The sequence below is a fragment of the Impatiens glandulifera genome, unplaced genomic scaffold, assembly GCF_907164915.1.
Source record: "Impatiens glandulifera unplaced genomic scaffold, dImpGla2.1, whole genome shotgun sequence".
In the NCBI taxonomy this organism is placed as follows: Eukaryota; Viridiplantae; Streptophyta; class Magnoliopsida; order Ericales; family Balsaminaceae; genus Impatiens; species Impatiens glandulifera.
In genome coordinates, this window is record NW_025919456.1 from 75,718 (window position 1) to 147,806 (window position 72,089).

Below are 72,089 nucleotides of genomic sequence, written 5' to 3' on the forward strand. Positions count from 1 at the left end.
AAGATGGTTAATGTTATATTCAAATTTTTAAAATTTTAAATGTTGGAAGCGTCTCGGATTTATAGTTATCTAAAAAATAAAGAACGAAAAAAGAGAGTAATTTGACGTAGACTCGATCCAATTAAAACTATTACATTGGACTCTTCATACGTCGGCTTAGAACTGAGGGAGTTTTAGGTCCGGGCCTAATTAAAACGTCTTTTAGTATGTTTTCAATTCTCGAAGAAGATATATGTTGCTCTATTGAATAAATTTAAAACAACATCTATCATGTCAATCAATAATTAATACATTAGACGGGTAGTCGAGAAAAAAATTCAGTGACTCGTTAATGGTCGGTCATTAATATTGAGAATCCAAATATTGTTTCACTTGAACATATCATAAGAACCCACATAGATAAGGGATGCATTGATTCGATTGTTTGGATTGTCAACGAATATATTGAATCATGATCCTCTTAGTTGAGTCGGTAATAATCTTGGGAGATTTATTGAACTCGATAAAATAAATCAAATATTGCAAGAGACCGATTGTGTTAGAATGAGATTCGTTACTCATAATCCATATGTGTTGATAACATAACACAAATTTATAAAATGATAATATGGTTTGAACTTCCTATTGACATGCTTACTTAGGCAAACGAGAGACGATGATAACCCTATTTTAAGTTGATCCGATATTAACAAACTTTTCATCAAATAATAATAAAGAAAAAACATAAGATCATCAAACAGGATATATATATTTTAGTGTTTGTTTGGATTTGTTTTGTTTTTTTACCAAAGATGGTCTCAAAATGAAACCCCTTGCTCCACATACTATTGGCAAGTAGATTGGACCATCTCATGGCCCATACCAGACTAGCTAGTGGGAGTTCAGTATACATATAACATCTCTATAGAATTAAATAATAATAAAAAATATAATCTTATCCGAATGCTGATATTTGTCATCAAAATCTGCTCTATTATTTGTTGCTGCTTTTAATACACACTTGTTTTTTCTTCTTTTCTTTTCAAATAGAGATGATGAACAAGAGAGAGAGAGAGAAAGTAAAAGAAGGGCCATGATCAGCCATGCTGATATATTATGGTCAGCTGCTGTAGTAGTAAAGTTAACAACGGGAAAGAAAGGTGATCGATCACCTTAGGGGGGATGAATTTGCCAAAATTAAATTTAAATTATTTTAAATAATATAAATAAGGTCCACAGTCATGTGAACCCCATCAACTAGCTGTTGCAGGTCCCATTTCTATTTCTTATTTACTTTTTAAATATAATAAAAAAAAAAAAACTTTCAAATATTAACTCTTTTTTATATTTCCAATATTTCGTCCACTAGGTACTACTAGTACCTACTTCATACACCCTTACAACACGCTTGTTAATGACTTTATTATAATAAATCCAAATTATTCAAAATAAAAAAAACAAAACAAAATAATGAGTATTTTTGATTGATGAGAGAAATTGTGAAATTATGTTTATTAGGAATTAATTTTTATAAAAATACAAATAACTTAAGGAATTATATACTCATTTAAAAAAAAAAAATTAGTTATTAAGTTTAATTATTATAAAAAATATCTTCAAATTAAGTAAACTAGTTGAATGTTAGTTTTTTTATTTGATACCAAAAGTATAAATGTGATATGAGTTGTTTATTAATAAAATAAATTAAGTTTAGTTTCTCATTAGTTTATTAAATCCGGTATAATTGAATTATTTCCCTTAAATTTTAAATTATTTTAGTAAGTGCATTTTATTTTGAGTTTGTTTGAGAATGTGGATATTTCATGAATATTTATAAAAAATATATATACAGTTTTTTGGGATTAATATATCAAAATACCCTTTTATTTTATTTTTTTGGATTAATATAAAATATTTTTTGTATTTTAATAAATAAAATAGTAATTAGATACGTGAATTAATGATTTTTATAAAAAATATCTAAACCCAAATATCAAACAAGTTTTCATGTACTAATAAATTTTAATTATTTAAGACTTATTTATTAGTTTGAGAGTCAAATTAAATATTAATATGAGAATTTACTTTAAGTTTTAGAGAAAAAAATATATTATTTAGTCTTTAAATATATATTTAAATTATTAAAATATTTATTTAAAAAATTACATGATCATTATTTATCCGATTTTAGGAATAAAATTAGTGTTTGAATTTTCATAAACATTTTAGAAAAGGAATATAATTACTATTTTAAACTTATTTAAGCTTTTTATTTATGTATTTCTCATTGAGATATATATAAATAGCAATTCTAGTTTTTGACTAATTATTTTAAAACTATTTAAGCTTTTTATTTATGTATTTCTCATTAAGATATATATAAATAGCAATTTATTTATGTACATCTCATTGAGATATAAATAAAAAAATCTATAAATTAATTAAGATTGTAAGATGATTTATTTTTATAATATTTCATTTTTAGAAACATAGGGAGATATTTAAACGTGACAAAATGAGAATATCAAATAAATCCAACTACCATTTTTTTCTATAAAAAACAATTTCTATGTATATGTGCTAAATTAAAACACAATTCTTGGGTTTATGTAATTTTTTTATTAAAATATATATCAAATAAAGTAGAGAGAGGAGTATCTATTGATTATGCTAAATCGTTAATAAAGGGGTTATAGAAGGCCCAAAAGTGCTGTTTTGGTATTTTATTGTTCCACAATCCCAATTTAAATTTAATATACATTGCAAAAAGGTAATATAAAATATTTTTTAAATAATTTGTGTAGCAAATACATACAAAACTATACAACAACTGTTAAAACATAAATGCATGTTTAATAAAATAAAATAAAATAATATATAAATCTTATAAATTGTTTAAATAAAATAGTCCACCAAATAAAATGTCAAATTAAAATATTGTCAAATCTCTAATTCAAAAAAGGTATGGTTATAGTAATATACTAAACTAGTATGAATCCTTTAATTTAGCCCATATGGATAATTATCATCATCATATAAATTTTTAATGGCTAAACAGTTAGAAATGTCCTTTTCACTTACCAAACAAAACACACTTAAATTCAATAATTTTTTTATTTGATCAAGCTATTGTCAAATCAGTTTTTTTTAACTCTTTTTTATTACTTATTACTATATCTCGTTTGATATAATTTTTTTTAATTTTTTTTTTAATTTTATTCAGTTTTTTTATAAATATTATTTTTATCACATTATTATCGTTTTAACTATTAAATCACTCCATTCAACATCTAAAATACTTAAATCATGTACTTTTTCATTTAAAACCAAAACTTTTTTGTTGACAAAATCCTTAGAAAACTTTAAAAAAACCAAATCTGAATAAAGCATTAAATCACTAATATCATGAATTAAAATACTTTTATTTTATTTAAAATAAAAAATATATTATAATAATTTAATGAATTAAAAACTAAATAACCTACTTTTTCATTTAATAATGTTTTTTAATATAAAACTCTAAAAAATTCAATTTGAGATATACTCTGTTGAATTAGTTGAAAATAACTAAAATTAAATTTTTTATTCTTTCTTACTTTTTTTTTAAAAAAGAATAAAATTTAAAAGAATATAAAAAAAAAATCACATGCTTTCTCTCTCTCTATAGTGTTAGATGAATCTTCCTACCAGGTTCCGTGTTGGGTTGACCCACCAAGCAACCTCTCAAATAGTCAAATATACATATCTATAAAAACTAAAACTAAAATAAAATAAAATAAAATAAAACAAAAAACAACATACAAATTGTAATAACAGAATACTTTTTTTTATAATAAATTTATTAAAATAATAATTTATAACAAGTGGCATCCCATACAAGACTCTTTCCTATATATACACTACTTTCATTTCCATAACCCTTCAAATCAAACACACAATCACTCTCTTTCTCTCTCTACAATTATCTCATCACTACTCTCTCTCTAGGATTAAACCCTAAAACGCCATGGATGTAACTTCAACAGATGAAAGTAGCACCACCACCACAACCACCGTCTCTCTCTCAATCGCACCACCGTCACCTCCGACCGCCGCCGTCAACAAACCAATTCCTCAAACCCTATGTAGATTAGGCAGCGGCGCAAGCGTAGTACTCGACGCCATTGAAGTCGGATCCGCCGAAGCCGATTCAGGTCGGAAACTCCCATCATCTAGGTTCAAAGGTGTGGTTCCACAACCAAATGGAAGATGGGGAGCTCAGATTTACGAGAAACATCAAAGGGTTTGGCTAGGTACGTTCAACGAAGAAGAAGAAGCCGCTAGAGCCTACGATATCGCTGCCCAGCGTTTCCGTGGACGCGACGCTGTTACTAATTTCAAACCCTTAACAGATTCTGAATACGATGAATCTGAATCTCTCTTTCTCGGTTCTCATTCAAAAGCAGAGATTGTTGATATGTTACGTAAACATACTTATTCCGATGAACTCGAACAGAGCCGCCGTAGCTCCGGCGGCGCCGCCGCCGGAGAAAGGAGGCATCGGAACCTTGTTAACAACGTTATGAACGGTGGGTTTTTCGGAAACGGACCTAAATCGACGGAAGCTTTGTTTGAGAAAACGGTAACTCCGAGTGATGTCGGGAAATTGAATCGATTGGTGATACCGAAACAGCACGCTGAGAAACATTTTCCGTTACAGAATGGTACGGTTTCTGTCGCCGTACAGAAAGGTTTGCTTTTGAATTTCAAGGATAGTTCCGGTAAGGTATGGAGATTTCGTTATTCATATTGGAATAGTAGTCAGAGTTATGTTTTGACTAAAGGGTGGAGTCGATTTGTGAAAGAGAAGAATCTTGCCGCCGGCGATGTTGTTAGTTTTCACCGGTCAATTTCCGGCGAGAAACAGCTTTTTATTGATTGGAAATCCCGTACAAATCCTGCCCCTGCCCCTGCCGTTAATAACAGCAACATTGTAAGCTTTAATCAACCATCTGTTTCTATGGTTAGGTTATTTGGAGTAAACATTGTTGCAGTTGATAGCAGCAATACTGAAAATGGAAATGGAAAGAGATTGAGAGAGATGGAGGTATTAACAATGGAGTGTAGTAAGAAGACAAGGGTAATTGGGGCATTGTAACATGTGATTACTTAATTAATTATTTAGTTGTAATTTTCTTTGTTGTTTTTTTGGGTTAAATATATGTTAAAGAGATGAATCTCTGTAGTTAAATTAGTTGTCAACTGTAAATTACAGTAGAGAGAGAAAGCAAAAAAGATGTAAGGGGGATGAATGAGGAAGATGAAAGCTTAGTTGGAAAGAGAAAAAAAAAGATTTCAAATTAATAGAATATTTCCAATTTATTTTCTTAATACCTTGTTTGTTCTTTGATTGTTTTATATGAATTTTGGGTAAATTTTTTGTTTTATTTAAAGTTTAATAATCATTTTAGTTTTTATTTAAAAGAGGAGAAAAAGGGTATTTGGGTAAATAAAGAAATAATGTTTGGTTTTTTTATAAAATAAATAAATAATATATCAAACAAGCTCCTACATAAATAAGAGCATGTTTGATTTTTATGTTTTATTTGAGTTTTGAATAAAAAATAATTTGAATTTTTTTTTAAAGTTTAATAACTATTTTACTTTTAAATAAATGGATAAAAAAAAAGAAGATAATAAATAATGTAATAGATGATGTGAAAAAATAAAAATATTGAGTTTTGAATAAAAAATTAATATTAAACAAGTTGTTATTATATATTTTAAAATAAATTTATAATTTCAAATCCAGATCCAGATAAACCAATTATCTAAGGTTTATCATGATTATTTAATTTGATAGTTATTTATTAAGAGATGTGTTTGATTGAGTTTAATAGAATTAAATTATGAATAAGGTGAATCAAACGACACCTAATATAGGTTTATGTTTGGTTTGATTCTATGTATAGGAATCTGGTTACTTTCCCAAAATATCTTAAATTTGTTGAAAGGTGAGTACTGTGTGAGAGAGAGAGGCAGATACATGTTCATAGTTTCATTAGTTAATGCTATATTACTATTTATATCTACAGACTATTTAACAATGTTTGTGATAAATTTATGTTTATAGTCTTTTACATTTATTATAATGTTTGATATTTCCAAAGTTTCTTATCATCAGTTTTCAAAAACAATATTTATTTGGTTAGAACACCTCATTTTATTTCTTTTGTAGTGTGACTTTTTTTTTTTTTTTTTTTTTTAATTAAACAGTTAGTTTGAAAATACACTCACCCAATCAATTAGACGAGCAGAATTTGTCTTTAACAGAGGACGGTTAGTTCAATGCTACATGTATAGGTAGTGCGTGTATCCACTAAGTCAGCGATACATTTATAAAGAGAAAAAAAAAATCAATAAATGAAAATAGTGATGCTTCACTTTTATGTCTAGGTGAGTGTGATATATAAGCACTGCCTGTATGAGTAGCATCGAAATAATCTATAAAGACTTTAGAAACCGGTGATATTCCAGTAGGGATCCCTTGTGACCATTTTGGCCCTGTGCTTTTCATAAGGAAGGTTGAAAATGTATTTTTTTTTTTTATTCATGTCAACCCTTAATATGAGAGGTCACAAGGGGCAAAAGATCAAATGCTCAACTAGTTATATTTACCCTATATTTTTTTCTTTTAATTTTACAGCTAAACTATAAGAGGTGATTTATTTGAGTAATTTATCTAGGCTTTTAAGGGTATAGGTAATATGTTTAAGACTCATACAATTAAGCTAAAAAAATATATTTAGCCAATGAGAATTTCAAAGAAAAAATAAGATTTTTTATATACAATTTGTTATTATGCTAGTTTGTTTGTTTTTATATTGTATTTAATTAAATTTATGATATATAACTTATATTTAGTTTATTTTTCAGACAAAGAAAATTTTTCTTCATGTTAATATGATTAGACAAATAATGAAAAGTTTCTCCTTTAAAAAAATCACATGAATGATGAATGTGCTTGATGGTCTTATGAAAGAGCTAATTTTCTTAATAATATATTTATTTATTTATTTTTATAGTAAAAATATCATATTATCCTCTAAATTTCTAATTTTGTTCAATTTAATTTATTGTTAACTTGTTTAATTTTTAAAAATAGGTAAAACCCACATTAATTTACCTATTTCATCCATGATATTTTCTTTATTTTTTCAAATTTATCTCAAATTTTAGGTAATATTATTAGTAATAAAATAATATGCAATTAATGAAAATGTAAATGCAAATTCGGGCTTTAAATAAATAAGGTGCATGTCGACACTATTAATTGCATGGACAGTCAAAGGCGACTCATTCTTCCCCCACTACATCTCCCATCGTTCCTTAAACAATTACCACTCATTTAATTTACAAACAAGTCCCTAGGGTTTTTGTTAAATTCTATATAAGCCCTCTAGGTTGAAATTATATATGGTGTAGATGTCGACTCAAACTTTATAAATACGACAACATTGACAATATAACTTATAACTTCACCCCAAGTTCATGTGAATTTTCAATCTTACTTGATAAGTTAAAAGTATCAAGTTTAATTCTCATTAAAAATGTTCTAATTGAAATAATGGTTAAATAAACGAAGATAAGAGTGGGTTAATTTGATTTGAAATGATGGTAGACGATGATACTTAAAATATTTAGTTTATAATGAGAAATTAACGATTAAGATATAGTGGCTAAAATGATGATATATTAGTTTCTTTGTGACTAGTATAGTTGCCTAAGAAGTAGTATGGATACATTGTTTTGAAATAAAAAAATAATACAAAGAGATATTTGCTCCAATTGAGGTAGATTATGGGCAAAATTTATATGATATTATTATTATTTTTTTCAAATATTAAATTAAGAAACCAATATCTTGATAGCCACATGGTACATGCAACATACAACATGCATTTGAGTGAATAAGATGGTTTTTGAAAGTCAACTGAAAGAAGCAAAGTATAAATGATCAGCCTAACATAAATTTCCACAAATATTGTGATTGATGAGCACATACACATGATGTCAATTGACTTTGTGTTAGGAGAAAATGTTGATCTAATACTTGTAAAGGCTTGTTTGGTTTTATATATAGGATTTTAACAAAATTAGTATGATGAAAATTATGAGTTTTGTTTATTATTAGGAAGAAAAAACCCATTTGAATATAGTAAAGTTTTGTAGTTATTTGATCTTAATTATGATAGCTTGCCAATTTATTTTGTGAAAGGTATACATGATGTGTAAGTCTTTGGATGATACAATTAGTTTGTGGTTATAATTGAAGATGAATCTTAATAATATCTCAACAAGTTATTTTGAAAAATAAAACATTAATATTTCATTTTACATATGACTATTGACTTAGGACTCATTTGATGACTCATTTGATGTTGAGTTTTTAACTTCTTTTTTTTATTATTGAAAAACTTTCATATTTATTTTTAGCTAAACAAATTGATTTTTTTTTACTAAACAAGATTTTAACAATAAACTCAATTACAACCCTAAATCATACAAGCTCTAAATAGATCACAATTGAAACATGTGAGATGTTTCATTGGCTCTTTATAGAGATGATGAGTCAAGGAGGAAGAAAGAAACCTAACAAGACTACTTTGGGACATAATTGCACTACCCTCTTACCTAGCTATAGAAAAGTAAGTAGCTTAAAGAAAATACCAAAAATTGATATAGAGTAAATAAAACAATCAAATTTCTGGAAAGAAAAGCTTTATATAATCTCCAAATTAAACCAACCTATAAAGTTAGCAAAAGTCGTCTTGAGACTCAAGACTAAAAACCTACAAAGGAGAACACGTAACAAACACAATAGAGGGTCAAAACTATTGAACTAAGAAAATCAAATCAAATCGACTTTATCAAAAGAATAATACTTTTTCTATTTGACTTGAGAGAATTGAAACATTTGGGACGGATCTATTAAGAGGATGAGTTATGCTTCAGTCAACTCCCAGAAAAATTTTATGGTAAAAATGTGACATAATAACCTAAATTTTAATTTTTTTAAATTTAATTCACTTGATTCTTTAATTTTAAAAATGACAAAACTCACATTCATTTACTCGGTTTATCTATAAATTTCCTTTTGTTTTTTTAAGCTCACTTCAAACAAAATTCGAACTCACCATAACTCTAATTTTTAGATTTGTCCCTGATTACGTTGTTATGTCATCCAGTGGCGGACCTACAAGGGGGCTTTGGGGGCTCGGGCCTCCCCCAACCATAAAAGTTTTAAGATATTTTATATATATATATATATATATATTTATCAAATAAGGTTTTGTCCTGCTGGTTTTGGAGTTGACCTTCTATAATAGAGGTTAGATGATCAAACCCTGCCTCTCACATTTTCTTTATACAAACATTATTTTCTAATATTTATAATTATAGTATTCTAATTTCAAATATAATTTTATTAAAGTAATTATTATTTTTATTTTATACCAACAATATTTTCTAAGATACAATATTTATAATATTTTTTAAGATACAATATTTATAATAATAATACATAAATTTTAGTTAATATATAAATAAGATTTATTTATATAATTTAAAATATAAAGAATTATATATAAAATAATGAAAATCATATAAGATTATTATTTATTTTAAAATTACATTTATATTATAATTATATATATATATATATTTTTTTTTATTAATTTCAATATAATTAATTAATAATACAAATTACTTATAAAATAAAGATTAAAATAATAATTTATATAAATATAATGGTAAAATAATAATTTATATAAATATAAAGGTAAAATATTATTTTATATTTCTTAATTTTAAATTAGTTTTAAACTATTACAACAAATAAATGTATTTGTTAGATTTTATTTAAGGGTCTAGGTTATGACACATATCTATTTTTAGTTATTTATTTTATGTAGGATACAGAATAATGAAGATGTTGTATAAACGAATTTTTACTTCTACATCACATGAGCAGTCTGAGCACTCTCAATCAATTATTGAGCCTTCTAATGAGTCTAATGTTACTGATCAAATATACATGGTTAGAACATAGCATATCAAAAGATACATCATTTTGTTTTTAGTGTTATCTTTTTAAGTCTTTAAATAGAGAAAACGTAGATGTTACCTTTATAAGAGATGAGTACAAAAATTGGAAAAGGGCATTAGAAAGATTCAATCGACATATGGGAACTTCAAATAGTTGTCATAATGAAGCTAGAAATCAATTTCAATCATTTCAAGATCAAAGACATAACATGAGAAACGTTTTACGTACACATGGTCGTGATATAGAAATAAATTATCGCACCCGTTTAACGACAATGTTTGATGTAACACGCTTTCTATTGAGTTAAGGATTATCTTTTCGAGGACATGATGAGTCAAGTAGTTCATCAAATAAAGGTAATTTTCTTGAATTGATTGATTGGTATAGTCAACGTAATGAAGATATTTTGTCTTCTTTTTGTACCGATTCATGGACAAGAATAATTTAGTAATTGTGTTTGTTAGTATTTTGTAATTGTGCTTGTTAGTATTTTTATGTAATTACCGAGTAAAATTTTAATTAAAAATGCATTTATTTGATCGCAAAAAATGCTACGTTACTATGTATTTGGCCCCCTCGAGAAAATATTTCTGGGTCCGCCACTGATGTCATCACATATTATTACGATAGATTTGTCCCTGATTACGTTGTCATGTCATCACATATTATTACGATAACGCAATGTCTTGTATATAAATAAGACTTTAGTTGTAACTTTGACATTTTCTTGTTGTATCATTTTTTGCCCTTTTCAAAAAAAGAAGAAGAAATTGATTTCAAATATCCTAGTCCAAACTCCAAACTCTAAAGTGCTTAAATTTATTGCTTATGGTTTTTGTTTGGGCTATGCAGCTTTTCTAGATGGGTTCATAGTCCATTGGGTTATTAACCCAAGTCTTTAACAAGGTGCCAAATTTATAACCCAATTAATTTTCAAAAAAATATCTTAAAAGTGAAAACTTTATCTTCTTAAATCTTCTCCTTCTATCTAGCTTGGGCGCCAGTTCCTGTAATGGCTTTCGCGGGTTCACTATCTCTGCAACTTTCATCTTCCTTTAATGGAGAAACCTTATCTTCACCATCTCTATCTTCTGGTAAGACTCATATTCTTCATCTTCAAAAATTACATTCTAATTGCTGTTAATTCCCTTTTTAGGAAGAAAATTTCAAGAAAAAAGACTGTTAATAGTATCTAAGAGACTTTCAGGCCTGGATGAAGCTATGAGAATTCGGAGGTAAGATATTATCCAATTTATTTGATAATCTGAAGGATATAGATGAAAAGTGAGGGTTTGATTCTCAATGTAGAGAACGTGAGCTTGAAACTGAAACGAAATTCCGTCGGATTCAACCATTGAAGCGTGGGAAGGTATCACAGCGTCTTCCTGTGCCGGATCATATATCAAAGCCTCCTTATGTTGGTTCTGCTTTGTTACCAGAACTTTCTAAGGAACATCAAATTCATGATGTTGAAGGTGTTGTTCGTATGAGAGCTGCTTGTGAACTTGCTGCTAGGGTTTTGGATTATGCGGGAACTTTGGTTAGGGTGAGTTATTAATGGTATTATGTAGATTTGAGTTTTTATTACATTTTTAGTGATAGTTTGAACAATATATGCATGCTAGATAAGCTCTAAAGATAGAATTTACTCAATTTAGGATTATGTAACATCAATTTGAATAAGTAATCCAAACCTGAACCAAAATCATCACGTATCAAGTTTCCTTCACATAAATGAGACGATCTTATGGCAATTCAATTGATTCAACTTTAACTCATCGCATTGAAGTTGTCATGTGTATGTAGTTGTAGATAGTTAGTATTGTTGGTGTAAGACAATGTAATCAATAATGGATATGAATGAATTATATGATAAGAAGAGTTTCTCAATTCTTGAGTCAATTGCAGTCTTATCCTCGTCTCTTTCATTCGGAACCCTAACAGAAACCTATGTTGTTCATTTTGAAGTTTTGGTTTTACCCTCTTATATTACTAATGGAATTTCCCTAATTATCAAAAAGTTCATGCACTTAGCTCTATTCAGTGTGATACTTGTTGTGGAATTAATCATCTTTAGGCACTTACTACATTTGATTTGTCTGACACGATCTGTTCCGCATGAGACCTCTCACGATGACTTTCAGCCAAAGATGAATAAAATTACTGTACATTAATACATGAATTCTAGAGTCAGAAACGTAACGAGGCTGAAATAAACGGGTATTAAGCATGTTAGGACATTTGAACAAGTCTGGAATTAATGTCTCTCTGTTCTTGTAATATGTCATTTTAAAACTTGCAACTTCTAGTTTGAATGAAATTTGAGATAATCATTTGCATGTTTATTTGGTTTGGAATTTGGACTGTTGTTCATAAGCTTGACATGGTCTCTTTCATAAATTCTTAATTGTATGCATGGACTGCTTATATTTCTGTCACTTAGGGCATGCTTGTTGGAGTCATTAAACATCTAATCTTTAACCTTGTATTACTATCTATCTCATCATCATCACCAGCCATCAGTAACAACAAATGAAATTGATAAAGCTGTGCACCAAATGATTATTGATGCTGGTGCTTATCCTTCACCTCTTGGCTATGGAGGCTTCCCAAAAAGTGTATGCACATCGGTCAATGAGTGTATGTGCCATGGAATACCCGATTCTCGCCAATTGCAGGTTTCAGAATCTCTTTTAAGTTGTTATGTTATTGATGACGCATTTGGAAACACCTAGATACAATGGATCCTGAATCAAAGAATTCAGCTCTTTCTCATCTGGATCCAAATGGGCCATTATTTCTGATTTTTTTTATCAATAATTCTAATCTTTTCTTTGCAGGATGGTGATATAATAAACATTGATGTGACAGTGTATTTAAATGTAATTTCCTTGCTTTTCACTCCCCTCTTGAGAACACTATTTCCTTTCTTTCTACCCATAACTCCATTTCTGCATTGATTGTCTGCAAAATTCTTTAGGGTTATCATGGGGACACATCTAAAACTTTTCTTTGTGGAAATGTTAGTGAACGTTTGAAGCGATTAGTAAAGGTACACCCTTTACCTAATAACCAGAACTTGCTGTTACATTTAAAAAAAAAAATTGGAATGTTTGACACACTGCATTTTGTCCATGATGGATGCATTCAGGTGACAGAAGAGAGCATGTTGAAAGGAATTGCTGTTTGCAAAGATGGTGCCATGTTTAGAAAAATTGGAAAAAGAATTAGGTACAATCATTTTTTACATGACTAAATATTTACGGTAAAATGAAATACAACTCAACAAATTTCAGCCTATTCCAAGGGAATTTTGATTATAGAAACACTTGTTTCTTATATCTAGATGAGAAATTGTCAATAAATTTCTTGCAGTTTCTTGTTAGATATAACAAATGGATCTTGAAAAATACTTGGGGGTGATTCAAAGTATCATATTTTGATGGGAATTGAATCTATTTTTAACTTCTATTGTACCAGTGAACATGCCGAGAAGTTTGGCTTTGGTGTGGTAGAGCGATTCGTTGGGCATGGTATTGGGACCATATTTCACTCCGAACCAATTATATGCCATAATCGTGAGTTTCGTAACAAACAAACAAACCTATCCTATATAATGTAATGTAACCCACCAGATTAAGACCAAATATTGATACTATCTGGTTCAACAGGAAACGAAGAACCTGGTTTCATGGTGGAAGGTCAAACATTTACAATCGGTGAGTTCATTTGCTTCTCGGAATCTTGTAAAATGATTAGAAAAAAGGAAGCATTCTTATGGGATTTCTTTTCTCTCTATATAATAATGAAATGCAGAACCAATACTTACACTGGGTTCAATTAATTGCACAACTTGGGAAGACAACTGGACGACTTTGACAGTTGATGGCAGCTCAGCTGCACAGTTTGAGCATACCATTTTGATTACTCGAACAGGCGCCGAAATTTTAACCAAATGTTAGATGAAATGGTTAAAGAGTTGAATTGAAATAACCATCCCAAATTTGCATGCTTGGAGAACAGAAAATGGAAATTGTAAAGTGAGCGTTTGAATGATTAGTTAAAGGAAGAATTAAGGCGAAAGGATTGAAGGTTACCGTAGAATAATAGTCACGAAGGTTAAAGAAGTGGAAGTTGTATTATTCATTCCGGGTTTTAGGATTGTTAAGGTAAATGTAATAAAAAAGAAAAGATTTAACGGGTCTTGGTAAACAATACGTGCATCCTTTCGTGTGTTGTACTATTTGACTTCAAATGTCCTATAATGTTTTGTTTACGAAATCTTGAGTATTTTCTTTATTGAAACTATCCTACATTTAAAATTCCCTATTTCAACTTATGGTATTCTCAGTATACTCGAACTTGAGGCCTTTGATCTCTAATGAAATGTATTTTGAAGTGCTCGGTTATCAAATGTGTAATGGGTTATTTATATTGGGACTATGGTGGGTTAGATTAAGGTTAGGTTTATTGTAAGATGAAAGACAAATATTTTGTATAGAGGGTTATTTCCAAACTTGTCATTTTTTAAGGCTTTCAATTAATGTATCTTTCTTGTATCACAAAACATATCAAAATCTTATTTTTTTTCTTTCTTTTTTTGAATTTGAATATATATAAGAAAAGTGTCATTGTCTTCCATTGAAGGGTAGGTCTGTATAATTGATTGAATCAAAGAAAAACAGATTAATAACTTCTCTCATCCATTATTATTAATATAGTACACTTTTAGAAGAAGAAGAAGAAGAAGAAGAGGAGATGATAAAAGCATTAATAGTACATCTCCATTCTTGTTCTTGTTGTTCTTGTTGTTCAAATGAAAGGCCAAAGTCAGTCCAAACCTGCACTAACTAAGCCCCCGGCTGGCCATTTACATCATAATAATTATACAGAGTAAGTACACTCTACACACAAGTACACATACACATGATATTCTTGGAAATGACTTGATTTATGATTTCTTCTGCCAATTCCCAATAGAAATGCCGAAAAGCTGAATGCAGAAATCAGATACCAATATATGGTGCTGTCAGAATATTGGCTCACTTTTTTTTTCTTCTTTTCCCTGTTTTCAGTTTTGTAGGATTGGCAAATACAGTTCTGGATCAGTTTAGAATATAAATGACCTAATTTCATTCATTAGGGTAGTTTAAGTGATCAGAATATTGTCTTAGATATTAAATGTGTGTCAGGTTTGATTCTCACTAAAACCGCGACTTTAAGTTGAAACAATGTGCCATGACTAAACTTTTGAAAAAATAATATGGAAATGACCTCTATAGATCTCAAGTGCATTTTACACTTACTAATCATATACCCATTTCCAAAATGCAACATATAATCAAGCTCAAGCTCAATATCAATATGGCTAAGTATGAATAATAATACCCACAAGTAGAAAAAACAAATAATGTGGGTTCTGAGCCAAAATTAATACGATATTGCAAGCGTGCATGCAATAATTATGAGTTATAAGAAATTGAATAATAAAGGAAGGAAAGAAAGAAGGAAATTGTTTGTGTTTGCTGCAGCTGTATGTATTTATGTAAGATCTCTGAAAAAGGAGACTTTAATTTGGGTGAAACCCCAAAATCAGATAGCTCAGTCAGTCAGTCAGTCAGCCAAGCCAGTCAGTGGTCCTCTTTTTGATGAATTCTTGAGCCTTCCTTTATCATCATCATCTGTCTAATTCTTAAACTTCAAACTGTCTCTTAATTCATTAGTTATTATAATCAGTCCTATGATCGATCCATCGAATCAATCTCTCCACACTTTTATACACTTTTCTTTTATCAGCTTACCAATGCCTTATAAAGTTATACAAAGTTAGGTTATAGGTTACAAGTCACTACTTTTATGTTAATAGATCAATTAGTTAGTTTAAAATTAGTTCGTTAGTGATAACGAACTAGTTTTAAACTAACTTATTGATTCATTAAGGTAAGATCTTGTTCATAGTTTATTAGTATTGTTGATGTAATTCATGAAAGAAAATGACATCCCATGTACTGTTTACCAACAAGACATGATGTTATTTTCAAGACAACTTGTGTATGATAGCTAAAGGTATTTATGTGTCATGAAAATATTTCTGTAAAGAAGAAAAAAAAGTGATAGAGAAAAGAAAAGAAAAAGTGAAGATTCAGAAGTAGAATCTGTGATATCATCATCATCATTTCTCTCAAGCGTTTTATTGATGCAGCAACAGCAGGCAGCAGAAGAAGAAGGCTAGCTGTGATGAGCTCTTAGCTATAGCCACTACGGAAAAAGAGGCTATTCCACTTCCACCCAAACAAATGTATTAACATTTAATGTTTGTTTGATCTTTGGGTTTTAGAGTTTTTGTTTTGATTTTTTACTTAAAATCTAACCATTATTTTTCATTTATTCATTCTTTTTATCCATTAAAATATTAAAAATATTATTTATTTAATTATTTAAAATTAAATTATCATTTAATAATAAAAAACTTAATTTTTAAAATTTAATCAAACAGTTTTTTAAACTAACTAGTTTTTAAATATTTAATACAATTTTATCTTTTAAATAGATGAGATTGAAAAATATAAAGAATAAATTAATTAAATGCTATTTTCTTATATTTTGTTGATAAAACAAGTGATGGGGTGGAAAAGGAAAATATATTAGTATTTTGGATAAATATTAAAAAAAAAAAAACTCAATATCAAACAAGCTCTAAGAATTTTTGTTTTCATGTTTTTTTTTATTTTATTAATTATTTCTTTATCACATCACTATTATTTACAAAAATATATTACTTATTATTTGTTTAAAGATCCATTTATATTAAAAATAATAAAAATCGTTTTAAGTACAACAAAAAGCTTATATAAAAAAACTAAAAATAAAAATGTTACTCTATAGGTTATCGAGCTCGTAAGTTCTAGGAAGAACGATTAACTCCTAACAGATTCTACTGACTTCTTAGAACGAATCTAAAAAAACGTCATAATAATATCATTATAAATGATACGCATCAAATGACTACAATCATTGAAAGTTCGACAATTTCTCTACAAACAGATAGTCCAACAAAAAATAATTTAGATGATAACTCAAATATGTAGGTCTTTCATACCATAGTTTTGAAACCCAGCCCGGTCATCATGATGGTGAAGGGACTAGGTAACTGTGTTACTAGTTCAAGCGATGGGTTAACTGGTTCAACTAGTGAGTTTCATATAATAATAAAATAATACAAAAATAACAAAAATCTATCAAATTGTTTATACAATAATAGTTAAAGTAGATATCAAAATTCAAAATATTGTTTCGCAATTATAATCAGTTCATTGCCTCTATTAGGGACAACACAATTAAAATAAATATCAACTACTAATTATTCGCAAAACTCTCACACCCATATCAAAATTAGTCCCACCAATTAGATAACTTTGCTTTTATCTAGAGAAGGAACTAGGTTTAATTTATAACTTACAATTCCATCTTAAATCTTTTTTTGGTCTGGTAAAAACAAAATCAGTTAACTCAAATAGGAGGTGTAGCTTGAAGTGAATGAAAGAGTTTGTCATTTTTAGTGTTTAAAACTAGAAATCGATATTCTACCCACATGAACTAGAATTAGGTAAACCCAATGAGAATCAAAAATCGGAGAGAGGGGAACTAAGAGAGTGATAAGTGAAAAAAAATGATAGATTTTTTTTAAAAAATAAGATAAACCCATTGGGTTAACTCGGGCTGTCGAATTTCTAATTCAACCGTCGAGTTGGCCGAGTTTAACTAGGTTGATTGCATTTCCGATTTTATTTTAACCAACCCGGTTTGACGACCGGTTCATCGGGTTTGTCGGTCCGATTAGTGGGCCGGGTTGGGTTTCAAAACTATAGTCATATCAACTGCATCAATTCAAATTTCTCAATAATTACCCAAAGACTCGGACATCATCCAATTTATCACAATAATACTCCACAAAAAATTTCAGATACTAGTCACCTCTCAACAATGTAAAAGTAAGTGGGTTATCGATTCAACATCCTCGTGACACATACTACAACGACTAACCATAATACAATATTTTTTCATGCATATATCCTCCATAAAATTCCACGGTAAATAACGCTTCATTATAAAAATTCACTTATTTTATCAATTAAAATATTAAACTATCCTTACTTTATTTTTTTTTATAAAATTTAAATTTTAAATATAAAAAACATTTTAGTTATCAAACCAACTTAAAATTCAAATAACTTATTTTTTTCTCAAAATTTTGTTTTACAACATTAAAAAAAAAAACTCAAATAATTGAGCTCATTTAATATGGATTTTTTTGGGTCTTTTTGTTTTTATGAATTTTACATAGTTTTTTTTATAATTTCCTTCTACTGTATCATTATTTTTCTAAGAATCAAATAACTCATTTCATCGAATTGAGTATATTAACTAATTTATATTATAATATTTAAATTTTAAATATAAAAGAACAACATAATAATTAAAAAAACAAAAATAACATATTTATTTATGAAACTGAGTATTTTACAAAATCCAAAAAAATTCTCAAATTTGGACCTTTGTTTGATATAAGTTTTTAAGTATTTGTTATGTGTTTTATTTTTTGTAATATTGTCTGATAAAAAAGAGAAGTTAGTTATATAGATTTTAAAGTGGTTTAATTATTAAAGTTTTATTTTATATTTAAAATTTAAATTTAATAAAAATAAAATAAGAGTAATTTCATTGATGAAATGAGTTATTTAATAGTTATAATTATAGTGATCATATTATAGAAAAAATTTATTAAAAAAAATAAGATTGTACTATTTGAGTTTAATGAAATAAACATGAGTTTAATGAAATAAACATGAGTTTAATGAAATAAACATGTTTCCAAATTTTGACCTAAAAATGGTTTTTAAAAATTAATCTTTGTAAAGATCGATTGATCGTGATTATGGTTAAAGTTTTTGTTCCCCATAATCATATGAATCATCTGCAACTTCTAAATCATGATTCCATGTCTTCACCAATTCAAGAATAATCGGTCCCCAACGAACGAGTCTTGTAGGACCGGGACCGAGAAACAAGACCGAGAATCTTTAGTCCGGATCAAGACCAAGGACGGGTGTTCTTGAGTCTGGACCGAGACCAATGATTGGTGTTCTTGAGTTATGATCGAGACTTAAGATCGATGTTCTTGAGCAAGGACCAAGGAATCTGACCGTGGTATCTAATCTCGGACCGAGAGGTCTTATTTGGGACCGAGCCTCCCAGACCTAAGACCGAACAACCTGAGTTTAGGACCGAACCTCCTAAACCCTAGGAACGAGCCCTCCGGTCCCTCGATCGAGTAGTCCGAGTTCGAGACCGAGCCTTCCGGATCCATGGACCCATGCTCCAAAGCCTTGGTCTAGACCACCTAGTCTAGACCGAGCCTGTCCGAGTCCAGATCACTAAAACTGGACCCGGACCTTAAGACTTCGGTCCTAAAGCCTGTTTGGTTCCACTTTTCAAAATCCAAAATTATATTTGTAGTTTTGGAACCCAATTCATTTTTAAATAATCTTAAAAGGTTAGAAAATGATATTTAAATATTTTTGAGATATTTCATAAACCAATATTTTGGCTAAAGCCCTATTTGAAATTTATTTTTAAATTATAACACTATTTTTTTAGGAAAACGGTTAAAACCATTTCATTAAAATCTCAAAAGTGGGAGGGTCAAGAATCAAAACTAGACAAACTCTAGCTATAATTAAAAGATGACAATCAAACTACCCTAAATAAACTGATTAGTATCCATCAAACATACGAAAAATAGAGATTACAAACAAATATTACAAATTGTATAATATCTTAATTATCATAATCAGAATTTTTATTTCCATACCAACCTGATGTTTCAACATGTTGTCTTCATCTGTTTCATTTTCCTGCATCTTTACTTTATGGCCTTTATGAATTTTTTTGATCTTCTTCCTTAGCCAAATCACAATTTGGGCTTGCATGTTGGAAGGTATTGCAGAAAGTTCATCTGTATGGCCTCCACTCATAAGTGATTTTCATGACAGTAGGTTTTTCTTTTCTGTTTACTACTGTCATACTATTTGGCAGTATACTTCTAGGATGCACCTCAATGCTAATTCTAGGAAATGATAGGTGCTCTCCTCTTTCAGTAATTGGGTCCATATATAATGGCGTACCCAATAAACATGCAAAATGACTAAGAGCTTCTACATTATAATGTGTGCAGGGATATTCCAAATTTTGAACCATATTTGAGTTGTTTCTTTAAGCTTGTTTAATATTTTCAAATCTTCAGACCATCTTTCCATCTTCATGTAGTTGGATCCAATATATGTATGTTCATTTTCCAGAATTTCATCCATATTTGATCCCTTCTTAAATTTCAGAAAGTAGAGATCATATACATTTACTGAAATTTTCTCTAATCCCCTTTTCTCTCATTGCTTCATAAGTGCCTCTTTGGTGACTATGAAAGAAACTCTATTCTTTCCTATGTAGTTTTTCAAAACTACATTTTCCCATTCCTTAACACAATTTTCTTCTACTATAGCAGACAATTTAATTTCAAAAGGAGAAATCAGTACATTCACTTTTGTCTGTACATTGTCCAAGTAGATTTTTCCTTTGTATGCATGATCTTCAGTCTTTTTCGCAATGTTGTCTTTACAAACTTTATTGATTTTCCATGTAGAATTACTTATGATAGTATATGTCTTTGATTTATGAGTATTTATTAACTCCCTCATTGTTACAACAGATCATTTTACTATCACTTCTTATTCATCATTCTTGAGTAAATTCCAGTCTTGGAGATAATGAATGTTAAGCTGAACGGTTGTGCTTTGTATTTTCTCCTTGTTGAGTACAATCTCTCATTTCTTAGCATGCATCAGGAGTTTGGTGATTTGATTTTTTAGTCTAAATAAATTTGCCCTTTGATTATACCGTATCATCCAAACTCCTTCTTTCTTCTCCTTGACCCCTGCATTACTTTTCAAAGGCTTTTGAGCAACAATTGGGTCTTTGCTGATGTCCTTCACTTTTATGATATTTTTCAGGGTTTTTACTCAGTATTTTATCAACGTAATAATAGGTACGCCCTTTCGAATAATTCTGTACAATTATTTATGCAATCTAAACATATATTTGTTTATGACCTCATACTACTAATTAAAGAAAATAAATGTTATAAATGAATATTATAATAGTCAGACTTTGTTTATTTTAAAATAAAACCGTCATTTGACGGGCGTGGAGGACATAGCGCGAATGCTCTTTCTCGAACGTAACCAAAATCCGAACCCATTATAGAAACTCTAGTGTAAAATACGTTTGTACACGTACAATTTTTTATTGATTTTTCTAAAATCATTTGGCAACTTTGTTTTCAAATAAATAATCTTTTAAATTAGTTATTTTGATTTTTTAAACCGGGTTTTTGGTTAATTGGCCCCTTGATTATTAAAATTTGAATAAAATTAATTATTTTTATATAAATAATTTCCAAAGCTCCAATGCATTCTAAAAATATTTTAAAATAATATTTTCTTTTAAAAGACGTCTGACACGCAAACCAAAGTTGAAACATATCAAACCTCAAGCCACTCCGCGATATTCCCAGTTTTACCACATGTCGTCTAGACACGTACTAAACTATGAGGGAGTGATTCCTAGGGGTTCAATAGTGTATTAGGATATCTTAAGTATCAAATGTTTGTCCGAGGTTAAATTTTTATTAAAAAAATATATCGGTTTAACATGTTAATTCTATAAATTAAAAAATATTATTTTAACGGATTAGTTTTTTAAATTAAAAAAAACATAAATATTATATATATATATATATATATATGTATATATATTCAAGACGTTAATTATGTTATAAATAATAACATAATAAAATATCTTGTTTGAAAACATAAAAAAATAATTATTGAAATTATCATTTTGAATTTTGAAGTAAAAATATTGAAATTAAGAATTATAATATTAAATTGATTTGAATTCGAATACTATCTCTTTCTTAATGGTGAATTAAACATAAGAAGTGAAATGATCTCCAAATTCTAATTATATTCCCAATTTTACAGTAACCAAACACACTATGTTAATTATGTTATAAATAATAATGCTGGTTAAAATTACAACAACAAGGTTTCCGGGCTATCTTTCTTCCCATTTTGAAGATATAATTAAATCGGTTTGAATTTAAATAACTCAAACTATTCAAATTTTATTTCATTCCTATTTTCATCAATCATACCAATTAATTCATTAACAAAAATAATAAAATATAATTTATTTTAAATTATTATCTTTTATTTTATTATTATATATTAATATTTTAATACATTTTAAAGATTTTTATTAAAAATATTTCTATCTCCTCTAAATCATTCCATTTTTTTCTAAACTTATTCAAATAATCCCATTCCTATCGAAGACCCATAACAAAATTTTAGAAGACAAACCAATTAAAATAAATAAAACTTTAACAGTACAAACCACGAAGGTGGTCATGCACTTTAATCGTAATGAAACTGCCACTTCTCTGTCCCGAGTTAAGTGCAATGCATAGAGCCGCCAGTTTTTCCAACTGTTCATCTCACTCTTTCTGACTACCAGTACTAAAATAAATATTAATTTTTAAATAACCATTCATATATAAATAAATTCATCATTAATTATATATATTATTGCACGAACCCCACGGTGGCTTTGTTTTACCTCTGTACGAACTTCTGCTCTGGTATAGTACTAGGTTCATTTGATGTCAATTTTTTACAAATTTTATTTTTTATTGCATGATCATTATTTATATAAATAATTAAGGAGAAATTATTATGGAAGAAAATTTTGAGCGAAGATTGACTGGAAAAATAAAATAATTTTTTTTTTATATTTTTTTTAACTAATGTGATGTCAATTAAATAATTTATGAGTTCGTTTGATCTGTGTGTGGGTTATTTGGAGGTAAATACTAGATTTTAAAAAAGAGAAATAATAGAGAACGAGAAAATATTGAAAATAAAATTTTGGGAAAATGATGTGTCATCTTTTTAGTTTTTAGTGGATTGATAATTTAATAAGAGAAAATTTTCAGATTTTATATCCACTCAAATGATACATCATTTCCCAACAATTTTTTTTTTAATATATTTCCCAAACATTTTTCTGTTAATATATTTTTTTTTCTCTTTATCATTTCTCTTTAAAATTACTTAATTTAATATAATTTGGGGAAGAACGGGTTCTTTATATATAATACTTAAAATACTCTCATCTTTAATAAATAATAAAAAATAATAAAAATAACTTAATCTTTTTTTAATAAATTAATTAATTTAATAAATGAAAATACATAAAATTTAATGATTGAATTTTAAAATAAATCCCTAAATAACCTATTTGAGATAAGTCTTACCTTTTATTATTAGATTTAAATTTTAAATATAAAATATTAAACTTTTATCAAACAATATTTTCTTACAAAATTCTAAAAAAACCCAGATCAAACAAGTTGTTACGATAAAATGACTAGACAGAGACCTCACCTAAGAACTCAATCAGAAACCTAAAAAACCTTCAACATCCTAAAACAGATCTATGAAAGAATATTTATTATTTTTTCTCACTTTTTCCTTTTTTTTTCCTACTATATGAATGAGATACTTTCATTCATTTTATCCATCCATCATAGTTTTACTTCTTTAATTAAATTGCTCCTCTAACCCCTTCATTCATTATAAGTTTTTTTTTTCATTTAATTAATCATATTTTCTTAAATAAAAGAATTCAAATAAGTGTAACATCATTTTGATATGCATTAAGAGCTCATGCTTTTGTAAAATTGGATTTTATTCAACAAATTGTTTGATAAAAAAAATAGGTTATTTGAGATTAATTTTTTTATATTTAATTATTAAAACGTGATTTTATATTTAAAATATATATTTAATAAAAGTAAAATAAGAATATTTTAATTGATGAATTAAGATGATAACACTAGTGGGAAAAATACTATTAAAGACGGCGAAAGTCGTCGTTAAAAACCATAATGCCGACGTTAATGATTATTAACGTCGACGACAAAAGTCGTCGTTCGTCGACGCTACAAAACTCGACGTTAAAATATTTTGATTATTAACAATGACTTTAGGGGAGGAAGCCGTGGTTAATAGTGATACATTACTAACCACGACATTCTCCTAAAGTTGTGGTTAATAATTGTCACTCTCTGGTTTTTACGGTTCACTTATTAACGTCGGCCTTCCCTACGCTGACGTTAATAATTGTCCCTATCTGGTTTTTTGTTATATTTTGAATTTCACAAAACCTATTTCAAATATTTTTACGAAAAAATGACAATTCATAAATCAAACTCAATTCCAAATTCAACAAAAATCTAAAATTATAATACAAAATCTCAAATCAAAGCGTATGTTAATCACTAATTGAGGGATGAGTGGGAATCCTAGACATGACCATCTCTAAAGCCTCTTGTTGTGCGCGCACCTGCGCCTCTAAAGCCTCTTTTTGTGCACGCACCTCTGCTTGGATATCGTTCATTCTTTGCTCATGTGCCTCATTTTGTGCTTCCTGATTTGCGCACAGCATCTCCACCTCTTCTCGCAGGATCATGTTCTCCTCCATCAGCGTTTGTTGTGACACACGTGAGTTGATGTTAGAGGAAGAACTTCCCATTTGATCGGGTTTGAAGTGAGTGAGACATATTCCCGATCCCATCCTAGTCACCCTCTCGTGTCCCTGTCGACCCAAAGTAGACTCAAACACCTTGAGCGATGACATATTAGGGTTTGCTTCGAGCCGCCCACGCATCACAGTCTACAATCATTTACAACATTAATGTTAGTAATTTTAAACTTAGACATCCAAACTAAAATGACAGAAATGATAACAATTACGACGACTTGCTGAACTAGTGGAGAAGGCGCGATAATGGGATCATCGACAGTCGCTCTCCTAGTGTGTGTTTGTAGGAAGAACTCTACTTGACTAGGGGGTGTCCCATCTCCCTCTCTTGTACAAATAACATACATATATCATATGTTAGATATTATGTAAATTAAATATTTTTACTAAAAATTACCATATCTCGTTCTTTCTACAAAAATGGTTTGTTGTCAGTGTGGTGGGGGTACATCAATTTCTTTCTGTTGTCAGCGTTGGTCTTACTTTTTTTCTACAATTATAAGATAGTAGTTGTTAGTTAATAGTCGAAAAATACATATAATGAAATATAAATGATTATGTATTATACCTTAAATTCAGGCGTGAAGTAGTGATTGTCAAGAAAATAATTCCAATCTTCGTAATAAAACCCCCGAGGAGGGTTTATTCTGATTCTTTCCTCGTCATTAATATACTGGTCGATGTAAGTCCACTTGTTCTCATATCTCCACCTATCCCATGCCTTATTTTCTTGTGCCATCGTCTTATCTTTATAGGCTTCAATAGGAATGTTTGTTGAACTCTCGAAAGGATCCTAAAATATAACAACATATTTTAGGATTGTGAAACTTTCAAATTATAAGATAACACGTTAAAAAATATATAACTCACAGAGATAGACGGTCATATGTGGTTCAATTGGGATTGGGAGAGATCAGACCAATTTTTGAGATGATGTGGCACCAACTCGTCTTTCCGGACAACGCTGCCAATATGGAGAGACCAACGGGTGTTATCGCATATAGGCCTTCCATCCAAGTCCCTGAACTCCAACATCATCTTCTCTCTAGTTCTCATTCTTGCAAGAATCGTATTTTTGTTCTTCCCTCGTCCCCTTCTCGATGAAGACGCTACTGCAAAATAACATTAAAATGATATTTGTTAAAAATTTATATAATGATTTAAATATCACGTATAAGTTATTATTAATACATGCAGTCTCGGGAACGAAAGAATCCTCCCTTGAGTGTTAGACTCCTCGGGAATGGTGGAATCTGGATCATCTAGTCTCTCAATATCATGAAACTCGGATCCCATAAAATGCATAGGATACGATCTCGGAGGTCATCCAAATGTCTCGATAGTCTTCGCTCTCGAAGCACGTCCAACTCATTCGATAGTGCTTGTTAATTAGTACCCCGTTCAGGTGGCATGATGTCTTTTAAAAATAAAGTTAAAATTATAAATAAGTAATCATATTGGACACACACAAATAAAACTTGTTTAAATGTTCGAATAACAAGGATTTATCTTTGTGGCAATTTTTTATATCCGCAAACATAGATCAAAATAACCTAAATTAATCAACCAAAATCAAACAACCTAAATTAATCAAATAAAATCAAACAACCTAAATTAATCAACAACCTAAATCATTCAATAATAAAAACATAAATCAAATATCTAAACCTACCAAACTAAACCTAAATCAAACAACCTACATCAATCAACCAAAATCAAACAACCTAAATCAAACAACCTAAATCAATCAACCTAGCTAAATTAATCAACCAAAATCAAACCACCTAAATTAATTAACCAAAATAAACAACTTAAATCAAGAAACTTAAATCTATCAATAAATCAACATATCTAACTTATCAAACCTACATCACTAATCTAAACATATCTAACAAGTATCTAAACTATTAACCTACGAGAATAGATCAAGTTCAGGCAACACATTCATAAGACCCATCAACATATATGATAAACTAGAACTTCTGAAACTAAGTAGTTGTAATATTCTCCAAGTTGAATCAATCTCATACCATTTATTCTTTCCATGAAGAATAAACAATGCAACAAATATGTGAAATATTAAGAACGGATGTGTATTGAATCATTTCGAGATGGCCTCAAGTAGACAATGAACTAGTCTAAAAAGATATTACTAATCAATAATCAAGAAGAAGCACGGTAACAGTATCAGAAAACAAAGAACTCTATTAGAAAACAAAAAACATAAATTAACTCTGGTCTCCATTTAACCCTAGACACGCCCATTACTTTCTCTGCAAGTAAAAAAAAAAATGATTCATTGTATTTTTATCATGAAGATGACATCAAGTGAGAGGAACAAGCAACATAAGGTAATGAAATGTTTTACTTGGAGAATTTCGCAAAAACTGTACCAAATTAAATCGAAAGAAATTCTTTGAACGATGGACGAACAGATAATTGGAGATTCAACGAACTAATAGTCCTTCCTCCAGCTCTCTCTACCTCTCCCTCACAAAGGAAGGGGAAGAAGATCGACGTTAGAAAAGGAACGACAACGGCAAATTCGGTGAAGAGGGATTTCGGAAACGACGGAATCGGTGAAAAGGAAAAGAAGAAGGGAAAAAAAGAAGTTTCAGTTTTATATTAAAAAGATATTAACCACGAAGTTATTATTAACGTCGACTTTAGGAGGAAAACCGTGATTAATAAAAAACACATTAACCACGTCTTTACCTAACGCCGTGATTAATAATGTGAACCAAGAAACATTTCATTTTCTAGTAGGTTCACATTATTAATCACGACATTAGGGTAAAACCGTGGTTAATAAATAATCACATTAACCACGGTTAACCCTAACGCCGTGGTTAATAATGTGAACATTTTATTTTCCAGTAAGTTCACATTATTAACCATGACTTTAGGTAAAGTCGTGGTTAATGTTATTATTTATTAACCATGGTTTTACCCTAACATTGTGGTTAATAATGTGATCGTTTCGTTTTCTAGTAGGTTCACATTATTAACCACGGCGTTAGGTAAAACTGTGGTTAATAAATAATCACATTTACCACGGTTTTACCTAACGCCGTGGTTAATGTGTTTTGGTGTTAGCATATTAACCACGACATTACCTATTGTCGTGGTTAATAATGTTTGATTAAAGAAATATTATCTTGTTAAATATGTGTTTTACAAATAAAAATCAATCTTCAAACTTGTAACACCACATTCTCTCAAATTTTCTAACTACTTAGAGGTGGTCTTCAACAAACTCCCCCAAGAATTGGTCAAGGAAGTTAGAATGGGCTTGGACTTAAGTTTTTTTTAACCTAATCTTTAACCAATCCTATAAATACCCGCCCTAAATGTGAACCAAGAAAATGTTTCATTTAAAGAGGCTTTCTTTTCAATGGCCGAAATCTAAAGCCACCTCTCCACCCTAAATGGTTACATCTTATGAATCAACAAAAAATCATCGAACAAGATTGCATAATGATTTGAAGAAAATCAGTAGTTTAGGAGAAGTGGTTTTATCAATAGACAACCAGACTCTTCTTCGAAATCTCTATCTTGAATTAATCATTATAACTAATTAAATATGATAGAAATATGGAAGAAGAGATTGATGATCATTGATTTTTTTTGTACGGAACGTGTTAAGTGACTGCAGGAATTGGTTTCTCCTTTCGATCTTCAACCAATGAGCTTCTAACCAATATACAACCGTGTCCGTTCTTAGATATCTTCAATTTTCTTTTAACAAATTGAAGAATATCTCAAAAGAACATGGATTGCATATTGGTTTGAAGGAAATCGATAGTTTATTAGAATATATCTCAAATTTCTTATAGAGAGAAATGAAGGCATTCTATTTATAGGCCTCGGAAATGATTTGCAAAGATTATTAGTTACGGCATTTGGCGGTGGGTCATTAATAGTTTGAATATTTACTATTAAGGACGTCGTTATTATAAAGCCGTGGTTTATAAATAGTTTATTAGTCACGGCTTTATAATAATGCCGTCATTATTAATCAATAATCTGGAATTTGTTAGTAGACTATTGTTAAGGACGGCGTTATCATAAAGCCCTGGTTAAAAAATAGTTTATTAACAACGACATTATGATAACGCCGTCCTTAATAATCAATATTAAGGAATTTGAAGGTGAACGATTATTAGGGACGGCGTTATCATAATGCTGTGATTAATAAACTTTTTATTAACCACGACATTATGCTATCGTCGTGGTTATTAATTTTTTCTAAAAAAGGCGGGGAATGCGCGAAAAATATGACTTTTAGTCACGGCGTTCATCATAAAACCGTGATTAATAATAATGGCGAGAGTGTGGTGGGAAAGTCAAAACATTAGCCACGACGAATACAATGAAAGTCGTGGTTAATAATATTTATTAGTGTCGGCGTTACATGGCCGACACTAATAAATATTATTAACCACGGCGAATCGATCGCCGACACTAATAAATATTATTGACCAAGGCGAACACGGTTAATATTGGCTGTTAAAAATACTATTTTTATTAGTGTAATAATTTGTTAAAAAGACAATTTAAAAAAAAAACAAAAACATTAAAGGAAAACTAACATCAAACAAGACTTAGGTAAAGAAATATCTAATTAATAGTCTTATTCAGTAACTTCATGATTAAAATATCATTCTTATATTCTCTAATATAATCCTTATTTTTAGACCATTTTATGTCCCAATATATCTTAAATTCGATTAGATTTATCATTTCAATTCTGAGTACATAAACAAATTAAACATATCACATGGTTAACTCGATCACTCGATCACTCAATCATCTTCATCGCCATCATGTCCGTCGTCATCACCAATATGATTGTTATCTTCATCGTCTCCACTTCCAAAACCATCATTCATGCTGTCTCGATGAGAACCATGACCTTCTCCAAAAGCCCTAATATGATCCTTCAAGGATCTCTTATGCTTGAAATCAGACCCACAAATGCAAAACCAAAGCTTGCCACAGTTCTTCTCATGTGTCCTCCAATCGCCTTTGACTGCGAAGGGCTTGCTGCACTTGCGGCATGCGAATGGCTTAGTGCCGTGTTTTCGCTTGAAGTGGGTCTGTAGGGTTCTGAAATCCTTTAGGGGCCTTGACCTAGGATGGTCTATGTTGTTTTTGCAACCCTCAATACAACAATAACATGGGAGTCTCATAATTGAGGATGCTGGTTTTGACCCTTTTAGTGATTCTGGACCCTTTCTGAATTGAGATCCATGCCCCCACATGTGCATCTAAAGAAATATATATATATATAAAATATAAGATGTGTTAGAAACCATTAGGTCATGATGTTTAGAGAAAATAAAATGTTGAATTTTGATTTAGTTTTATAAATAGAGAGATCGATGACCTAGGGTTAGGTTTGAATTCTTTCAAAAATATATAGTACACAACTCAAAGTGGATATATTTAGATATTGTTAGCCAAACATCAATAAATTTATAGTGTTTATTATTATTTACCCTCTTACCTTTCATTCTCAAATTTATAGAAAAAGACTTTTAATTTTTTAACAGATAATTATTGTTTTTCAATATTATTTGAAAAAGTGAGAAACATTTTATTTACTCTAGAGGTAGTTTGGTTTGATTAATTTTTTTTTTTTTAACTTTTAACTCGACTTTTTTATCACTGATTATTCAATTCATCAACAAAAATATATTTACTTTATTTTTTATTTTTATAAAATGTAAATATAAAATAATATTATAATAACTAAAACTCTTAAAACTCAAAGTAACATATCTTTTTCATTAAACATTTTTTTCCCGTAAAAACCCTTAAATAACCAAAATATCAAACAAGCTAGCTCTAAGGGAATGGAGATTTATGTTTTTCATGGGTGAAACAACCAAATACAAGTATTAATTTTGTGACATGTTTTTGCCACAAGTTTAACCAAGATTAAACAACAATAAGCATCAAAATCATAAGACAATGGAAAAACCAAAACCAAGAAATATCAAGAAAACCCAAAAAGTTGTTAAACTCTAAGACCAACCTAATCAAAAGAACTAGCTAAAAAACAGTTAATTAATTACCTACCTGCATATTATTGTAGCGATTGAATGACTTATGACAAACCGAGCAAGAGAACTGGGCAGGACCAACAAGGATCTGAGCGGGCGTAGGAATCCAAAATTGAGCTTCGGAAACAGAATCAACTATGTCGACATTGTTAGTAGTACTAGAGAAAGGGCTGCTTAAAGTGAGAGCAACGGTTACACTTTCATGGTCATGGCTGAAATCAAAAGTAGGGTTTTGATCATCATAATAATGATTAGTTTGAGGAGGAGGAGGAGGAGGAAGAGGGTTGAGTCTAGAGGTTGAAGAAGGGTGATGCTGGCCTGGTGGGCGAAGAGAAAGAATGGTGCTTGAGTCTTCAAAATGATCTTCATCTAAGTAATGATCCTCTTCTAAATTACATGCGCTCTCACTTGTGGATATGTATGTGATGAATGAGTGATTTTGCATGATTTTAATTAATATATGAACTCTAGCAGCTAGCTAGTATTCAATCTTATCTAGCTAGAGAGAGTGGGGAGGGGGTTTGGGTATTTTGTTGAGGAGGTATATATAATAGAAGTTTGGGGGTGTCCTAAGCCAAAAAATTAATATTTATTTTTATGTTAAATTGACTATGCATAATAATTTGTTTACTATCTTTTTTTTAACTTAATTTAGTTAGTTAAATGTTATAAAAACAATATTTAAGTGTAGGGTTTTAACTTTATTAATGCACTCTTTTTTATTTCTTGGCCCTAGGTGTCGCCTAGCTCGCCTTAACCTAGGGTCGGCCATGAGTAGTTGACAGAACCAATAAATACCTATCTTTGCTAGTTAGGTAAAAAAAATCTTAGTCTCATTATTTAATATCTTATTATGTTACATTATGAGATTAATTGATAGATGAAAGGTTGTAACTTTTTTGATCTTGTCTTGTCTTATATAGTTTTTTGTTTTGTGTAGTCTAGAAATGATGTATCATTGTTTTTTGTTTTGTGTAGTCTAGAAAGGATGTATCATTGTTTTTTGAAACATTCTATGCTTATAATTATTTAGGAATAACTCATATATATCTTAACTTGAATTCAATGCTTTGTTAAAATTTTAAATTTTCATTTATAGTTATAGTAAATATATAAATTACTAAAATATATTTTATGAATAAAAATAAAAGACAGATAATAGAGAGAGAGACTAAATTCAACTAGCACATTTTTTTAAGCAATTTTTTTCCCACAATTAAATGAGAATTTCACATATACTAGGAACCAAAGAAAAATATTTGAATTTTTTAATGTTCTTACATATATATTTAGTTGTCATGTTTTAAGTTTCTTCCATCCAATATAGTTCATATATATCCTTGTTTTACATTGTAAATTTGTAATGGATATTTACTTTGGATTTATTTTGGGATATGTACATGCGTTTTGAGTGTGAGCAATAATTACCTCGATATTTAAGATATTTTAAGCGAAAATGATTATATAGATAATTTCATAAAATGAAAATCCTTGGGTAAAATTAAATGAAAAATTTAGAAATGATAGATCTAGGTCGATGACCTAGCTTGTTTCTTTAATTAATTGTGTCTGTGAAAAGGATAGTGGTGGTGGTGATGTTGGTGAATATGGAGATGTTGCAGGGGGTAAAAATGACAGAGATGTCTGTCTTGCAGTTGCAGGGTGAAAATGATAGACATGTTCATAATACATACAAAACTTTTTCTCAACTTTTTTAAACTTTTTTTTTTTTTTTTTTTTTTTCATGTTTATTACAAAACCTTTAATGTAATGGACGTCCCCATGAAAGAGATGTACGTGCAGACACTTGATCATGTTAATACTTCTCTCTCCCTCTCTCTAGTCTGATCATTATATCACTTTTTCATTGATATACATATGTATACATAAAATTCCAATTTTACTTACTTTTTCTGTCTCAATATCAATGAAATTTGTATTTTTTTTTAAGAAAAATAAGTCATTTATTGATGAGATCTTTCATCAATTAAACTATGTTTCTTTCTTTCTCTTTCTCTTTAGTTGATTGGACAGGTTTCATGGATCTCTCATAACTCACTTGAAGAAACCCTAACAACATGAAAAGATTAACATTATTTACTACTTTAGTAAATATATATCTGCCACTAATTAACATTAAGAGCTGGTTTAATCTTGGGTTTTTTTGGGTTAGAATAAAAAATTATTTGACTTATTTTTTAAATTAATTTTTTTAAGTTTAATCATTCATTTAAACAGAGGGGATAGAAAGATGAGAAAAAATATATTAAATAAGAGTATTTTGATATTTGAATGGATAAAAAGAGTGATGTGATATATGAAGTGAAAAAGAGAAAATATTATATTTTAGGTAAAAATTCAAAAACAATTCAATATCAAACTTCTCGCTAGAAAAGTCTAGAAACTATTGTTTTGAGTTTGTTTGACATTGGTTTTATGAGGGTTAGGTTTGAGGTTTTGTCTAAAAAATATTTGTTTTTTTTATGAAAGATTATTTGGGTTTTTAATTTGTTAGAATTATTATATTTTAAATTTAAACTTTATTAAAATAAAATAAGGGGATTTTAGTTAATGAAATAAATGATTTAATTATTAAAATGATATCGATATGGAGATATAAAAAAAAAATAGTTAAAATTTCAAAAACATCCCAAAAAAACCCATATCAAACTAGCTCTAATGTAATGTAATAGCTGCATGCAAATAAAATAAAAGTAAGTTTGATTCGATTTATTCATTAATTGTTTGATATCATTATTAAGTGCAATTTTATTTGTTAATCTTTGTGATGATAGTTAGGTTTGATTTTTAGCTTATTTTGTAAATGTGACTTATTTGTGTCCCAATCAAACTAGACCTTATATACTTAGCTTGTTCTCTTGCATTTTCAGTACTCTTTTATTTTAAATAAAAAAGTAGAGGAAACTTTTTTTTTTTTTTTTAAATCATAATTATTTTTATATAAATTTACTTTTTTTAAAAAAAAGTTTAAGTAATTATATAAATATTTTTAAAATGTAAATATAATTAAATGGTCAAGATAGTGAAAATGTATTTAAAAATCACAGTAATACGTCGCTAAATGATTTTGTTGCATATTATTCGCCGCTAATAGCGTTGAAAATCTATTATAATAATACCGGCGCATATAGCTCAAGCGCCGCTAAAATATTTTTATAAGCTACATACTTTTAGTTTGCCTAGGCCTAATTAAATATTTTCGTTAAACTAGTTTTGTGCGGTTGGATTTTTTTTAAATAATAATTTTTTTTATCCATTCACCTAAAATACTAAAATAAATATCCTCTATATAATTTAAAAATTATAACATTTCATTAAATATTAATAAGTTTTACAAAAATTTATATAAAAAAACTCATTTTTTACAAATTACTGTGGAACAAATTTAGCCTCAAGAGTTGCAGAGAAGAAAAGTCTAGTTCAAGGCTTACAGGCTTATGATAATTAAATACTAATTGGGCCTGACCCTAGGAAAACAGGCCCATTATGAACAGAAGACTTACTAGCAATCCAATAAAATCCATTTAACTCTTCTAAATTAATTGACATATCTCATTTATTAAATGTACACTTCACTAGCTTTGCCTCACCATTTTCTTCATTTCATGTGACAATTTTTTTGTAAATGGTTCTATTGAAACAGTTGAATATACTATTCTTGGTTGCTAGAAGAATATGACTTTATAATTACAATTCTCATCTTTTCCCTTTAAATTATATAGTTGAGGGTTGATCCTCGTGATCGGAAGAATGCAATAATTCTCGATCTTTATTTAAATATTTATGTAGTCTAATGGAATGAGTTTTTAGTATAACTCTATGGTGAGCGGTGGATTAGTCGTGCATTCAATTTGGCAAAGGAATTAACGTAATCGATTAAGACGATGAGTAACTGTGATTCAAAACCTCTAGATGATATCAAATAAAACTTTCTCCCTCGAGACTCATTTAAATTCAATTGTGATGCAATCATTTATCGTGTTTCAAAAATTGCTTTTGCAGCTACAGTAAAAAATGTTCATATCGCAGTATCAAAACAAATTCATCTTATAAAAGTTGGAATCATAAAACCAATTCATGCTAAGGCTATTACATGATTGGATAAGGTTATAGTAACCTTCAACTTGGATATAAACAACACTATATTTTAGACCTATTCAAACACCCTTTTTAAGATTGTTTTAAATATTCAAACTTTATCTACACATTTTTTATTTTGTGTCAATAGTAGAGACAATAAATTAGTCAACACAATTACAAGTTTATAATTAAACTTAAACAATTAGAATTAGAAGATTGTGTAAAGTTATTCATAACATTAGTCATTTTCAATATCAATAAAATATAAATTTGTTTCTCAAAAATAAAAATTGGTATCATTTGATAATATTTTATTTATATTTTTTCCTTCTTAAAATTTTCTTAATAATAATTTATCACTACATAAACCAATAAATTACAAACGACAATAAGAGCCCGATATCCCGACATATTTAATGTCCTAGGATGAAGCCCGTAATATGAGCCCGCCCTAATTAATTAATTGAGTATGTTCGCGAGTTATATGTTTAACTACGAGAACCTAAACCCGAAATTTCGTTTGAAGATTTATGTGCGTGTTTAGTGGCCTCTACCTCTTATAATTTGAGGGCAACCAATACCAATGACAATTGTTGAATTATTGAAGATGAGAAATAGAGACTGGATCATCTTCTCCGATGGAAGAGATTGATTCATCGATTTAATTTCACACGATTATGGAGGTATGGACTGAAAGAAACAAACGATTACCCCTGTAGAAACTAAGTACTTTCCAAATATGAGAAGCGTTACTTTGAAAAAAAGGGAAACACACTAGTAATATAACTAGTCTTCTCTTCCATATTTCTCTCTCTCAAATAACTAAATCAATTTCCTTTCTTTCAAATTATCGAGAGATCGAGAGTGTCCGACTCTCTCCTGTTGTTTCTCTTATAGGGTTTTTGAGTAATTCAATTTCATCGCTTCATGGCGGAAAAGCAGCTCATTGTAGCCGTAGAAGGCACAGCCGCTATGGGACCTTACTGGCAAACAACTCTCACCGATTACCTTGAGAAGATTATCAAGTAATCAATCCTTTTACTTTTCCTCTTTCTTTCTTTCTATGCGCGTACATAAATACATGTTCTTACTTTGAGTTGACTCCTGTATAAGTTAGTCGTGTCGTTCCTTGCGTTAAACTCTCAACACCAGTTTTGGGTTGTCATTAGATTAAGTGATCTTTGATTTTTTCAAAAAAAAAACAATGATCTTTGATCAGCTTATGTGAACATTAATTGTTAGGGTTTCTGATCAAACTTGTGAATTTTGACCGTATTGATGGTTGGATTAGATAACAGTTCATATGGGTTTACCATTCCAGCACGATTTTGAATGTGATTTTGTTACAGTAACCTATGAATCTTAAGTTCTTCCCAGTCTGACAAATGAAGAACATGCTACAATCGATTTCTGACAGTTTGAGGAACAATTGAGCTATGTTAAACTGAAATTAATGATGTAAGGGATTTACCATGTAGAACTTGAAAAATGCCCTTCTGGGTTATTTATTAATGTACAATTGAGATACTATGGGCTAAAGCTCGCGGTTGAACTCAAGCCAAAATTCGATTTTGAGGAAATTCAAATCCCCCAAACAACTCCTTGTATCTTTTGGTTGAACAGTAATGGAAGTAGGGGATTGATGTGTGTTCATTATTTGTTGCATAAATATTTCAATTATTATATTTCCATTTCTGTTTTGATTGTTTTCTTCACATATTCATCTCTTAAAATGACTGATTTAGGGGTTAATTTATTTGGATGGTTATTTCCTTGAACTTGACTTGGAGAAAATTGTTCTAATCAACATCATTGTACTAATTAAATTATTTATCTCATGTTTCTGTTCTTTACTTTGTACAGGGCTTTTTGTGGCAGTGAGATGACAGGGCAGGTATATAATATATTAAGCTTAATTTTCCGTTTCTGTATTAATATCTTCTTTTTTAATTTCATATAAGGTCCTGGATATGAGAGATTTTAGGATTATTATGTAATCATTGCTTTCTTGTACATATGTCATTCGCCAATGAAATTTCTGAATAATAATGTTGGCCAGCAAGAACATGTAAAACCAACAAATCTGTCCGAATTGCTATAAGGTTCGGAAATAAAGGTTATATTAGAAATTGCCAATAAATTTTTAAATTTGCTTCATTCTAATGCTGGTTACTCACTTCCTCTTGGACCGAATTTTGTTACTTTCTGAAGTTCTATTTACATTTTGTTTCAATGAATTTGGTGTCAATGAGTGCTACAAGATAGAGTAACTGAGTGCCATGAACATTGTTTTCATCTGAATAAATTTGTTAGATAATTATAACAAAGTAAAAACATGGTAAAGAGAGGAAATCTGGAACAGCTGTGGATTGAAATAACGTGTTCTAAAGAATACAGAAAGTGAAGATTATGTTGCCTTACCTTTCAATTGGTGCTAACAATCTCATCACTTCATATTATTCATCATTTGCTGATTATGGTGCCCTTGTGTTTATGCAGAAGCCTAATGCTCATAATGCCGAACTGTCTTTGGTTATGTTTACTTCTAATGGTACTTGCACAGGTACAGTTTTCTTCTATGATCAGATAGATTTATACAAACTGAACCCGTTTTTTTTCGTTTTTTTTTATTTACCTTGAAGGTTAAGTCTTCTGATGACATGTTACTTTGCCTAATGAGGTTTTCTCTTCCTGAATTTTCATTTTCACTGCAGCTTGCCTAGTACAAAGGAGTGGGTGGACAAGAGATGTTGATATTTTCTTATCGTGGCTATCCTCACTAGGTTTCAGTGGTGGTGGATTTAATGATGCTGCTGTCACTGAAGGACTCGCTGAAGCCCTTACGGTGCTTATAATTATTACTGTTTTTTTACATTTTTGCTCAATTTTGTTATGTCTTCATATATGTTTGTGCAGTCAATATTTCTTGATGTTGATTCTATTAATTTTCTACCCTAAAAGAAAACAATATGTTAAGATTTTAGAACACAAATAAGGTTGAAAAACTATTTTTTTTTTCTTTCTATTTACTGTTTTTGTCTTTACTAAGGGCCTTGTTTCATAAGTATGTAAATTGTAGGTTCATGATTTCCACTCTATCAGTTGAAAGCATTAATCTGCTATTTATGGTCCTAATAGTAGTCACTCACTACTCACTAGGCATAAACATAATTGCAGATTAACGAATAAACATCTTATTTAAGCATCACATCTCATAACATTTTCCATCTGCTTGTCGACAATCAGTTTAGCTTGTATATGAAGATAAGTTAACCAATTCCAGTTTGACATCAAATTTGGTGGTTTTGAAAGATTAAAGAATCTCATCTCATGACTTACAAAATATTTGCATATTGGGAAAAGTGATCCTTGACAGGCCTACAAGAAAACTGTGCTTAAGTAGGCTTTGGGATATTAATAAATCAGTCTCTTTGGCACACAGGCATTTTATGCACCATTATAATGTTTGTTTTCATGTTTACATGTTAAACACAGTTTTTAACTTTATTGAATGCATCATTCAGATGTTCCCTTCTGTTAGCGGAATCCAGAATCAACCAAATGGTGAAGGGAAAAAACATTGTATTCTCATCGCAGCAAGTAATCCTAATCCCTTGCCCACACCAATTTATCGACTACAGCTACAGAATTTGGAGCAGGGTGGTGAAGCTGATAATCAGTCAGAAAATCATCTTGCTGATGCTGAGACAGTTGCCAAATTGTTTGCTCAGGTATATTTGGGTTCTGGGATAAATTGAAGGTAGTATAATTTGGATGGAAAGCATTGAAGAAAGAAAGGATACTGAAAAAGATTGAAGGGTTGAATATTTTATGTGGAGAATATATGTTAATAGTTTCCCTAATATATTCCCTTTCAATGGATCGCTAACACCATATTCTTTTTATGCAGTGTTCTATTTCTCTCTCAGTGATTTGCCCAAAGCTGAATCCAAAGTACAGGTCTATTTATAATGCGGTAAAGCTCTTCACATTGTCTATTGCCCCTGTATGTACATGATTTTGTAGGTTCACGTGGACTGATCTGTTTTGCTCGAAAGCCAGACAACATGGACTGATATTTTCCTTCTATTACTTCAAATATCTGTCTGAAATCAAATATTGCCTCAGATCCTCTCCAATCTCCATGCACTTAAGTCTAAGAAATATTTTCAGATTTATCAAAGAAGCACCACTTTATTATTTATGGTGTTACCAAATGACCAAAATGCTGCTTATATCTGTTTTTCAGTTGAAAAAGAATCCTAGCTCAATGACCAATTCCTACCGTTTTAGGTTCTGTTTGAGATTATTCTTGAATGAAAATTGATGTCTTCCATGCTCTTAATTGGATGCCTATTTAACTGTATCATCATATGCTTTATCATTTCTTAGACTGTAGTTTCACAAATTCATCTTTATGTGGCTTTCCTTGCATGGTTTTTTATAGTGAGGTATAATGGCCTTATTTGTCTTCAGTATACTCCTTTGATTTCACATAAAGATCTTACATACATCAACAACCAATTGTTGTTTCTCATCATAATCTGTAAGTTCAAACACTGTCTATAATTCATTTCTTAGTTCTGTTTCACACATTATACAAAAATATTGAAATCTTTTTATGTTAGTAAAGGTGTAGCTTTTAAAGAAATGGTGTTGACCACAAGACTTCCATTATGCATATTTAATTTTACTTGTTCAACAATTAAGATTCGCCACATACCTTTTAGTTTTTTATATTCATTTAACCAAGCACAGTAATAAGTTAGAAATTCACTCATCTATCTCTTTTCTTGGAAAAAGTAATTCTTTTTATTCTGAAGATACATCTTTCCTAAAAAAAAAATCCAATTGGTTCTGGTGATTTGTATCTTTACTATCCCTAATCTTGCAGGGAAAGGGCAATCCACGAGCAGCTGATCTGTCCATAGATAATGCTAAAAACCCATATTTTCTTGTTCTGATATCTGAGAACTTTATGGAGGCCCGCTCCGCTTTAAGTCGACCTGGAGTTGCATGTATATCTTCAAGCCAAAGTCCTGTAAAGATGGATATGCCTTCTGTTGCTCCTGTTTCTGGACTACCACCAACTTCTATTTCATCAGGAGGTTAGAGTGCTGAGCTCATCCTTATCTACCTTTTTCCAATCTTTGATTGCTACTGGCAATTAAACACTGTTTGATGATTATAAATGATCTAGTAACTAGCTTTTCAAGTTTTAGATCGTATTATGTTTGTTTTTGTTCAAAATATGAAATCTTACATGCGTTAGATGTTTGTGTGAGAAGACATTTCAAGAATTAACAATATATCTTCCCCTGATACCAGTGTATTAGGCTTTTGCCGTTAAGCCTTCAATTGGAGCATAAGGGTGCGTTTGATAATTAGTGTTGATGCTTAATTTTAAGTACTTGAAATGTAAGTTGGTTGAGAAAATGTGGAACTAATGTCGGGAAAGTTCTTAAAGACTATTTTACCCTTATAGTGACAATTTGATTAAATTTTAAGGGTAGAGTTGTCTTTTGTACACTCTAACTATATTACCGAGTTGTGTCGACTATTCATAGTTTTTGGCTTAATTTGAGCTCAATCTAAATAGTTAAGTCATTTCAAATAGTAGTTATTTAATGAACTTTTAATTATTTAGTAAAGGTTATATGGTTTCCTGCTGTATTGGTAATGGGGCTACATGTAATCAATAACAGAGAATTTTTTACTTGCTGTTTCAAGTGATTTAGATATACATTCATAACATTTTTGCTTATCAATCTGAAGCACCAAAGTATAAATGTAAACATGTTCAAAGATTAGTCTTGCGACAGAAATACTTTATGAATCAGGAATATATTTCACTTTGTTAATTATTCAGATGAATTCATTACTAATAAAATTGGATTTGACTTCCAAATTTCAGCTCTAATGAATGGCTCCATTATGAAGCGACAGCCAATCTCCACAGGGAGTATGCCTCCTGCAACTGTTAAAGTTGTAAGACTCTCATATCAGCCTTCAAAATTCTTCTTCTATTTTCTTGTAAAACAAAATATTAACTATGTTACAGCGTGCATATTATGGAGCCATTTTATCAGCTTACATGCATATTTGTCCAGGAACCCAAAACAGTGAACCCAATGGTTTCAGGGCCTTCTTTCCCACACAACACTCAATCTGCTTCTCGGGCTTCATCTCAAGGAATTCCAAACTTACAAACATCTTCTCCAATATCTGTTTCTCAAGAAATGCTTTCAAATACTGAAAACATGCAAGACATGAAACCTACGGTCGTGAATGCTACTTCGCAGCGTCCTGTTCCACCTCCTGCAGCGAATATTAATATTCTTAACAATCTCTCTCAAGCTAGACAAGTGATGAACTCTAATTTGACTGGAGGAAATTCTATAGGACTCCAATCCATGGGTGGAACTTCAATGGCCATGCATATGTCAAATATGATATCCAGTGGAATGGCATCTTCTGTGCCTGCTTCTCAAACAATATTACCTTCTGCACAATCTGGTATGACGGGAATCAGTGTATCTGGGACTCTATCAGGAACTACACAAGTAGCACCTAACCCTAATCCTACTTTATTCTCCTCCTCAACTTCTAATATACCTGGCAATACAAACACTGGCATGTCACAACCCTTGGGTAATCTCCAAGGAGGTGTTAATATAGGTCAACCTGTGGTGGGAATGAACCAAGTAAATCTTTCAGGAGCTCAGATGGTAACTAATGGAACTGGCATCAACCAGAACATTATGAATACCCTTGGTCCAGCTAGTATATCATCTGGAACTGGCACAATGATGTCTACTTCTGGAATGGCTCTACAAGTAGAATCAGTGGGGCAGTCTGTTGGAGCAAGCAATAATACTCCAAATATGTCTTCTTCACAGCAGACTTTTGCTTCCATGCAGACACCGCAAGCAAAGTACGTGCGAGTTTGGGAGGTACGATTCTAAGGTTATTTTTTAATTTGGTATTCCCTCTAAGAACTACACACATGAAATTGCAACTTGATCCTTTGTTCTTCACCATAAATTGATGCACATTTTTTTTTTTCCTTTTTTGGGGAAAAATGCACATTTTCATGCTTTCTTTCATTAGGCTGGTGTCTTAGGTGGTATTTTCATGTGTGTATTTTTTAGATGGGACATCAGTCTGTTCAATGGACATACCTTGGTTGTTTGTTATGCTGTGTCTTTGAATGTTTTACCTATGGTGTTCCCAAATTATCAATGGAAACCTGACTTAGTCTGAAAGTCATGATATTTGAACACTGTCCCTGTCTATTATTTTATGTAACTTGAATTTAAGAATATATGGTTTCCAATGGTGTTAATGTTTGTGTACTTCTACTGCAGGGAAATTTATCTGGACAGAGACAAGGCCAGCCTGTGTTCATCACCAGATTGGAGGTATGTCCTTCAATAATCTTATAATGATCTAGATTGAGGAACTCATAGAGTTTATGAATATGGCAGGGTTACAGGAATTCATCGGCTTCTGAAACGTAAGTTGTTACGGCGTTAGTACCAATTTTCAAGTTTTTGTCTACAATTCTATTAGTTACAATTTCGAGATTCAAATTTTATTTTGACTTTAAGGTCTTTAGTGAAATGACTGAACTATCTAGATTCAACTCAAATTAATCTAAAATTTTATGCATACATCAGTAAGCTATGATTGTCTTTAACTCAATAATCTAGTAATAGTGTCTAAATGACAATTTTATCCCCTGAAAATTAATCATACATCATTATAAGTTAAACTAGTTTTTAGCTACTTTTCCGACATTAATTACATATTTTATCAAATCACTTACATAAGTACTTAAAATTTAAATATTTTTTAATTGGTTTATTTTTCATCAACTTAACCCATTCGGCACTTAAATTTCAGTACTCACCATTCTGCTGGTATAAATATATACATATAGGAAGAGGTTGTACCAAACATAGAAGCCCTTAATATTTAGTTTTTCAAACGCAGCCTTAGCCTCGTTGTTTCTTGAAACATTACATTCATTCCATTCTATAATATATCTATCAAAACATGGAAACTGTTTTATAGTCATTTGCAAGATTGTTTATTTAAGTTGTTTATTTTCTTGAGCATCATATGTTCTTGTGCATCTCCTCCAATGTTCTTTATTATGTACTTACAGGCTTGCTGCAAATTGGCCGCAGACAATGCAGATAGTACGACTTATATCACAGGATCATATGAACAACAAGTAATATCTTACCAAGAAAAAAAAATTGTTTTCTTTGGGGGTGCCATTAATCATCATCCTTCTGATGTTTCTGTCCAATTTCAGGCAATATGTTGGGAAGGCTGATTTTCTAGTTTTCAGGGCAATGAATCAACATGGGTTTCTTGGACAATTGCAGGAGAAGAAACTAGTAAGTTATATATTATAACTAGTTCATTATATAACTCAAGCTGGTTATTGAGCCTTTAGTAGAGCTGGAGTGAAACTTTGTGTCACTTAGGCCTTGTTATCATGATCTGGCTTATTTTCGAATAACCTTTTTTTAATGTAGTTTATAGAAAATCAGGTTATTTGGTGGATAAAAAGACATTAGAGGTATAAATATATAATGAAATTTTTTAAAAGATGAAGAAGAGGGTGTTTTGGTTGATGATTTGAATGATGTGATTGATGACTAGATTGTTTAGTGTTTTGGTTATTTGAAAATAATCCAAATAACTCACATTAAACATTAAATGAATGTGAAAATTTTCATCTTGCAAGTTGTATACATTTTTTAACTGGATTTCATTTAACGGAAATATGAACTCATCTCCTACTGATTACGAGTATAAAACTTCAGTGTGCAGTCATTCAGCTACCATCACAGACACTGTTATTGTCCGTCTCTGACAAAGCCTGCCGCCTAATTGGGATGCTTTTTCCAGGGGTAAGTTGATTTTGGATTTTCACTGTTAACACTTTGATTGAATTGGGAGGTCTAAACACGTTTTTATAGGATATGGTGGTATTTAAGCCACAAATACCGAGCCAACAACAACAACAGCACCAGCAAATGCAACAAGGGCAAACACAACACATGCAGCAACAACAACAACTTCTTCCCCAAATGCAACAACAACAAGCTATTTCCCAAATGCAGCAACAAATGCAACAACAACAACAACAACAATCTTTGACTCAAATGCAACCGCAACAACAACAACAACAGACCTCAATTCCTCAGCAACAACAAATGGTTGGGACAGGAATGAATCAAGCTTATGTTCAGAGTGGCCCTGGCAGGTCATCCCTAATTCCTCAAGGACAAACTTCATCTGGAGCAACTAGTATGCCTGGTACTGGTTTCCTTAATTGAATTTCCTCTTTTCTTTGGGCTGGGACTTTGAAGAATAAAATCTAGTGTAAAATGATGATGATTGCATACTTGATTTACACATGTTTAATTATGATTTGAAAAAATATTAATTATAAAAGTTTCTTTTTTTGCTATCATTAGTTACAACATTATTGCACTAATGACAGTGTTAATGCATGCAATTAAAGAGGGAAGACTCCTGTTTAGTTAGTTCTTGAGATTCAAGCCATCAAAAGTGGTCATGTGAAAAAAGACTTGTTAAAAAGATTAATGTATTAACGTGGTTAGATTATGCTTCTCTCTAGTAGAATTCATCACAATGTATTTTAGATTACACATAATTACATAATATTTTAGATTAGAGAAAAAATTGTAAAACACAAGACAACCTTTTTAAGCTCCCAAATCACCAACAATCAAATCCTCAAATCATGTTTACAACCCATTCTTTTGATTTATTAATCTTGGAAAATTAACTTGTCATCAAAATACCTTGGCAATGAGTATCTGAAAAAATATGATACCCTTGCGTATTCTCGGGATGGGTAATTCAAATTGGGTTCGGGATTTGGATATGGAGTAAAATTGAAATACCAGTCGATTTTGGGGATAAGTAGTGGTTAATAACCTGACCCGAAATCCATACCCCTTTCACACATAAAAATATAGTATCTAAAACTTTCCACTCTCACATATATCTTCTCTTCATATTTTGGGATATGAAGTGTACGGTTACCATCCATAAACATTCTACATAGATTATAATTCAATACTCCACATGAACATTAGCATCACTATTATTGTTGGAAAACAAAAATTTGTAGAACAAAATTAGCATAATCGTTTAGACAATCTCCGGGGCGGGACCTTAAATCCTAAACACATTGGTAACAGGAAGCCTAGTTGAAAACTTATGTTTTAAATACTAAAACCTAAGTTGCTCCATAAGTCATAAGACCCAGTTCCTCTCTTTACATGAATTCATGATGACACATTAACAAAATGCTCACTTTTGAAAACTAACTCAAGATTTATCTTCTGAAAATGTAGTTTAATGAAATATTTCCTTTATTGGAATAAAAAACATGAGAAATCACTCAAATTTCAAATCTCAATTTGTTTCTTGGACACATAGTTAAGGCTATGAATTACACTTACATGAATACAATACAATGCAATAATTATTTTCGATACAAATAAGAAATACAATACTAGATAAATATATTCCAACAACACAGTTTGTTTGATTGTGGAGATGATCATATTCGAACCCTAAAACACTTATACCATGCATCTAATAGAAAATAGTAAGATGAAAACAAGATATTTTCGATGAAATTGAACCACATGTTACGCCAACGGGTATTGATCCATAGCACGGTAATGAATCCCAAAATGTAGACAATATAGGCCCCCATAAAGCTTGCAAAGAAAACCTCTCTGTCAATAGTATACCAAGCTTCATCTTTATCATCATCATGATCATAATCATGATGATCATCATTGTTGTTCTTGTTCTTGACCTTGACCTTACAGTCTTTCTTCAATGGAGGTCCGCAGAGGAATGGGTTACCTGCATAACTATTCTCTTTAAAGGTTTGAAATTGACCCTTCATATCTGGAAGTCTTCCCGATAGATTGTTATATGCTACAGAAAATGTCCCCATAAAATTCAGATCTATCAAGTTGGATGGAATTTCTCCACTGAGATTGTTTTGTGAAAGATCTAAACTTTCAATCTGTTTCAGGTTTGAAAATGTCTGAGGAATGGGTCCACTTAACCAATTGTGTGAAAGGTTGAGAGTATGGATGGAATTGAGATATCCGAGTTCATTTGGAATTTCTCCTTCCAAGTTGTTACATGATAGATCCAATCCAGACATCATTGCCAATAACCTACCAGTATAGGAATCAGCTCTGTACTTAGTATACATCTCCACATTATCATCATAAACATATGACTGCATTCCTTCAAGCTCTCCTTCAACTGAAGTTGGTGCGATATATGTTATACCGGCATAATTTGGCTCTTTCCCAAAATTCATATCACCGAGGCAACTAGGAATAGGTCCCGAGAGGAAGTTGTTGGACAAATCCAACCAATTTAACTTTCGCAATTGACATAACTGATGTGGGATTTCTCCAGTGAAATCATTTCCTCTCAAAGATAATACTCTTATATTAGATTCATGCTTAATAATGAGTTATAAGAAATGTCCAAAGTATCTGCAACATACTCGCATGGAAAAGGGCCAGAAAATGAATTGTTTCGCATGGCAAGCATGTGGAAGCTGTTAGGGCTACTTCCATTCAATAGATTATTATTGACATCCAATCGTCTCAAAAATGATAACTCGTTTAAGCATGTAGGTATGTCTCCTTCCAAATAATTGTTAGAAAGATCCAACTCCTTAAGTTTTTTCATTTTACACAAATCTGAAAATAAATATGTCACAATTAGATAATACACAATGTGGTTGAACATAAATTTTATAATATATATTATTTACTTACTTTGAGGTGGTATAGTTCCATTTAATCCACAATGATCAAGGTTTAAAATTTCTAAATTATGGAACTCAATTAAATCTGCATCATCAAGATACATAAAATGTACCATTAAAGTCATGATTGTATGAAGTTGTCTAATTTTTTATATTATATTAGAATATACCTTCATTGGTGAATGAACCTTGAATAGAAGGATTCTTACTTAGGTTTAGAAATTGAAGGGATGACAATGCACCAAGTGTGACTAGCACATCCTTCTCTAAATTGTTCCTAGTTAAATCAAGATTCTTAAGTTTGATCATATTATAAAATGATGAATTACCACCACCTACATAATATAATATGTAAGAAAGAAATAGTTATCAATAATTAATAGAGATTTATTTATTTTATTTTAATTACTTCTACATTAATGCATTTCTTAATTTACCTTTGGTTGTTAGGCCACAATCTGATAGATCCAACTTCTCTATCTGTTTTAGTGATTCCAGACCTATCAACTGCAGTGATCTCACTTCTACATTTTCATGAACTGAGAGAAGAGAATCCAATTAATTTTTTAAGGTAGATACACACTTTACATATTTCACATATTAATTAGTTTTTTAAATAATTTTTTTAACACATTTGAGTTATTAAAGTAATTTAAGTTATCTAGATTAAAATAAATTTATAATCATATTTTATATTTTTACTAATAATATAATTTAACATAAATATATATAAATAAATAATTAATTAATATAAGTATGTCAAGACATGACATGACACACATGAAAACGAGCATCGTCACGACAAAAATAAACTCGTGGACACAAATTAACACGACACGAAAGAGTCCGTGATTTATAATATTTTGATTAGGTCAAGACACAACACAGCACACATAAAATTTAGACACGATACGACACAATACGAATGAGAGTCTAACACGACTTGTCCGAGTCGAATACAACCGTTTATATATTTATTATTACTTTAATATTAAGTTGAATTATATATAAGATAGATTTTTAATTTCATAAAAAATTTAATATAAAAAAACGTCTATAAATAAATAAGAAGAGTCTATAAATAAATAAGAAGCTCCCTAGCTAAGGCTACTCGGCCTCCTCTAGCTCAGGTGGAGGAGAACTCTGCAACGAGGGAGGTGTGCGACACAGCGGGCGCATATCCCTATACTGTGATAGTATGCGACTATCCCTATACTGTGATAGTATGCATCTCGTTTCTTTCTTGTTACGTATCTTCCATCCCCTCTATACAAACTGATTCTTTTCAAATTGAAAACATTCCATTACAGTTAGATCAAAAATATTTTAAAAATATATATTCTGTCTAGTTTTATGTTAATATTAATTAAAGTTCAAATTAATTAGGTTTTGAAAAAAAAAAATGTTCATAAAGTTCACTATGAAAAAACAATCAAGTTTTATCTTATTTGAAAACAAGTGGACAGATAGTCCTATTGGAATTAAATTCCAGAATGTCAATTATGTCTACCAAATTTTTTTTTTATTTTAAAAAACTTGTAAATCTAAAATGTTTTAACTTGACTTCAGTTGGTCAAATTTTAAATCAATGTCTTTGTAATCATTTAATCAAAATCAATGAAAAGAAAATCAATGAAATTCAAAATCAACTTTTATTTAATCCCATCTTCATCATCATGGTATTGATCTAAATTTATTACAAATTATATAGTTAAATTTGAAATATGAATAATGAGTTACATACGAGTCTCCAAGGTTACATTACTATATGTTCTTATAATCTTAATATTTTTTTAGATAACACTGTTCAAATAATAATTAGGGATGAGAGTATTAATATATACATATATTATAATTAAAATTCTGAACTTCTTAACTGTTAGTTTTTGTTATATTTGTTTGTTGATAAATATTTTGATTTATGTTTTTCATTAATGTTTTTCAAATAATTATTCAAGTTTGTTTGGAGTGTATTTCCTATTTTGACATTTTGTTGGCACTCATATTTTTGTATTTAGACTTAAACGACTCATTTTTAACTTATTGCAATAATTTTGTTTTTAAAATATTATAAATAAAATTCTCAATTTAAAAAATATATATATTATTTTTTAAAAGTATTTATTAAAATTATTTAATAAATAATAATTAAACTAATTAAATTAGATTCACATTTTAATCATAAATAAAATATATTTATCAATTTTTATAAGCTAAATCAGAATCTCATTAATTTTTGTGAAAGTTCAAATCAAGTTTAAGAAATGAAGAATTTATAAGTCTTGTTTATAAGTGAAAGATGTCTATTAAAAAATTTATCATTATGTATTAAAACATAATAAACATTTTATTAATAAAAAAAATAAATGATTGAAAAACATAAAATGTTTTTGAGGTAGATTTCTATACAAAAACAAGAAAAATTGCATTAACTAAAATAATGCAACAAAATTAGTAAACTATAAAGTAGCTCCAATAATAAATTTAAACAAAAATATTTGTCGTATTTAAATCTTTTTATATTTATTAAAAAATAATTTTCGTATATACAAAAGTATTCTTCGTATTTGAATTTGGTTAATTAGAACAAAGATAATTGTTATATTAATATAATCAAACATAACAAATGAGTAAAAGTAAAACAAATAGATACACATAATCAAGATATTCCATACAAATAAAATTTTAGGTAACACCATTAATATTTATTATTTTAACATAAATGGTGAAAGCAATATTATTAAGATTTTCATTCAGGTATAATAAATAAAAATTAGGTATATATAGTAAAGAATTTTGCAATATAAAGTAAAAAATCTAAATACATTGATTTAGTAAGTAAAATAAATAAATAATTGGCCATAAGATATTTTTCCATCTTTAATGAATTCACACAATTCACATAGATATAGAGTATGTCAATCTTCAATACTTAAATATATAAATAGACTACATTTAGTTAATTCATATACAAAATATATATCTATTTCTTGCTTAATCTTTCTCACGTGTTAGATTTGTAACTAATCATGCCAAGAATAAGTAGAGGACGTCGAAAAATCACCATGACCAAAATGGAGAAGGAGAGTAACCTTCAAGTTACCTTCTCGAAGAGAAGAACTGGAGTGTTTAAGAAATGCAGTGAACTCACCACTCTTTGCGGAGTCCAGATGTTAACCATTGTTTTTTCTCCGGGGAAGAAAGTATTTACTTTCGGTCACCCATCTGTAGACAAGATTATAAACCGGATTATGGGTACTAATGATGCATCCTCTTCAATGGGGCTTTCCCGTGAGACTCAACAACTAGTGGAGTCTCAACAATTGTCCAACGTGCAAGATTTGAATAATCAAATCATGCAGGTTCAAGAGCAGTTGGAGGTTGCAAAGCAGCGCGGAAAAGTGATAGCTGAAGCCTTACAAGCTGGGCGGGAACAAAGGTGGTGGGAGAGACCTATGGAAAATATGACATATCCACAACTTGAGATGGTAAGAGGATCATTGGAGAATATGAAGGCCCTTGTGGACCAGAAGATATCTGAAGCTTCTAATGTGAATGCTTCTATTAGCTCCATTAACATCCCTCAAAGCACTCGAGGTGTTATGGGTGGCCCTGGTCCAAGTTCAATGGGACCTCATCAAGCTATGGGCGGGAGCGGCAACTTTGGCGGTGGATATTATTGATCATTCTGTTGGTTGCGCTAAAATAGGCCATATTATCATTCATGTTTGTTTAAGATTTAGAATTATTGGCAGCTTTTATTTATGTTGGTCAGTTTCTTTTTGTTTGTATTCTTTAAAATATTTGAATGATATAATATGAATATTTCATATATTTTATTTTCTATGTACATAACTTTTAATTATTTATGAAAAAATAATTACATAAAATCCAGTAATATTGTAAATATATGTGATCTCCAAACTTCTCTTACAAAGAATATACAAATATATAGTAGTTCTTGATGATAAATTTATTAAAAGAATATTTATATAATCTGAATATTGTTATGCAAATATAAAAATGAATATAGCAAGGAAAATTATTATATATATCATTATTGTACACTAGCTATTATCTAAGAAGAGTTAATGAAAATGTATTAAATAGTTATGTTGCAATAAACCACTTTAATTAGGTAACACTATTAAAAAAAGATAAAATTAATTGATGGAATACGATAATATATATTAATTTTTTAATTATTTAATAAATAATAATTAAACTAATTAAATTAGATTCACATTTTAACCATAAATAAAATATATTTATCAATTTTTATAAGCTAAATCAGAATCTCATTAATTTTTGTGAAAGTTCTAATCAAGTTTAAGAAATGAAAATTTTATAAGTCTTGTTTATAAGCGATAGATGTTTATTAAAACATTTATCATTATTTTTTAAAACTTAACAAACATTTTATTAATAAAAAAAATAAATGATGTGAAAAACAAAAATGTTTTTGAGGTACATTTCTATACATAAACAAGAAAAATTGCATTAAATAATATAATGCTACAAAATTAATAAACTATAAAGTAGCATCAATAATAAATTTATAAAAAAAAATATTTGTCGTATTTGAATCTTGTTGTATTTATCAAAAAAATATTTGTTGTATTTATACATTATTTATTTGAATTTTGTTAATTAGAACAAAGATGATTGTTATATAATTATAATCAAACATAACAAATAAGTAAAAGTAAAACAAATAGATACACATAATCAAGATGTTCCATACAAATAAAATTTTAGGTAACACCATTAATATTTATTATTTTAACATAAATAGTGAAAGCATATTATTAAGATTTTCATTCAGGTATAATAAATAAAAATTAGGTATATATAGTAAAGAATTTTTCAATATAAAGTAAAAAATCTAAATGCATTGATTTAGTAAGTAAAATAAATAAATAATTGGCATAAGATATTTTTCCATCTTTAATGAACTCACACAATTGACATAGAACTTGTCAATCTTCAATACTTGCTTAAATATACAAATAGACTACATTTAGTTAATTCATATACAAAATATATATCTATTTCTTGCATAATCTTTCTCATGTGTTAAATTTATAACTAATCGTGCCAAGATTAAGGAGAGGTCGTCGAAAAATCACGATGACCAAAATGGAGAAGGAGAGTAATCTTCAAGTTACCTTCTCGAAGAGAAGAACTGGAGTGTTCAAGAAATGTAGTGAACCCACCACTCTTTGCGGAGTCCAGATGTTAACCATTATTTTCTCTCTTGGACTGAAAGTATTTACTTTCAGTCACCCATCTGTAGACGAGATATTAAACCGAATTATGGGTATTAATGATGCATCCTCTTCAATGGGGCTTTCCCGTGAGACTCGACAACGATTGGAGTCTCAACAATTGTCCAACGTGCAAGATTTGAATAATCAAATCATGCATGTTCAAGAGCAGTTGGAGGTTGCAAAGCAGCGCGGAAAAGTGATAGCTCAAGCCTTACAAGCTGGACGGGAACAAAGGTGGTGGGAGAGATCTATGGAAAATATGACATATCCACAACTTGAGTGAGATGGTAAGAGGATCATTGGAGAATATGCATGAAGGCCCTGGTGGACCAAAAGATATCTGAAGCTTCTAATGGGCATGCTTCTATTAGCTCCATTAACATCCCTCAAAGCACTCGAGGTGTTATGGGTGGCCCTAGTCCAAGTTCAATGGGACCTCATCAAGCTATGGGTGGAAGCAACAACTTTGGCGGTGGATATTAATTTAGAGGTGAGCATAATATGGGTTTACCCAAACCCAACCCTAACCCAAACCCAAAATATTAATTTGTGTTGGTTAATATGGGTTGAGTTGAGTATGGGTTGGGTTGAGTATGGGTTGAGTTTAATTTGGGTTGGGTTAGGGTTACCCAAATTACCCAAATTATATAAATTTAGTTTAATTCTCTATTATTAATCCAATATAAACTAATCATTTTCCAACTTTAAGTCAAACACGTTTTTGACATGTTTAACATATTTTTCATACGTTTAACAGGTTTTGCACACATCTAACACGTTTTTAATATTTTTAACACGTTTCACTTATAACATGTTTTTTCACACGTTTAACACGTTTAATACGTTTTTCACACGTTTCACATGTTTAACACGTTTTTCACACGTTTTCACATTTTGACACATTTTCACGTTTTTGACACGTTTTCACGTTTTTGACACGTTTAACACGTTTTTAACAATAATAACACGTTTTTCACATTTTTGTCACGTTGAACACGTTTTTGACATGTTTAATACGTTTAATGCGTTTTTGACAAGTTTAACACGTTTTTGACGTTTTTGGCACGTTTAACACGTTTTTAACATATTTAACACGTTAACACGTTTTTGATAAGTTTAACACGTTTTTGGCATGTTTAACACATTTTAAACATATTTAACACGTTTTTGATAAGTTTAACACGATTTTCACGTTTTTGGCACGTTTAATACGTTTTTGATATGTTTAACACATTTTTCACACGTTTAACATGTTTTTAATATTTTTATCACGTTTTCACACTTAAAACATGTTTTTCACACATTTAACACGTTTTACGTTTTTGGCACGTTTGACAAGTTTTTGACATGTTTAACACGTTTTCATACTAATAACACGTTTTTGTCACGTTTAACACGTTTTTGACATGTTTAATACGTTTAACGCGTTTTTAACAAATCTGACACGTTTTTTTACATTTTTGGCACGTTTAACACGTTTTTAACATAACTAACATGTTAACACGTTTTTGATAAGTTTAACACGATTTTCACGTTTTTGGCACGTTTAACACGTTTTAACATTTTAACACGTTTTTGATATGTTTAACACGTTTTCACACGTTTAACACGTGTTTCACACATTTAATATGTTTTTCACGTTTTTGACATATTAAACACGTTTTTGACATATTTGACACATTTTTCACACATTAACACTTTTTCACATTTTGGTACGTTTAATACGTTTTTGACATTTTTAACATGTTTTTCACATTCTTAACACGTTTAACATGTTTGTAACATGTCTAATATGTTTGTAACATGTTTAACACGTTTTTGGCACGTTTAACACGGTTTTGACATTTTAACACGTTTTACACATTTAACATATTTTTGACATGTTTAACATATTTTTTTGCATGTTAACACGTTTTGATAAGTTTTAACACGTTTTTGTCACGTTTAACATGTTTTTGGCATTTTGACACGTTTAATATGTTTTTCACACGTTTGACATTAAACGTGTGAAAACGTATTAAACGTGTCAAAAATGTGAAAAACATGTTAAACGTGTCAAAAACGTGTTAAACGTATCAAAATGTGCCAAAAACGAGGAAAACGTGTTAAACGTGCCAAAAACGAGGAATATATGTGTCAAAACGTGTTAAACGTGCCAAAAACGTGAAAAACGTGTGAAACATGTTAAACATGTTACAAACGTGTTAATAATGTGAAAAACGTGAAAAACATGTTAAACATGTCAAAACGTGTTAAACGTGTCAAAAACGTGAAAAATGTGTCAAAATGTGTTAAATGTGCCGTAATCGTGAAAATGTGTCAAGCGTGTTAAAAACGTGTTAAACATGTCAAAACATGAAAATAGTGTCCAACGTGTGAATTGTGTTAAACGTGTTGAATATGTGAAAAACGTATTAAACGTGACGAAAACGTATTAAACGTGTGAAAACGTGAAAAACGTGTTAAACGTGGAAAACGTGTCAAAACGTGTTAAACGTGCCAAAAATGTGAAAAACGTGTGAAACGTGTCAATAATGTGAAAAACGTATTAAACGTGTCGAAAATGTGTTAAACGTGTCAAAACGTGGAAATGTGTTAAACGTGTCAAAACGTGCCAAAAACGTGAAAACGTGTGAAACGTGAAAAACGTGTGAAACGTGTTAAAAATGTGAAAATATGTTAAACGTGTCAAAACGTGTTAAACGTGCCAAAAATGTGTCAAAATGTGTTAAACGTGTTGAAAACGTGAAAAAACGTGTCAAATGTGTTAAACGTGTTAAAACGTGTTAAAAATGTCAAAAACATGAAAAACGTGTTCGGTGTGTCAAAAATGTGTTAAACGTGTCAAAAACGTGTTAAACGTGTCAAAACGTGTTAAACGTGTGAAAAACGTATTAAAAATGTCAAAAACATAAAAAAACGTGTTAAACGAATAAAAATGTGTTCAATAAGTCAAATACATGTTAAATAAAAAAATAAAAATAAAATAGTTTGGGTTACCCAACCCATACTCAACCCAACCCATACCCAACCCATATTAGTAAATAATATGGGTTGAATTATGGGTTGGGTAAATTTAATTTGGGTTGAATATGGGTTGGGTAATATGGGTTGGGTTTACCCGTTTGCTCACCCCTAGATATTATTGATATCATTCTCTGTTGGTTGTGCTAAAGTAGGCCATATTATCATAGTTTTTGTGCCTCATCTTTGTTTCATTATGGGTTGGTGTGTCAAATTAGGTTATGTCTCATGTTATTTTATTTTGGATTGACTGTGTCAATAGCATAGTAGTTTCATCTTTCATGTTTGTTTAAGATTTAGAATTATTGGCCGCTTTTATTTATGTTGGTCAGTTCTTTTTGTTTGTATTCCTTAAAATGTTTGAATGATATAATATGAATATTTCATATATTTTATTTTCTAAGTACATAAATTTTAATTATTTATGAAAAAATAATTACATAAAATCCAGTAACATTTGTGATTTCCAAACTTCTCTTAGAAAGAATCAACAAATATATAGTAGTTCTTTATGATAAATTTATTAAAAGAATATTTATATAATCTGAATATTGTTATGCGAATATAAAAATGAATATAGCAAAGAGAATTATTACATATATCATTATTGTACACTAACTACTAGGGCTGAAAACGAGTCGAGTCGAGCTCGAGTAGAGGTCTACTCGAGCTCGAGCTCGAAAAAATTTCAACGGCTCGAACTCGAGCTCGAGCTCGATCGAGTATCAAAATTAAAGCTCGAGCTCGAACTCGAACTCAAAACAAGTACTCGAGCTCGACTCGAACTCGACTCGATTAGCTTGAATTTTACCGAGCTCAAGAGCTCGGCTCGAGCTCGACTCGATTAGTTCGATTTATAGCTCGAGCTCGAGCTCGAACTCGACTCGAAACATACAAAATTAAAACATATCAACTAAATAGTTTCACACTTTCAATATATCAAAAGATCACAACAAAATGAATAAACATATAGAATTATTCATTTCACCTAAAACATAAACATTCCATCAAAATCAAATAGAACACACAACATTACACATTAAAACATTCAACTTAAAACATAACCATTCTAACTAAAAATATCTAAAATCCAAAGTCCAAACATACAATATATTAAATTAGTCCAACATAAAAACAACCAAACTTACTTAATCAAAACTTCAAAGTTCCCAACATTCCAAAGTTCAAACTTACTTAATCCAAACTTCCAAAGATTCTTATCTGCGTAATATTAGAAAATTTCATTAAATGCAGTATTACAGACATTAAATGCAATATTAAATGCAGTATTACAGTATTCATATTAGCAAGATTCCTAAATGCAGACATTAAATTGAAGATAACTCATACCAATTTCGTTCAACATTTGATTTGGGACAGTATTACTGTTACAGTATTATAGAAGTGGTCATTAGGGATTTAGGTATTATAAACTTAAATGCAGTATTACAGACATTAAATGTAGTATTAAATATAGTATTACAGTATTCATATTAGCAAGATTCCTAAATGCAGACATTAAATTGAAGATAACTCATACCAATTTCGTTCAACCTTTGATTTGGGACAGTATTATAGTATTACAGAAGTGGTCTTTAAGGATTTAGGTATTACAGAGTACAGACTTAAATGCAGTATTACAGTATTCATATTAGCAAGATTCCTAAATGCAGACATTAAATTGAAGATAACTCATACCAATTTCGTTCAACCTTTGATTTGGGACAGTATTACAGTATTATAGAAGTGGTCTTTAGGGATTTAGGTATTACAGAGTACAGACTTAAATGCAGTATTACAGTATTCATATTAGCAAGATTCCTAAATGCAGATATTAAATTGAAGAGAATCTAGTTCTTTGTTGACAGATCGGAAGTATAACATATCGAATCTATGCAAGATCGAAAGAGAATAAAGAAGAAATTGAAATGAAAATAAAAAAGGGGAAAACGATGAAAACCTTTCGGTGCTTTGCATTGAGCTCCTTGGTGACGTTTGCTTTCTCGTTTGATGAAAACCTAGTTCTTTGTTGGCGGCTGTCCGAATGAACTATGGAGGAGAAGAGGTTAGAGATTTTGGAGAAGAAAGGTTAGGGTTAGGGATTTTGGACTTTGGAGGAGAACTGGAGAAGAATGAACTATGAAGAGGGAAGGTGCCCGCTAGGGATTTAGCCATTTAGGTTATAATTTTATATTTTAATACTCATATTTTATATTTAATTAAAGTATTACAATTTTTTATATTATAAAAAGTAAATATAAAATATAAAATATAAAATATAAAATATAAAATATAAAATATAAAATATAAAATATAAAATATAAAATATAAAATATAAAATATAAAATATAAATTAAAAAATATATATAAAATATAAATTAAATATAAAATATATTAATATAAATTATATATATTCGAGTAGCTCGTCGAGTACTCGAGCCGAGTATATAACTACTCGAACTCGGCTCGGTTATATAACGAGTCGAGCTCGAGCATGCTCAAGCTCGAGTTTGACCGAGCTCGAGTCGAGCTTTGACTGAGCTACTCGCGAGCAGCTCACGAGCAGCTCGTCTCATTTTCAGCCCTACTAACTACTGTATAAGAAGAGTTAATGAAAATGTATTAAATAGTTATGTTGCAATAAACCAACTTTAGGTAACACTATTAAAAAAAAGGATAAAATTAATTGATGGAATACAATAATATATATTAATTTTTTAATTATTTATTATAATTATTTAATAAATAATAATTAAACTAATTAAATTAGATTCACATTTTAACCCTAAATAAAATATATTTATTAATTTTTATACGGTATGTAAATTTTCTAATCAAGTATAAGAAATGAAAAATTTATTGAAGGCTTAGATTAATTATGAGTGATAGATGACTAATTAATATTTATCATTATTTTTTAAAATAAAATAAATATTTTATTAATAAAAGTATAAATTATGTGAAAAATATATAATGTTTTTTATAGGTACATTTCTATACATAAACAAGAAAATGTATAACCTAAAATAATGCTACAAAATTAGTAAACTATAAAGTAGCTCCCAATAATAAATTTATACGAAATTATTTGTCGTATTTGAATCTTGTTGTATTTACTTAAATATATTTGTTGTATTTGAATTTTGTCGTATTTATACAAAAATATTTATTGTATTTGAATTTTGTTGTCAACTTAAAAAAAGTTTGAACAAAAATAATTGTTATATTATTATAATCGAACTTAACAACTAAGTAAAAGTAAAACAAATAGAGATATGCATACTCGGGTTGTATGTCCATAAAATTAAATATTTTATGAACATCAATAATAGTTATGCTTTAACATAAATGGTTAATGTAATATTATTAAAAATTTCATTAGTGTATAATAAATTCAGAGACTAATTCAGGGTAAGGCTGAGGTGGGTTTTATAAGCCCATCCCCCCAAAAAAAAAATAATAAAAAAAAAATAAAAATAAATAAAAAATACTTATATTCATAAAATTAATTGATGTGAGTAAAACACACACTTATATTCATAAAATTCTGAAAGAAAAACAACATAACGACTCACTAAACCGCTAACATAAACAACACTGAGATCTCACCGTATGACATAATTGTTCCTAAAGACTTCATCAATAACTATTTAAATAAAACAACTTAAGGTAACAATATTTTTTTTCTTACAAACACTGCCCAAAACTGAACAAGCATGAGCATTACAGTTTAAATTAACTGAGTTTTTTATTCTTATCAGTTTCTTCATCTTCTCAAAGACATCCAACTTAAGTTACTTAACTACCTTAGTCATAATATATCTCAATTGATATGTGGAACAATAAACAAATTCAATCACATTTTCATTTGATAAATCACGAATGAAGTGATACCTTACATGAGTATATATGTTACTTCTTTCATGTAAATATAGTATATATGGTTGAGAATAGTTAAGTGCACTCATCCATACTACTTTACATGTGAAAAAGGCAGCTGCAAGTAGGGGAGAGAGTCACTTTTGGATGTTTCTTGGATGACAATGAGATATTGCACCTTCACCCAAAATAAATGGGTACCCAGAAGTGCTCTTCATATCATCATTGTCACGAGCAAAGTCACTATCCGTGAAGGAAATCAAATCTTTCAAACTTCATTTCTAGTAAAGTATATATACCCCATTCCAAAGTTCATTTCACATAACATAATGAATCACTCTTTTCACAACATTCAAATGGTTCTCAGTTGGATAATCCATATACCTACTTACCAAACCCACAACAAACATGAGGTCTAACTGCAGATGTTTTAAACTTCTCACAATTTTCTTATATCTAGTAGCATCAACTTTAACTTCGTTTTCATCTTTAAAAAGTCTCATCCCTAGGATAATGAGATTTTTGACTGAGTTGCACTCAGATATATTAAATCAGTCCAATATCTCCTTTGTATATTTCATTTGATTGATACATATTTCATTGTCACTTTGCACCACTTACTCCTAAGTTCTATTTCTTTCAGTAACCTCTATTTCTTGTTTTATAGCCTTTTGTCATAGATGATTTTCAACAGCTTTCTCAAATGATTTTGAATCTAAAGTTACATAAAAGGATGCTCCATCTTCTTCTTCAGAAAATTAATCTCCATAAAAATAGTGTTAGACAAGGGTGTTGAATGGCCATCACTTTGGCATTTAAGGTATTGTAATCTAATATTATTAATTTTAGTTAATAAAGGCATCTTCCTTATTTTATATTTTTTTTTTTTTGTGTGTTTAACGAGCATATGAATCAAGTGAAATCCATGTTATGTTACCAGTATAAAAGAATTTATGATAGTGATCATAAATATATGTCGCTTATTACTATACATGACGTTCATATCAAAATAATCCTAGTCGTAGGTTTATTGAGATGGGACATCATTAAACCGGTAAAACTAGTGTGAGATTATAGTTGATAAATCTGAATGAACATACATGTGGTTGTTAAAGAGTTAACAACGTACTAGAGTGTCTCGTAGATGCTATAGTGAATTGTCCTTAGACTTGAGGTGCTCAAGTAAAATCATATGTGTGGTTCATGTACTTTGATGTTAATTACGATCGATCTGTAAAAAGGGTGATCAAGAGTTGGTGGTTGGGTATATTTGAAATATATAGTGATATTGTGAGTAACCAATAAAGAAGTCACAACTCTTGCATCAAAAACAACAGTGTATATATTCAAAGCCCTCTAGTCAAAACGCTACTTTATAGTCCATGGTCGTGGAATTCTATCTCGGGTTGATGGTCTCTCAAAAATAGATTTAAGAGAGTAGTGATTTTCGAAATGACAAGAAGAAAATAGGCTTGGATGCGATGTTTCGGTCAAGTGAGAGTTGACAGTAAATAACCATACTCATATAACTTAGCAAAGTATAAGATGTGACGAGATAAATATTCACATATAAGTGGTAGCGGACAGATTTTTTTGATTTTGTACGAATCTAGTTCTAAATTTTGACATTTCGTCAAGGTTAATACCAATTAACTTTATGGAGCATTAGAAGTTTCGAGCGTTTTTGTTCGAAATATCATCTTGACTGAATTATATTTAAAATGTTAATTGTAATCGGCTAAAAACTCTAGGACTTAATGGGTCACACATAATAGAAGAATCTAAATTGATGCGTAAAACGAAAATGAATTTTGAATTAATTAGTGGATGGTGTTTATTTATAATGATAAATAAAATAAGAGAATAATTTCTAATTGTTAGAAATACTATTACAAAGGTTGTATAATATTTTATTTAGATATTTTACAATCATATTAAAATGAAATTATAAGAATATGAAAAATCAAATTAATTGTTAATTTCTACTATGGTTGATTAGTAATTAATCCATTTAGTTATTAGAAGTTGTGGGGTCCTTTTTTTTCAATATATATATATCAATGCATTTGGTTTATCTTCAAAGCAAGTGAAATTGTTTTTCTTTACTCTAGAAAATTATTTTTCTTATAAATTTTTCTTTTAAAAATAATTTAAAAAAAACTAAAATAAGTTAATAATTAAAATATTAAAGTACTTTATTTATTTAAATAAGTAATAATTTATTTTTAACTTGGTAAATATAAATTTATTTTATAAATTCATAAATAAATTAAGAATTTAATTAATTTTTAAATAGTAAGTGAGACCCACGGCCCAGTATTCCTAAGCCCACCCTTTTATTATTATTATTATTCTTGCGTTAACTAGACCTAAGCCTTTTTCTTGTTGCTGTTCTTCACTCTTCAGACCATATCCACGGCTGTCGGCGCCACTCGTAGGCGTTAGCACAGTTCAACCTCCGGCTCCAGGTACCATTTTTTTACGATTGAGTTTCTGGGCGCAAAATCAGACTAATTAATTAGTGTGTTTGTTTGTTTGTGTTAGACTTTTAGTTTAGGAATTCGGAATATGAATTAGGCTAAAGGGTACAATTCATCGTCTATGATATCAATTGAAAATGGGTACTTGACTAAAGTTGGAGTAGTATGATCTGATTCAAAATTTTGTTTAAAAAAGTGCAAGGAAGAGTTTTTCTTTGGATCAGATAGTGCTAATTATAAAAACATCATAACTGATGTTACATTTTGATTTTGTAAATGTAATTCATGCTGAAATTGTAATACAATCTGAATTTTGTTATAGTTTATTATGTGATGTAACTATGTTTTGTTTTTGATAAATAATTGTGATAGCTTGGTAATATTTGGATGATATGAGTAGTTGAGGCTTAGGTTTGAAAAGGGGGAATGTATGATTTGAGTTTTAGATGATTTTGGTAATATGTGTATTGTGTGCATTATGTTAACCCTTCTTCTACTTCTTATTATTATTATTTGTGTTGGCTTATCATATTGTAGTTGCAAACATAGTAGGAAATATGAGCAAGAATTTGGAAAATGTGGAATGAATAGCAATGATGATTTGATAACATTAGTGACCTTTTGTCTAGCACTAGATGTAAAAGATGCAAAATGTCAAATTTAGGAAGATACATGCAAATGGTTTTGTTTTTTTCTTGCTATCTATATATTCATTCATGTCTTAATTTGTAGGGCATTTTTTCCATAAAAGAAAGAAACTGGTTCTAGGGCAGCCCAAACCTCAGGCAAGCACTGATGGCAGTGGTTGAAGGTCTAGCTCCACTGGTAATAGTGGGAGGTAAAGGCTCTTCTCTCACCTCGGCATCAGTCTTTGCTGTCTCCAATGGCCTCGCCCAGGTCCAAATTGATTCATCAGCCCTCGAAAGGCTTTCTGATCGTGGCCAGCTTCCACAGGCCAAGTTCAGGTTTTCCCTTCCTGACTATCTAACTCTTGAAGAAACCCGTGCATCTTTCTTATTTCTATTGAACAAGCTTGTCCTCTCGGGTGCCAATGGTTGTATTCGTCCTTACCTCCCGGAGCTGATTGTTGATTCTCTGAATAAGTCGTCGTTTTCTCAACTTCTCGAGGAAGATTCAAAGGATGTTACAGCATTAGAGCTCGTTGCTCTTGAGAAATCGTTGTTCTCTCTTTACGGTTTATGCGCCCTTCTTGACCACCAGTCTTCGACATTGTTGACTATTGCCGATGCAACTGCTGCCCTTTCTTGTGAGGCATCAGGTGCAAACACTTCAATTTTCAGTAACTTAGACTCCGGTGATGCGTCCTCAGTTAACAAAGACGAAGTTGGGGTGGCCAATGATCTTAAAATCTTTCTGAATGGGTCTAAGCTGTTGGGTAAGCATCAATATGATGTGGTTTCAGAAATACCTGAGGTTCACGGTACGTTTAGGACGATCATTAGATTTGTGCATTCAATGATTCGTGTAGAATTGAACTCTCCTGTCTTCAAAGGAGGCAAGGCAATGGTGGCTGCTTTTTCACCCTTAGCCCAGTCCCTATTGCATTTGGGTATGGGAAGCTGGAATCGTGCTAAAATCAATATAGATGTAATGGCTAATGCTGATTTTAAGTTAACTTTGACGCATTTGTTTGAGAAGGATTGCCCTGAGATTGATAGTTTGAGGAATTCTCTTGTGCTGTCCTCCAAAGCTGGATTAGAAGAGGACTATGTTAAATTTTTCCATGAGTTGGGCACTTTGTTACAGATGGTGAAAACAACAGTTTCATGGGAAACAACAACGGCTTTTCTTGTGCTCGAGGGTAATGAATTGACACAGAAATCTCCAAGTGCTGGAACAGATGTAAATGGAGGAAAAGTGAAAGCTGAGAAGAGAGGTGACAAGAAGAAGAAGGTTCTTGGGAAAGGAACTACTGCGTTGGTGCAGTTTCTTAAGGAAAGTATCCTTGATGTTGTAGATGAGACAGCTAGCCCTTTGCTTGTATTGGAGAAGTTGGTTAAATCTCTCATTTCACTGTTCGACCCAAAAGATTCTGGATTTTACAGTGTTTTGAAGAAACTGAAGGAAATTGTGGAATGTAATGAGACCAGAAGACTTCCTAAGCTCCCTAAGGTAATGGAGTCTATTGCTTGCTTTTCATTTAATGTATGGCAGGACCTTTTTCAAGTGCATTGTCCACAAATAAAAGATATGGAAGCTAGAGCATGTCTTCTCATGAATTCTTATTTGATCTAGGTTTTCCCTTGAAATAATCCTATTGTTTGGAGAAAAAAAATTGTTTGATGAAAAAGTAGATTATTTAGGTTAAATAACTAAAATGTCTTCTGTATTTAATATTTTAAAATATAAAAATAAAGTAAGCGTATTTGTTCACCTGTCTGAACTAGTACTTGTATGGAACACTGTATATTTGTAATTTACAAAACTCACAATTCTTCATTGTTGGATTCAGGGGACACGTGACTTTGCAAAAGAACAGATGGCAATTCGTGAGAAAGCATTCTCAGTTATAGTGGATGTTTTCAAGAGGCATGGTGCCACATCACTTGATACTCCTGCCTTTGAATTGAGAGAAACTCTAATGGGGAAGTATGGAGAGGATTCAAAGTTGGTTTATGACCTTGCTGACCAGGTTAAAGCTGGTTGACATACCTTAAATAGCTTATTTGGAATTACATACACTTGGTATTCTAATTCTTGTTGAAATTCTTCATGTTATTTGAGTTATTTCCCCCCTTTTACCACATAATGAGCCTATTTGAAAGTATTTTTGTCACAATCACGATCTCATTGAAAAATCGCCAAATTAAAATTGTAAGTTATTTCTTTTTCATTTGTTATAAGATTTTTCCAAGATCGTGATTTCATTATTTATTGGATCATAATCTGGTAGTGTGATTTTTGTTGTTACATTTGGTATAAAAATTATTTTCTAGATCATGATCCAAGTTATAGTGCATTTTTTTCTTCAATTTGCTATAGAGTATTTATTTTAAAGATCATGATTAGATTATTTTTCTGATCATGATCATATTATTTGTTAGATAAATGTTGTTTCCAGAAGCATACATTTTTACCAGGCTGTTAGTGGCATTCTAGTCAATATTCCATACTACAGTTTGTTTATAATATTTCTTATGGCGTTGTGGACAGGGTGGAGAACTTTGTTCTTTGAGGTATGACTTAACAGTACCGTTTGCTAGATATGTTGCCATGAATGGTATTACATCATTTAAACGATACCAGATAGCGAAAGTTTACAGAAGGGATAATCCATCCAAGGGTAGATATCGCGAATTCTATCAGTGCGATTTTGACATTGCTGGTCAATATGAAACAATGGGTCCAGACTTTGAAGTTATAAAAGTAATGACTGAACTTCTGGATGACCTAAATATAGGAGAGTATGAGGTAATTGTCTATACTATTTCATTTTCCTGTTCATTCTCCTTTCTTTGCTTTAGTAATGGTTTGTTTGTATGAATCATCATTTTTTTAGATTTTAACCCATATAGAATGATGGTACAATGGAATGAGCTTTACATGCAAAAAATATTATTCTTCATAAATTAGGTCTAATTCCTGACATTTATTTGGAGTTGTTGTACACCAGTTTTGTCAATCATGAAATTGTAGTATGCCTTCTTTCTTTCTTTTTTTTAGGATAGCACAAGTGCACAACATCCCAATCACCTTGATTTTAGGATATAATCCTTACCTAAAATACCTCGATTCTATAATAGAATCTTGCCTAGATGATACCTTGATTTCTGGATAGTGTATATTGTATATAAAGGGCATTACCCTCACAATAAAGTTAGCACATTTTTTACTTGTAATTTGAACCTTGATTTCTGGATAGTGTATATTGTATATAAAGGGCATTACCCTCACAATAAAGTTAGCACATTTTTTACTTGTAATTTGCACAAGTTTTATGTTGGTGAATTTTCTGATGATAAGTGACTATCCTATTTCTCATGTGCAGATAAAGTTGAATCATCGTAAGTTGCTAGATGGCATGCTGGACATATGTGGGGTTCCTCAAGGAAAATTCAGGACTATTTGTTCAAGTATTGACAAGTTAGATAAGCAGACTTTTCTGCAGATAAAGAAAGAAATGGTGAGTACACTCATCCACATTTTCATAGATTATCCAATGAAGGAACATTCTTATTTTGTTTGAGCTAATACCAAATGGTATCATTTTATATTTTGTATACATGTGTGATGTGCCAAATAGATACTTGCATGCAGTCCAGGGAACCCCTCTTTCTTGTTGTTAGTGAACTACTTCCCATTACGTATATCTCATTGATAGAGTTATTTGATAGAAGTGAGAGTCAACATGTTTCATCAGACGTGTGTTTGTAAAGTCATGTCTTTGCAGTATGTATTGCTAATTTCTTTGAAATTCATATTTGGCTCATGTTTAAAGCAAGTTAAAGATATCTGATTTTACTTAAAAATAAATAAATGAAATATTCTGCATGGAATGATATTTCCTTCTGAAATGTGTTTTTTTCGTTTGGTACAAGAGTTATTGTGCTTGTTGGCAATTATAACAAATTTAGATTTAGATCAACATGATAAAAATTGGTAACAAAATAGCTCAAAAAGATTTAACAATGTAGTGTATGCAAAAGTAACATTTCTAGGTGTAGGAAAAGTTGGTCACATGCATGTAGGTAAGCTCTATATTCTCTTGTTTACTTCATCGGTTTATCTTTCTGAGATTACTTGACACATTTTCTTATAGGTGGAAGAGAAGGGCTTAACTGATGAGACTGCTGACATGATTGGCACTTTTGTAAAGGAAAGGGGGTCCCCTTTGGAACTCTTATCTAAACTTAAACAGGAAAGCAGCAAGTTTATGGAACATGAAGGATCTCGTGTTGCATTGAACGAATTGGAGATCTTGTTTAAAGCACTGGACAAGTCAAAGTGCATTAACAAGGTAGTTTTCGATTTGAGTCTTGCTAGAGGCCTCGACTATTACACTGGGGTCATATTTGAAGCTGTTTTTAAAGGAGAGACACAGGTTAGCTCTTCTTCTTATGTCCATACTCTGTTTATTGTGGTAGATTGTTATAATTAAAGTAGTTATAACCTATCTGAGACTCAGATAGACATAGAGCTCTGGTATCCATGAAGAAAAATTATAGAAAGCAGATTGATATGTTTTGTGATATATTAAACTATTACAAATGGAGGACCAGTTTATAGGCAATAGAGAAGGAAACTAGAAGCATACTCTTTTTTTGGGAAGACAAACAACTCCACCCAATTGGAGTTACTACATAAATGTGTTGTTTGGAATAAGGTCAAGTTTGATATTGCCACACAAATCGTGTCCACCACATTATTGAGGGGTATGATCTTCCATCCAGAACACATGGTCCAAAAAATCCACAACATTTCAAGTTAGGACCCCTAAATTATTGATATTGTTGGTGTTTTGATGCTCTTTGGTTCTTGATTCTTCATAATGCCAAGTGATGGTCAAGAGATTTTCGCATCTTAGGATTTTTGTTGTTGAAAAATCAAAATTCTATATTAGTTAGTTTTGAAAATGGGACTTCATATAAACAATGGGCAAAATATCAAGGGATAGGAAAGAAGAAAATGGAGTGAGAAGATGAAAACATCCGACCAAAAATATCACACACACCCAGAGTATCTTAATTGGTAAGAGGAACTAAAAGAGGCTGAGGTTCCAATTTCGATTCCCACTGAAAGCACCTTAATTGAAGTTATTGTGCTACCTCCTCTGTCTTCGGGGTCGGTTACAGCGCCTACCTCCTCCAAAGTAGTCTCAAGAATACCTTAACTGAAAGCCAATTTTTTCTGTGCTAGATTATTTTTTTGTTAACTTTGTTTGGTTGTTGTTCGATTTACAGGTTGGATCAATTGCTGCTGGTGGACGATATGATAATCTGATAGGGATGTTTGGTAACAAACAGGTTCCTGCTGTTGGCATCAGCCTAGGAATTGAGCGAGTTTTTACCATAATGGAGCAGCTCCAGAAAGACCAAAACCAGGTAGGTTAGAAATAATAAGAAAAAAACACATTGTTTTCATCTAAATGATGATCAATTCTGTCTGTCATATGATGAAATTGAAGATATGTTTTTTTGAGCAACAAATTAATTTATTTATTTTGGCATTGTGGCGGCAGACAACACGAGCTACTGAAACTCAGGTCCTTGTTTCTATAATTGGGGATGATTTATCACTTGCGGCAGAAATAACTAGTGAATTGTGGGGTGCAAGAATAAAAGCAGAGTATCTGGTGAATAAACGAGTAACGAAGCACTTTGATAAAGCAAAGGATTCGAAGATCCCTTGGATGGTGATAGTGGGAGAACGTGAAATTACAGAAGGAGTTGTCAAGTTGAAAGACATTGAGGCCGCTAAAGAAGATGTTATCCCCAGAAGTAAACTCGTCGAAGAGCTTTCCAAACGATTGAACATTGTTTAATCGCAGTTTTCCAGATTTTGCAAATTAAAGGTTTCTAGTTTGGTTTACCTTACAAAGAATATTGTAACACACTTGAATGTGTATTTAACATGGTTTGTTGAATTACTTAATTGTAATTTCTTCCCTATATAAGGGGTGGCTAAAGATTGAACAAATTTGTTGTTTTCTTAGAGAAAGGAAACTATTACTATTATCCCCAGTCTAGGTTTTATAATATTTCAATAAAAACTAAAAGAATATTGGATTAAAGTTGGTTGGAGCTTATTGTCATCTTGCTTTACTAAAAAACATATATTTTCAATCATGTTTATTGCACAACAAATGGGCAACATGATTAATGATGTTCTAAACACTATTTTAATGAAAGGCAATGTGAATATGGATTCACACCTTTGTAAGCATCATCAATGTGTTTCAAATCCTCCAAGTCCGAGGTAACTTGTCAAGATTAAAATGTCAATAGCAATCCTTCACTTAATAGTCTTGACCTCCTACTTTAGTAAAAGGGTGCCCGAACAAACTACCACAATAACGATAATCGAGAATAGATTTTAATATGAGCTTACACTTGAGCTCGTCGTTTGTAAAGAGGCATTGAGAAACATTTCTCCCAACCTATATTCCAATGGCCAACTATCATTTTAAAACTAAATCTTACATCATTTTTTTTTACCGATTTGGAAAGACGCATGTGTTTTTATTGCCCAAATCATCCTAATATTATGGTGAACAAAGGATTAAATTCGATAGGTTTTATCCGATATATATTAAGTTCAAGTTATATTTATCCAAATCATTATATTATTTAATATGGATTAGATTGGGTATGATTTGGATAAACAATTTCACATTTTTTCTCATAGTTTAATATATATATATATTACTTTCTTTTTGTTTTGTAACACTAAATATGTTCATTTTACCTTTTTTTTTAAAATATATCATATAATTAGTTTTTTGAATTATATATATATAAACTCGTTAACATTAACACTATTTTTTTTAAACTTTGTTAGTTGATTATCATTTTGACTTATGTTTTTATTGTTATTTTTAAATAGTTAATTACGTCGTATTTAGTATGTTTTTATTGTTTTTAACATTATATTTAAACCACCCTCGTTTAAAATTTTAAATTGTATTTGATGAACTTTTAAAAATATATATAACTAATAATTCATAAAAATAAAACTATAATTTAAAGTAAATACAAAAATAAAAACTTGTACACTTGTTATGTTTTAAGTGTCTTCAGTTTAAAAATAAACTTTAAGTTTCTCTCAATAACTATTATGTCTTTAAAAACAATTTTTATGGTAATTTCTATCCATTTTTTTTTTTTTTAATTTAGTATAGTTTTAATGTAATTTTATTTTAAATTTTATGACTTTATCAATTTACTTGGCCGAGCCTAGGGTAAGGCTAACTCTAAGAGAAGTCATAACATATATTAACGTAAGATTTAACCAAAAACAAAATGAAGTAATAAGATTTAAATCATGAGTCATAATATATATTAACATAACATTTAACCCACTACACTATATATATGTATTTTTATTAACTATATTACAAAATTATTAAAATAAAATATAATAACAAAATTATTTATTTTTTCATGCATCCCCAAAACTTACCTTGACCGACAGTCCATTAAAACATTTACTACTTTCAAAAGATAAGATAAGGTACCAATGCAGTTATGTACTTATGTGTGACTTGCCTTCAATATCTTTAAATGTTATAATAAATATTCAAGCATTCAATATTTTTGTAACCGTTATTTATTTTTCAAGAGTTCTATGTCAATTAACTGTTTTTATTATGCATTTTATATATAGTATATTTTTAAATATATTTTTCATTAAATATTAATATTGTTCGTGAAAGTTTGAATCTTATTATAGTATTTAACATACCATTTATACAAGATTTTTTTTATTAAATATAATACAAAATAATTATATGTTTTCAAATAAAATTAATTCTGCATAAGGCACACTAATATAGTTCATTTTGAGTTATTTTCTTTTTATCTATTTTATTGGTTAAATTCAGGATAAATTATGTTACTACTTGTAGTGGTACAATGTTATTTTGGTTGGAATGTTTTTGGGAATTAAAGAAGAATTAGTTTGACATTTACCGTTATACTCTCTTGGTTAAACTCAAAACGTTTTAAGATGGAATCGAATTCTTGACATTTTGATATTTTGATATTTTAAGCTGACTCTTACCACTGAGCTACCTTGGTAGGATAAAAAATTGGACAACAGGTTAAACATAGTCCGTAAACACACTTAACCATTTAACCAGTCGCAAAATTTCCTGCCTGACGGGCTCAAATCTAGTACCTCAGAAAATATCCCCATATTGTTGCCGCTAGTTAAATTGTTAAAAAAAATAGATATTCCAATACTTGAATTTTGGTTTAAACATTATACTTTTATTAGTTAAGTTGACTATATATATAGAATAATGAAAATATTTTTCATTAAAAAAACGTGATCTTCAATATTGTGTATAAATCATTTTGTTAAGGCTTTTAACTATAGCTTGTCATAATGTTTAACTATGTCATTAAAGTTAGCAATGTTAAGAGTTGGTTTAGTTTAATAATATATTATTTTTATAAGAAATTAGTTCAATCTACCGTTTTTAATAAGAATCGGATTTTATTTTTTTTTTATTTTCTAAAAAAAAAAAAAAATTAGTTGAGTTATATAGTAGTGGGTTAATATATTGTACTTTTCATAATTTAAAAAAGATAGAATAAAAAAAATAAGTTCGGTATTAATTTAGTCCTTTAAAGAAAAGTTTAAATAATATAGCATCACACAATGGAATTTGAGATCCAAAAACAATATGTAAAGAAGTTGATGAATGTTAATTTGTTTAATTTGTTTAATTAATAAGGTCAATTATATGTTTAACTTGTAAATAAATAATAAAATAATGAGATGAATGTTATAATACTCATCCCTCATGCACTTTATAATACTCATGAGATGAAAAAGGATGAATTGTTATGTTGCAACTATCAATATCCTCTTTACATTATTAATTAATTAATTAATTAATTAATAAAACAATTAATAATGATGTCTTCCACTTACAAGACGACAAGAAGACAAGATCTAGAATTAGAATATTTAATGGCGGTCAAAAAGATATATACTTGTTTTCATATAATAATAATTAGGACTTAATAAATAAAAAATGTATGATATTAAAATAGTTACATTTGTTTTCATTATTAAGTATTTGTGAAAATTAAGTTTATTTTTACTAAGAATTTTCAAAAAATAAGTTTTGACATTATATATTTGATTTGTAGGTTCTAAGTGATTTTGATTGAGGTTTGATGTTTGGTATATGAATAAGTTGCATTATATATACTTCTGATTATAAATATATTTTTATGTTATAAGGGATTTTTTTTTTTGGTTCATTTGAAAATATATTGTTTTTAATGGATAGATTTTGAATAAGAAAATGCTTATAATTTTTTTTTTTTTAAACTATTTTGTTCGAACTTTGATTTAAATAAAATATTATTTTCGAATATAATAACTCATAAATTTATTAGATATTTTTTCCTTTTTAAACTCTAAGTCAAATTTAACTAGAATATAACTCAAGTAAAATCAAATGCATTGACATTGTTTAAATTTGAATGAATCTTGATTTATACCTGAATTTTATTTATTTATTTTTTATGAAAATATATATATAATTTATTTTTTTAAAGTTTTATGTATATTAAAAATTATGAAAATAGTTTAAACACAACGACAAAAGCATGACATGGAAAAAAACCCGTAAGTCAATAAGTTATTGAGCTCGTAAATTCTCAAGAAAACGATTAATCCCCGACGAACTCAACCGACTTTTCCGAATGAATCTCAAAAAACATTATAATAATAACATTATAAATGATACACATTAGACGATCAGACGAATATGATTAATGAAATTGTATTTATTTCTCAATAACAGATAATTTTGATTTTGTTATATTGATTCAAAAGAAAGGGGAGGGAAAAGGGAGTAAAAGATGAATGACATTAAGGCTGTTGAATAATTGCAATTTATTATACCCAACATCACGCCAATTC

General features: G+C 29.9%; 8 protein-coding genes across 9 annotated transcripts; 6 read left to right on the forward strand and 2 right to left on the reverse strand.

Annotated features, from left to right (window-relative positions):
• The first annotated feature begins 3,903 nt into the window (after positions 1-3,903).
• On the forward strand, positions 3,904-5,349 carry LOC124917962 (AP2/ERF and B3 domain-containing transcription factor RAV1-like). The gene has a single exon (XM_047458227.1). The coding sequence runs from the start codon at positions 3,986-3,988 to the stop codon at positions 5,114-5,116; it is 1,131 nt and encodes a 376-aa protein (XP_047314183.1). The 5' UTR covers positions 3,904-3,985; the 3' UTR covers positions 5,117-5,349.
• A 5,675-nt stretch (positions 5,350-11,024) lies between these two features.
• LOC124917963 (methionine aminopeptidase 1B, chloroplastic-like) lies at positions 11,025-14,347 on the forward strand. The gene is made up of 10 exons (XM_047458228.1): positions 11,025-11,160; positions 11,223-11,301; positions 11,375-11,612; positions 12,583-12,744; positions 12,907-12,948; positions 13,047-13,118; positions 13,218-13,297; positions 13,547-13,644; positions 13,738-13,785; positions 13,883-14,347. The coding sequence occupies exons 1-10, from the start codon at positions 11,079-11,081 to the stop codon at positions 14,026-14,028; spliced, it is 1,047 nt and encodes a 348-aa protein (XP_047314184.1). The 5' UTR covers positions 11,025-11,078; the 3' UTR covers positions 14,029-14,347.
• A 15,245-nt stretch (positions 14,348-29,592) lies between these two features.
• LOC124917965 (zinc finger protein WIP6-like) lies at positions 29,593-31,300 on the reverse strand. Its single transcript, XM_047458231.1, has 2 exons — positions 30,872-31,300; positions 29,593-30,057 (listed from the first exon to the last, which is right to left on the reverse strand). Exons 1-2 carry the CDS (start codon positions 31,298-31,300, stop codon positions 29,593-29,595), a joined length of 894 nt encoding a protein of 297 aa, XP_047314187.1.
• Positions 31,301-35,529: 4,229 nt separating this feature from the next.
• On the forward strand, positions 35,530-44,441 carry LOC124917955 (mediator of RNA polymerase II transcription subunit 25-like). 2 transcript variants are annotated; one of them, XM_047458220.1, is made up of 16 exons: positions 35,530-35,639; positions 35,854-35,981; positions 36,820-36,850; positions 37,456-37,519; positions 37,671-37,801; positions 38,481-38,687; positions 38,867-38,932; positions 39,851-40,064; positions 40,871-40,944; positions 41,067-41,909; positions 42,324-42,377; positions 42,444-42,472; positions 43,127-43,195; positions 43,280-43,364; positions 43,797-43,883; positions 43,953-44,441. In XM_047458220.1, exons 2-16 carry the CDS (start codon positions 35,884-35,886, stop codon positions 44,310-44,312), a joined length of 2,412 nt encoding a protein of 803 aa, XP_047314176.1. In that variant the 5' UTR covers positions 35,530-35,639; positions 35,854-35,883; the 3' UTR covers positions 44,313-44,441. The 2 variants fall into 2 exon arrangements, with proteins under 2 accessions (XP_047314176.1, XP_047314177.1); XM_047458221.1 differs by lacking the exon at positions 35,530-35,639 and adding an exon at positions 35,715-35,733.
• Positions 44,442-45,534: 1,093 nt separating this feature from the next.
• LOC124917966 (receptor-like protein 56) lies at positions 45,535-47,995 on the reverse strand. Its single transcript, XM_047458232.1, has 6 exons — positions 47,928-47,995; positions 47,254-47,340; positions 46,987-47,093; positions 46,827-46,901; positions 46,550-46,748; positions 45,535-46,487 (listed from the first exon to the last, which is right to left on the reverse strand). Exons 1-6 carry the CDS (start codon positions 47,993-47,995, stop codon positions 45,572-45,574), a joined length of 1,452 nt encoding a protein of 483 aa, XP_047314188.1. The 3' UTR covers positions 45,535-45,571.
• Positions 47,996-49,890: 1,895 nt separating this feature from the next.
• LOC124917967 (agamous-like MADS-box protein AGL62) lies at positions 49,891-50,499 on the forward strand. The gene has a single exon (XM_047458233.1). The coding sequence runs from the start codon at positions 49,891-49,893 to the stop codon at positions 50,497-50,499; it is 609 nt and encodes a 202-aa protein (XP_047314189.1).
• Positions 50,500-51,946: 1,447 nt separating this feature from the next.
• LOC124917968 (agamous-like MADS-box protein AGL62) lies at positions 51,947-52,569 on the forward strand. Its single transcript, XM_047458234.1, has 2 exons — positions 51,947-52,365; positions 52,458-52,569. The coding sequence occupies exons 1-2, from the start codon at positions 51,947-51,949 to the stop codon at positions 52,567-52,569; spliced, it is 531 nt and encodes a 176-aa protein (XP_047314190.1).
• An 8,785-nt stretch (positions 52,570-61,354) lies between these two features.
• LOC124917954 (histidine--tRNA ligase, cytoplasmic-like) lies at positions 61,355-68,169 on the forward strand. Its single transcript, XM_047458219.1, has 8 exons — positions 61,355-61,457; positions 62,202-63,602; positions 63,943-64,122; positions 64,644-64,901; positions 65,479-65,613; positions 66,250-66,531; positions 67,391-67,531; positions 67,669-68,169. Exons 2-8 carry the CDS (start codon positions 62,265-62,267, stop codon positions 67,969-67,971), a joined length of 2,637 nt encoding a protein of 878 aa, XP_047314175.1. The 5' UTR covers positions 61,355-61,457; positions 62,202-62,264; the 3' UTR covers positions 67,972-68,169.
• Positions 68,170-72,089: the final 3,920 nt, after the last annotated feature.

Excerpts from the sequence above, each read along its gene's own strand:
- LOC124917967 (XM_047458233.1), top strand. The coding sequence starts at position 49,891 with ATGGAGAAGGAGAGTAACCTTCAAGTTACCTTCTCGAAGAGAAGAACT.
- LOC124917963 (XM_047458228.1), top strand. The coding sequence starts at position 11,079 with ATGGCTTTCGCGGGTTCACTATCTCTGCAACTTTCATCTTCCTTTAAT. Across the intron at positions 11,161-11,222 it reads TTCACCATCTCTATCTTCTG|GAAGAAAATTTCAAGAAAAA; the intron begins GTAAGACTCATA and ends TTCCCTTTTTAG. Across the intron at positions 13,645-13,737 it reads ACCAATTATATGCCATAATC|GAAACGAAGAACCTGGTTTC; the intron begins GTGAGTTTCGTA and ends CTGGTTCAACAG.
- LOC124917962 (XM_047458227.1), top strand. The coding sequence starts at position 3,986 with ATGGATGTAACTTCAACAGATGAAAGTAGCACCACCACCACAACCACC.
- LOC124917965 (XM_047458231.1), bottom strand. The coding sequence starts at position 31,300 with ATGCAAAATCACTCATTCATCACATACATATCCACAAGTGAGAGCGCA. Across the intron at positions 30,058-30,871 it reads ATCGCTACAATAATATGCAG|ATGCACATGTGGGGGCATGG; the intron begins GTAGGTAATTAA and ends ATATTTCTTTAG.
- LOC124917954 (XM_047458219.1), top strand. The coding sequence starts at position 62,265 with ATGGCAGTGGTTGAAGGTCTAGCTCCACTGGTAATAGTGGGAGGTAAA. Across the intron at positions 64,902-65,478 it reads TAAATATAGGAGAGTATGAG|ATAAAGTTGAATCATCGTAA; the intron begins GTAATTGTCTAT and ends TCTCATGTGCAG. Across the intron at positions 66,532-67,390 it reads TTTTTAAAGGAGAGACACAG|GTTGGATCAATTGCTGCTGG; the intron begins GTTAGCTCTTCT and ends TTCGATTTACAG.
- LOC124917968 (XM_047458234.1), top strand. The coding sequence starts at position 51,947 with ATGACCAAAATGGAGAAGGAGAGTAATCTTCAAGTTACCTTCTCGAAG. Across the intron at positions 52,366-52,457 it reads ATGACATATCCACAACTTGA|CTCCATTAACATCCCTCAAA; the intron begins GTGAGATGGTAA and ends TGCTTCTATTAG.
- LOC124917966 (XM_047458232.1), bottom strand. The coding sequence starts at position 47,995 with ATGCGCCCGCTGTGTCGCACACCTCCCTCGTTGCAGAGTTCTCCTCCA. Across the intron at positions 47,094-47,253 it reads TTGTGGCCTAACAACCAAAG|GAACAATTTAGAGAAGGATG; the intron begins GTAAATTAAGAA and ends TGATTTAACTAG. Across the intron at positions 46,902-46,986 it reads AGGTTCATTCACCAATGAAG|ATTTAATTGAGTTCCATAAT; the intron begins GTATATTCTAAT and ends TTGATGATGCAG.
- LOC124917955 (XM_047458220.1), top strand. The coding sequence starts at position 35,884 with ATGGCGGAAAAGCAGCTCATTGTAGCCGTAGAAGGCACAGCCGCTATG. Across the intron at positions 38,688-38,866 it reads TTGCCAAATTGTTTGCTCAG|TGTTCTATTTCTCTCTCAGT; the intron begins GTATATTTGGGT and ends CTTTTTATGCAG. Across the intron at positions 42,473-43,126 it reads AATTCATCGGCTTCTGAAAC|GCTTGCTGCAAATTGGCCGC; the intron begins GTAAGTTGTTAC and ends ATGTACTTACAG.